At 42.5% G+C, this 72089-nt stretch overlaps 1 protein-coding gene across 2 annotated transcripts; it reads left to right on the top strand.

Annotated features, from left to right (window-relative positions):
* Positions 1-20831: 20831 nt before the first annotated feature.
* SULT4A1 (sulfotransferase family 4A member 1) lies at positions 20832-47651 on the top strand. 2 transcript variants are annotated; one of them, XR_009274772.1, is made up of 8 exons: positions 20832-21061; positions 37706-37836; positions 39238-39318; positions 39423-39549; positions 41070-41164; positions 42559-42697; positions 44267-44396; positions 45995-47651. XR_009274772.1 is itself a non-coding variant. In XM_058805527.1 (7 exons), exons 1-7 carry the CDS (start codon positions 20893-20895, stop codon positions 46105-46107), a joined length of 855 nt encoding a protein of 284 aa, XP_058661510.1. In that variant the 5' UTR covers positions 20832-20892; the 3' UTR covers positions 46108-47651. The 2 variants fall into 2 exon arrangements, 1 of the variants encoding a protein (XP_058661510.1); XM_058805527.1 differs by lacking the exon at positions 44267-44396.
* Positions 47652-72089: the final 24438 nt, after the last annotated feature.

The raw sequence follows: 72089 nt of genomic DNA, 5'->3' as shown, positions 1-72089 counted from the left end.
CAGTGGGCTCTGGAATCAGTGGGGCACAGTGGGTCCGGGATGAGTGGGGCACAGTGGGTCCGGGTCGGTGAGCTGGGGTGCCGGCAGCCGGCCGGGCCGATCGCGCCCTGTGATCCGCCGGTAGGAAAGGAGGGATCTGGGATCTGCCGGGCACGGCGGGCAGCGGGAGGCGGCACCGCTTCCCCAGCCCCTGCCGGCCGTGGCAGGTGCGGGCTTAGCAATCACCCCAGTTATCCACGGCTCAAAGGAATCCACTGGGCCAGCGTATGCAGGTATCGCATGATCTCCTCTGTTTAATATTCCTGAACTTAAAGAAAAATCATTATGACAGTAACACTAGGCTTATAGCAGGCAAACTATAGAATAATCTGCTTTCAGGTTGCAATTTCAATCTGCAAACAATTCTGTGTTCGTGTTCTACCAGCATTTTACAGAAAGAAGTTCAAGCAAAGCACCTAAATGCCATCTGAAGTCTAGAACAGCATCATCTAGCAGAATTTCAGTAGTACCAGCTGACTGATGCATCAAAACTATTAGGTAGTGGTGGACTTCTGGAGGTCTCATAATCTTTAAGACTCTGAAGATCTCATGCTTTCAGCTCTGCAGGCTTATTTTCCTAAACAGCAGTTGAGATATTTCTGTGTAGTGCTGCATTTCAGGCCGGAGACATGCTCTAAATAATTTTCTCCTCAAGTCCTTGTAAATGCATCTGAACATGTCCAGGTGGAGTTTAGCTCCCTGTAAAAGGGGCAGGTTTCCTCTAAAATTTGTAAGAACTGGCATTTGTATGTGATTCTGTCACCACAAATCCCTGAGTTCCCATTAGGCCACCCTGCAATGCTGGTAGAGATTGAGTAGCTCAGAAGGGAATTCACAACAATTACCTTGCCCAGCTGGGAGCTCCTCAGGGCTGAACTATGACAATAAAACAGAGAAGAGCACCTCTGAAATACTTCAGGACTTACTTGCCTCACTCAGGACTGCAGAAATCCCCTTTAGCTACCTGCATGCAGCATTGCATCATAACAATGGCATGTTATAACATCCAAGAGTCCAAGAGGACTTCATGCTTTCCAGATACACCTAGGAGAGGTGTATTTGGTGGAGAGGTTATGTGGTGAGATGTTTTATTTATAGAAAGCACTGCCATGATGAGAGCAGAATTCAAGCTCTTTTTCAGTGGATTGGAAGCCATAATTCTGCCTCTAAGTGAGCACCACAAGCACTGGGCCATATTTCCAGCTTTCTCACTTCTGAGTAACTCTAGACACTTCTGTCTTGTTGGGCCATTCAGCTTCATCTATTCACCATTTCAGTGAGCAGAGCAGGGAGTGTCTTAATCCCAATCCTACTTGTCGTTAAGGTGCTTCCCATTATTTAGGAAGAAGAATTGAACCTCTTTCAGTTCACAGGGAAGGAAGAAGCTGAAAAGTTGAAACCAGACCTCACACTTCCTAGAAGAGCCTTCTTTCATTAAAAATGTGATTGTGACTCCTGTAACTTTTCCATTCTCTTCTAAAGGAAAGGCCTAGCTGTGCTGTATTTTGTATTCACTTCATGTGTACTCTCATGCTATTTACTCAGACCATAAGTGTGGGAGAGTACCATTTCTTAATCCATGTTTTGGAAAATGGACACCAAGGTGTTCAGAGAGGGACATTTCTGGACATTTGCAGAAGTCTGTCAGAGCCAATTAAATGGCAGGCAAGCAGGGGATTTTCAGAATACTATCACATAAAAGGTTTTTCAGGGCTAAGCTCAATTTTGCTGGTAGACATCAACTCTGTTTGAAAATGCCTTTTTAATCCCTAAACTCTCACTAGAAGGCTGTTTCTGAACCACATTTCCCGAATAGTCAGGAGGAGTCCTATTTCTCCTGTAAAATGGCCAGTTCATAACCATCTGCTCCCCTGATTTGGGTCCTTTGACATTAGTATCTCCTGTATAGCAGTGACAATGGAAAGAGTTTTATTCCCTTTATTCCCCATTCTGTGACACTCAGGGAGCTGAGCTCCTCTGGCTTCCTCTCATGACACAGGTGCTACAAATGCTCCCCAACCAGTAAAGCAACTGGTCCTTCAGATGGGGCTTCTCTAGAGCTCTACACAGTCCTTGCTAGGGAAGCTGAATCACAGATTCGGATTACTTGTACTGTGATGAACAGGTAAATCCAGGTCCTTCCCTATCTCAATTTACATCAATGTTTTTTAAATGTATTGCAATTCCCTCAGTACACAATACCAAATTTGTTTCCAACACTGGTGTCCCATATATGCCCAGCCTTTTTCACTGTGTCTTCTTGGGCTGCTTCTAACAGAAAGTGCAATTTCTCTACTACATCATCTCTAGTTCAGCAAATAACATCTCTTGCAAGAAAAAAAAAATGGCAACAAACAAAAATATTTAAGTTGAGGTGCATAACCACAGGATCCAAGAAAGGTGATACAACCTTGTCACAAGTACTACCAACCCTACTGCAATTGTACAAAATGCAGTTTCAAGATATATATCAAGTTTTTAATCAAGTTCATAGTTTATATCAAATATTGTCAACAAGTATCAAGTCATGTTTTTACCAAGTATCACTCCATGTACTATATGCTGCAATATGTGTTGTATACACATCTTAAATCTTTTACTGAATCAAGGCCATAATAATTTTCCCATAATTCCAGGAATATGAAGCAAGGCCTGAAAGGCCTCATGAGGAAAATCAAATGTATTTCAGTGGGGTTATAATCTACCAGGAAACCTGCATGTAGCTTGCAATCCTGTAAGCAGACACTGACCCAGCCCAATGTCTGGCACATAAACTCAACAGACACACCTTCTGTTTGTCATTTAACCACCCTTCATCTTTTCCATTTAGCAGCTATGTTAATCATAATACAGGCATGCCATAAGATGTGGACTAAATAAAACCTTTCATGCAAAAAGAGAGAAACTGATAGTATACTTGTAAGGTATCTTTAACTCCTTAGGAGAAAAGTACCATTTAAATACCTGCAGGTAGCTGAAGGCACATAATTTATGGGAAAAGGAACCACATGGAATGGAGCACTAGCAGGAAGTGACAAGCAGTACTTGGCAGGTAACAAAATATCAGGTCTCAGATCTTGGCCAGCTGTGTAAATCTAACAACAATTTCTGTCATTAGACCAAGAGGTTCAAGAAGTTACTGCTAAACCCTGCTTGGAAACAGCAAAGGTTTTCTATGATTTTTTTTAATTTCAGGGATTCATTATTAAAGCATTTTAAAAGAGATAGATGTATCACAATGGCCTTTTTCATGGGGGAGGTGGAAGGGGATACAGTAATGAAGTTGGCCAGTATCACTCAGCAAGTCTAGTTTCAAAGTTGGAGGGGAAGTCTGATTTACTGAGAGTTAAGCCAGATCCACAGCCTAGAACTTCTCCAGAAGGATAACAAAGCACCTGCTAGAACTTCTGTAGCCTAGGACACTTGCCAGTGCAGTCTGTCATATGTATGTGTCCTTGTCAAGTGATCATCTACCTAATCTAAAAATATCAAAGCCTCATCTCTGCCTAATACCTTTCTGGAAATGCTCTGCTGTGAAAATTTTCTGCAGAAACACAAAACATTTGTTGGCAAAGTTTAGGCACCTTTGGTGGGTAATGCAGCCTTGGTTCATTATAGAAGGCCTTGCTCTTCTCTGCCTAAGAGACCCAAAAAGCAAAACCAAGGGATTGCTTTACACTGCATTTGAGATCTCTTATGTGGCATGCTGCAGGTTTACTCCTCTTGTTTCAGTGCATGCAGGGGAGAAAGAATGTGAGCTCTGCTGTCTTTGTTATTCGGGTGACTGCTACTTATGTTCCTCTGACAAGGCTAATTTGTCACAGAAATTATAATCAATAACAAATATTAATTCTTCTCCTTTTAGGGGATCATCCTACCAGGGCTGGATAAAATAAGAGAAATTCTACTAGATAAGTAGCCAGGAGAATGTTAAACAGCTTTTCCTCCTTAAAATGCATGAGGAACCACAGGGCAGGAATGGAGAAGTGTTGAGTTACAGAGGCAGGTAAGCTGAGGACAAATACAGAGCATAACCTGGACAAGGAATTCATTACATCCCTGGTGCCAAGGCCCCACATGCACGCTCACCACTGGCAGGGCTGTACACTATGGAGCAGGGACAAAGAAAGGACATTGAAATCATCCTGCCAAGGTAAGTTTCAATGGTTTTTAGTCTGTTTGCAACATCAACCGAAATACCCTCACTACACTCTATTGTAACCTCACAGAGAAACTACACTTGGCACAAGCATCCATCCTGTTCCATTATTGGCTTCCAGCTCTATTCAAACTATATGGACCAGCAAAGATCCAGGCATTTGGTGGAGTTTTTTTTCTCTTTGCATGTCTTGTGACCCAGTGAGCTTGCAAAGGTCTCAGGTTCACTACTCTCAGGTTACTTTGGCTAGAGGTTGTTTTAGTGAAAGCTGCTTTTTCCCTTGGGCCTGATCTTCTAACATTTGAGTATGGATTTGGGAGTTGAGGTTAAGGTTCTGGTGACTGTTTCTAAGTCATTATTTTTGTGTACAGTAAAGCTGAAGAAACTTGAGGGTATGAGCTCAAAAATTGGTTTGTACATGTCCGATACAGAAGACGATGACAGTTTGAGCAGTTTTAGTGCAGATTCCAAACTTCAGAGCATAACCCTTTGAACTAAGCTGAGAGGTCTCTCTGACTTGCAGTTGTGACTGTGGACTAACAGACTCCAGTCTGGGCAAAGGGAAATCAGCTGTGAAGATCTGTATCAAAAGGGCAATACAAAACCTAAAACCAGACAGACAAAGCAACCTCTGGTGTTTTTCAGAGGTTTCTGCCATGATCTTTTCCAAAGGAAATGAAAATCAAAAATCAAGCATCCATTTCACATACCTTTTACTAAGATCCAACACTAAGTCATTCTGTAGAGACAGAGCCCTGTGCTCTCGGTGGCCTAGGCATGGGGGTTGTAGGTCTAGCTTTTTAAAAAATGTCTTTACAGGTCCTGTTTCAAGTGTAGGCTCTTACAAAACAGGGATTTTCATTTTGGAAGCTGCATTGGAACTACTTTCTCTGGTTGCTTTGTCTTTAGTATTTAGTGTGCTACTACCTGGCTTGTAGTTTACTTGCGCAAACAATTTTGTGACTGTGGCTGAACCTTAAAATATAGGGGAGGTTCTCAGACCTAGGTGCATCCCATGCCCTAAAAATTCTGGCTGTTGAAATGCAACTTCTGCTGCCAGCCCTTTCTTCCTCTGGGTGATGTGGGAGGGAGAAACATAATAAAGCAAATTTAGAAAAGATAATTCAAAGAATTTATTAACTAAAAAAACCATACAGAGCATTTTTGCCTTTGGGCAGCTTGTTTGCAAACAGGTGTCTCTCAAGAACAGGCTGTGACAGCAGGCAGAGATGAACACCATACAAGGGACACCACTGGCCAGGGTCTGCTTAATTACAGTGCATGTAATGCCCTCACTGATCATCAAGAGCTTCCACCTTGTGCTAAAGGACTGACATCAGTGACTGAGTGCTGGTGCCAGAGGCTTGCTTTGTCAATTTATTGGAAAAATAAATGTACACTCAGCACATTTTCATATCCGAGGGTGGCTGGAAGCCAGTGTAACTGGTTCAGGTAGGAGAAGCAAAGAATTTTTGTATCTTGAATTCCTTGGTGTGAGCTGTGTTTTTCCTTCTGAAAGCCAAACAGAAAAATCCTGAGAATTAAAATTGCTTCTCAGATCTGATATCAAAAGCCATTGCCTTTACTCTTCATAATTTCAAAACTCTTGCATGGAACAAATAGCCTAGAACTATTTCACATGAACATGGTCCAAATACTGTTTCACAGGAACATGGCCCATTTAAAAAATATATTTATTACTTTATTTTTGTTTCATAACTTTGTGGCCTGGTATGCATGTTGCAACAGTTTCTTGCAAAAGATCCCATGCAGTTCTATACATCCTACTAATGAGACACAGCAATGACCATGCCCAGTGCTGACTTGCAACCTTGTTTTTTTATCAATTGCTTTTGGCCTTGACCTAAGAAAAGACTTCAAGCCTGTAATTGCCCTAAAGACTAGGTGTTTGTCTTCCCAAGTCTAAGACCAGTACCATTTAGGGAATTATTCTAGATATAGATATGTGCATATGTACACTTTCTCTGGCAGAATATTTCCTAAGAGTTGTGGTGCATTTGAATCTTGTCTTGCACACAGTGCAAGACAGGCAATGTACATGATTATTTTATATTCACCTCTTTACCGGGGTTCTCATTCTGCAGAGAAACAGCTGGTCCTTCATTCACCACCCCTGAGAGGTGGAAGCTCGTGAGAAAAGTATGAAACTAACATTTGTAATAAAAGGAAATGATTGTTTGTGTACACAGAGACCAGTAAGCTGCTTAGCATTCATTAACACCTTCTTAACATTTGAAAATGCGTTAAGAAATTCTAGAGAGGAGATTATGGAGCTGAACATAGGTGAAGATGTTGTCAACAGAGTGTGTGGGTGGGATGTAAACATACAGGCTGTGCATAAATATAGGCCTTTGGTAGAGCAGTCTTGGTTCTCTTGATTCTTTCCATACCAGGGATTTGAGATTCCTAGGTTTTTTTCCTTCCAGCTGGAGAAGGGAAGGATGTTATATGGAGCACATTGCACCTTGCAGATGGCTAAACCAAACCACAAGCTGGTTGACAGAACCACACAATGCCAGCACAAAGGGGACAGGCACTTCGCAAGTGCCACAGAAATTTGCCCAAAGGACCTCATGCAGTTTGCCTTGAAAAGCAAAAAATTCTAGTGAGCTTTTGGGCAACAATACCTACCCAGGCAGTCAGTGCCAGCCCTCTACCATCCTTGGCTGTGCTCATATTCTAGATGAGTGCACAGTGGACTGGGTGGGGGAGTTGCAGTGCCAGGAAATAATTATTTCCCCTCTGTTTCCCTCTGTGTTTGCCTACTTAAAGCTGCTGAACAGCAAACCACCTGTGGCCTCAGCATGGAAAAGCTTCCTTAGGGCTTACGTAAGCCAGGTGACCTGGGAAAGTCATTCCCTGGCACGTAGCAGAGGGGACCTGAGGTAGGAGGGGAGGCAGCCTCAGCAGGAAGGATGTCCCTGCATGCTGCACCGTGTCTGGGGAGCTTTCTGCTCACCCAGCTGTACTGCAGGTTTGAGGGGCTTACTGAAAGCTATCCTTGTGTTGTGAAGGTGTTGGACAACCCATCACTGCCCACTGTGGCCCGTACACCAGATTAATTCTGTAGTCACCAGGCTTCCAAAAAATTATGAGAAAAGAAAGAAGAGAGATTTTAGGAAGCCTGCCTTTTCCCTAAAAGTCTCCAAAGTTCCTGTTTGTGGAGCTGGAAGTTTGGAGCAGCTATTCCAGAATACAGCTTGAGGAGAGTGGCTGAAGTCATTAGAACTGGCTACAGTTTCACCACTGTATTCCAGGAGTTTTCCTGAGTGACCTCTCTCAGCCTGGACCTGTTTTAATCATTAAATGATAGCACAATAAGGAGGATTTGGGGAGGGTTCTTTGTCCTGTAGCTCTGCTTTAAGAGGAATAGAGAGCTTTTTCTCTTTCTTTGTAGAGGAAGGATGTTATTTAAGTCCTGAGAGGAAGACATGGAAGCTGTGCATCTCTCATTGGGTCAAAGTAAACATTTGTTCTCCTCATGCTCCTGTGAATTATGTTAGGCAGCCACCTGTGCAAGGCCCTGGCTGCTGTAGATTCAATTTTGAAGAATTGACCATTCTTCCCAAATGTTGCACAGGAAATTTAGACACACCTTTAACACTATGAAAACTTTATGCCAAGGGATTAAATGCTTCAAGAGAGCTGATGCAATGGTAAAGACAACAATACCCAACTCCTTCTGTTGGTCTTTCACCTAGATTGATTGGTTTCATTTTTAAGTAGAAATGATCCAATTTTTTTAGTAGGCAAATGATCAGTACAGCAGAAACCAAGGACGTGCTCACTCCCCACTTTACCAGTAGTCCTGCCAAGTTTAAGGAGGATTTGAGGGCTCTGCAGAGGGATCTGGACAGGCTGGATCCATGGGCCCAGGCCAGTGCTCTGAGATTCCACAAGGCCAAGGGCCCAGTCCTGCCCTGGGTCACACCAACCCCCTGCAGCTCCAGGCTGGGGCAGAGGGGCTGGAAAGATGGGAAAGGCCCTGGGGGTTCTGGGGACAGCGGCTGGACAGGAGCCAGGCGTGCCCAGGGGGGCAGGAGGCCAATGGCACCTGGGCTGTGCCAGCCATGGTGTGGCAGCAGGGCCAGGGCAGTGACTGTCCCCTGGGCTGGCACTGCTGGGGCCACACCTCAGATCCTGGGGCACTTCTGGGAACCTCAGGACAAGAAATGGACATGGAGGGGCTGGAGCGTGTCCAGAGAAGGGAACGGAGCTGGGGAAGGGGCTGGAGCACCAGGAGGGGCTGAGGGAGCTGGGGGGGGCTCAGCCTGGAGAAAAGGAGGCTCAGGGGGGCCCTTCTGGCTCTGCACAACTCCCTGACAGGAGGGGACAGCTGGGGGGGATCAGGCTCTGCTCCCAGCGAACAAGGGACAGGATGAGAGGAAATTGTCTCAAGCTGTGCCAGGGGAGGTTCAGGTTGGACATCAGGAGGAATTTTGTCATGGAAAGGGTGCTCAGGCACTGCAAGGGGCTGCCCAGGGAGGTGGTTGAGTCCCCATCCAAGGAAAGACTGGACGTGCCACTCAGTGCTCTGGGCTGGGTGACAAGGTGGGAATTGATCACAGTCTGTATCTACTGGCATTAGCATTTAAAAATAACTGCCAGGTCCAGATCTTCAACTGCTGCAAATCATTGCATTCACTTTTCAAATGTGCTGGTGAATTGGTTTTCAAAACAGTAAACTGTTCAAGCAGAACAGTTGAATAATACTTTTATTTGGAGCGGTTCCCTTTTACTTCAGTGACGTTTTCTAGTGAGAAAAACAGTATAAAATTCATTCCAGAAATTGTACAGGCGTCCTTACATCTTTCCCAGCTCTGCTCTGCTGGAAGATGAAGGACTTTTCCTCTTACTTTGTATTTCATCCCTTTTGTCCCTTGTCCTGCTCTCGATTGCTCTGCTCCTTCCTCCTCTGCTTCCATGTTTGTATGCTCCTTGTCTTCCCTTCCTTCTCCTGCCATTTCTCTGATTTTGGGCTTAGCCAATACTATTAGCTAACTTCAGAAAGAAAAAAGTGAACAGTTATCTGGGTAAAAATGCTGAATTGGAGAGGGTAAGCAGGTACCAGAGGGAGGCTCTGCCTCCTTGCCGTGAGCCAGCTGGTGGCTTGGCTCTGTCTGTGGCCTTACAGCAGGGTCAGTGCAGGCTGAGGCACATTTCCAAATATTTTGTGACTTGTGGGCAGTCCCTGCTTCCCTCTCCTGGGTGTGCAAGGGAGAGGGCACAGCGGTGTGCCAGCTAAAGCTGGTTAGTGGGTCAGGGAGCTGGCTCTGGCATGGGGAAGGACTGACCTTCACCTCCACCCTCTGCCATTCCCCAAAAACACACCATGGGAACCAGGCTGCTGATGTGCCTGTTCTTTCAGAAGTCCAGAGCCTTTTGCAGTTTCTGTCTGTGCTGTGACAAGAGGTGACCAAGGGGTGGGGCCTTTTTGGCCTGTCCATTCTCATTGACCCAGTCTGCCCTCTATATATCCCAGGCAGATGTCCCTGATGTGCTCCTGATGTCTGTTCATGTGCCTTCTAAGAAATGCTTCTGAGGACCATTCTGGTTACATGTTTAACCGTCTTAGATTGTGTACAAAACAGTAATTGTCATCTTCTCAGGCCTCAAGTTCTTGTGCACTGAAAAGGCACAAAATAATTTTGTCTCCTTCCCTAGCCCATTCTAATTTAGGAATCTAGGCCACCATGTCACACCATTTCCCTTTACTCCCCATTCCCCCCACTTCTTTCCCAGCTGCTGAATGTTGGCTTGCTGTAGGGAATTTGGCTGTGGCATGATGTCAGTTATATTGTGAAACAGCCAGACTCTGATCTTAATTCCTGGCTGGTAAAGGCAGAGAAACTCATAACTTCAACTTTACCCTCACTGATCTGTCCTGACTTGTCCTGTGGAATGAATAATACTCCAAAAATAGGAGTAAATACAATGTCCTTTCCCTAACTAAATACTGACTTTGGTCAACCAAAGAAACAAGGTTTATTTCCTTCGGTCCATTTCAAAAGCAAAGCATGAAGTTTGATCTCACTGAACAAGTTCTGAAAAAGAAAACTCCATAATTTGATTCACTCCTTTTCCAGAGAACACTGTTGCTGCTGCCCACTGATTTCCACTGAGCCCTCCGAAATGTGCACGCACCCAGACATAGGGCAGTCCCTGTTAATTAACTGAACTGTGCTTCTGCTTTCAGGAAAAGATAATGTTCTGACTGCCAGCAGATCAACCCCTTCTTTGCCACCTCAGAAAGGATAATTTGCATCCTGCTGCACAAGAGACCAGGCTAATACTGATTACTCCCAGGGTTCACAGCAACAGCACAGGAAGCTCATGAAGACTGCACTACGTGCAGGCAGAGGATTCACTCTCTTGTAGCAAGTTCTTAGCTTTTATGCTCCAAACCCAAGAAATAGGCATTTTCCTAGCACAGCTGAAATGTTCTGTCATCTCTGGATGCTCTGCGGAAGAAAGGAGATAATTTATACCAGTTCAGAGGAAACACAACTGCTTTACTGCCCTCCCCCGTCAACACCAGGCATGCAGAGTATAAGTGAAGATTAACTGGGAGACTAGGAGGAAGAAAGAATACAGGTAGTTGGGATAAACAATCTTATCTTTAGATGACCTCTTTTAATCTTATTTGTTGCCAAGATCAGCATAAGCCCAAGTTCTGCATACTCAGAAAACAAAAAGGCAGCACATCCAGTAGTGTTCGTTTTGCATTATTTTGCATTAAATTTGCCAAGCAGAACTAGCAGCTTGGCATGGTTTCCTGAGGGTATTTCAAAGTTCAGCTAAATAATCATGCCTTATAGACAGGAACTTTCAGTGTATTATCAGATAAACTGTTTCTCTAGCATAATTAAAGGCACATATTTTGATATTTCTCTATTCACAGATGTCCATGTGGCTTTGCCTACCTCCATTATACCACAAAAATACTACACAGATATCTACATAAATGCATTGATACTCCGGAAAACACTGAAAAATATAAGCAGACACCAAGGTTAGAAAAGTTCAATGCATAATGTAAAGCATAAATGTGTCTATGCAGTTAAATCATTGATGCTAAGTTTGTGATAAAATGGAACCTCAGTTTATAAACACTTATGATGCAGTGACAGACCTAAAACTGTATTTTGCTTATATTATTAGTATCTGCTTATATTATTAGTTCTTCTATATATATATATATATATATATGCTCATGGTTGCATTTCACTTCTCATGGTTACAGAGGTTGAGGTATGTTTAGTAACATAATGGAAATTACAATAGGGAACAAATGAACTAAAGCTTCCCCTTTCTATTTGCTAACCAGACATGAGGAGGGGCTATTTCTTGAGGAGGTTCTTGACAGCTGTGTGCTGTGAAGTCCTTGAATGCCCCCCTTTTCCTTGCCTTTCCATGCAAGCCTTGCCCTTTTCCTTTGCTCTTAGTCTCTGTAGGCAGCAGACTCCTTGCCCTGTTGCTTCAACACCAGGCAGCCCTCCAGCCTTCCTCCAGCACATGTTGCAGCCCTTAACCCATTAATCTGGCCAAAAGGCTTTCAAAATGGAAACACTGATAAATATGGGACTTTCTCCTGTTGTCAGGTGCAAGCAATCTATTATCTTCACAGAAAATATCTGGTAACAATGGGTAAGTTGTGAAAGTAACAATACCCCAAGGGCTGTCTGATCTATGGAAAATTAAAAATCCAGAAAAATTCTTTTAAGGAGTATGTAAAGGCAAATCACTCCTCCTGGATCAGTTTCTAAATTGGTGGGGTAGGGGTGTAGTTTGAAGAGTCTTGGTAGTAGTTTGAAAGAGTCTTTAGACAAGACTCAAGTTACCAGTCACTTTGTAAAATATGATTTAATATAATCTATATTCAAATTCAATGTCCCACAGAAAGAGCATGTGGGAATTTCCCCCCATAGTTTTATGGAAAGGCCCAGCTGTTAATCACTCACTGATGAATCCTAGCAGTATAAGAGTTCTGATGTCAGATGTTGGCCTATTGTACAAACTCTTCCCACCACACATCCCAGACAGCTCACAAACGCTTTATTCATCCTGAGTTTTAGAGACCTCAATTCCCTGTCACAGCCCAAGACCTCAAAAAGCCTTTCAAAATGCAACTAAAACTTATAAAAAATTCTTTCAACTCCCAGTCCTATGAATTGGCTGTGATGTCCCCTGCTGAGGGGATGAATCCATTCCCTTCCTTGCTGCATACTGCATTGATGGCTTTAGTGAATCCAGAGCTTCAGTCTCAGTCTTCTGCTTAAATCCACAACATAATTCCTTCTCCCTTCCTGAGAAATCAAACCAGATCAAAGCTGTCCTTAAAATTTACCTGATGTCTTGAGAGAATCCACAACATGCTGCTCCCTAATGAACCTAGGGGTTTTATGCAGTATTCTCATCCTGGTCATCATGTACTACTAATTAAGTATTACATTATAAAATCCTTTTACTTTCCCTGAATAGAATGGACATGAAATTATCTCCAAGAAAACTAGATTTCTGTGGGTTTCCCTGTGCTGTGGCCATCAGTAGTGCACAGAGTCTAGGTCAAGGAAACAGTGCCCTGCAGTTCCAACAGGGACCAGTTCTATGAAAGAATGTTCCTAATACAGATATTTTTCTGCTTTTCTTAAACCTTGTTCTCTATGAATTCTATATTACATCCACAAATATTATGCCTATCAGAAGCCTGACTCCCTAACCAAAAATCATTCTCATCTGAGCCCTTCCATTCAGCACTCTTTGTTTCCTTCTCACAGTAAAAGCCCTGAGCTGACAGGACACTTATCCTCTATCCTCATGGTCTGTTTTGTGACATGGATGTGGAGCCACAGAAGCAGCCAAAACAACACAACTGAGAAGCTGGAACAGAGACAACTTAGCAGGAATGAACAATTGAGGCTGGGACAAAGAAGGAGATAGGGAGACAACTGATCAAGAACAAGTATGGTGGAACAGCAATCTGCAACTCTTCTTCAGCTTTTTGTGGGATCTGGGATATGTGCTGTCACTGCTTCAGAACAGAAATGGTTAAAGCTTATTGTACGCAAAATATCTGTTTTAATTGAGATTGAGACAGTCCTAATTCTGTTGATTTTTTTCAAAAAGCATTCCTGATGTCAAGGAAGTTTGATTAATTTGTAGTTTCCTGGAATGACAAAGTAAGCTACATCTCCAAAGGAACGCTGCAAAGTAGCAACCAGTGCAATCAAGCCTGTCAAATGTACATTTCACAATTAGAAAAAGGTACAATATAGAGAAAGACTGTAAAAAATGACCTTTAAATCTTGAAACAACTCTTAAAAATACCAGAAAACAGGCTATAGAACAGAACATTGCATTAAATGTAATTTTCAGGAGTCCTTTGAGGTATGTATCTCAAGCATATTTGAATCCGCAAGTACAATCTACATACTAATTAAAAAATCCTTGCTGCAGCTCATAAGATCCAGTTAAACTCTCAGAACATTGTTTGATTCATAGTCCATTTTCTGCATTTCAATATTTTGATTTTTCTATGTAACGGCAGATTCAATGGACCATAGAATGCTGTCTTTGAATTCATTATCATTAGTGCAACATCAAAATATAGCTTATATTTTTCTTATTCTCTTTTGCCTTCCTTTACAGAGGAGGAGCAAAAAGCAGATTAACAGCTCCCCCAGTTTGTGCAAACCACAAGAAATTACACAAATAGATCTTTTTTGCTTGAGGCTTTGCACTTAAAACCAAGTTTTGTCATGATTTAATGGGCAATATGTCACTAGGCATTTAAAGGAGGAAAAGCATGCTGCTCAAGTATTTAGCTGACATAAATTTTTATAGAGCAAAAAGTGGATGGTGTCACAGTTTTTACAATTAAAATATGGCAATAGTCCAGTAAATATTGTTTTGTTTTTCCTTACTGTCTTTTCCTTTGCAATGCCAACAGCAGCAGCAATGTGGAAAGGAGGTTTAGCACAGGTTAATGCAGTCCTATTCCCAACAGAAAATTTGTATTCTCAGTAGCTGGAAGGCACATGCACAGGTAATGTGGGTGCTGGTTTCTCAATCCAAAGCCAGACCTATGAAACCAAATTACCCTAGCTTATAAATCTTTTTACAGCTTCATTTACATGTAATAGCATGGAATGTAATGCTGGTATAAATTAAGTGAAATCAACGCCAGGTGTAAGAGAACTAGGAATGGACTTATTTTGTTGGGCAAGAAGGAGCTCTCCCTTTCAGGTCAAATTTTCAAAATATGGCAGGCTGAATTTCTTGCTAAATTCCCACAACTCCATTTGGCATGTGCCTGGCTTCTGTAAATGCAACAGTCTAACTAAAGGATGGTTTAAGCAAGAGTTTCAAAAGTGGGATCATGCAGCACCTAGAAGACTGGCTTCTGGCTTACTTTGTATTGATTTCTCAAAGGCATTCAAAGAAATCTCTGTTGCTACCCATCTCACAGTACTGGCAAAGATTCAGAGAGAGTTGAATCTTTCATGATTTCTATCTATTCGATATGTTGCTTAATAAACACCTTCAATTATGTGTAGCAGACCTTCAGTTACAGCCTGAGCTGTATTTGTTGTGAGTAGTCAGTGCAATTCAAGAGTGTTTGAGTAACTCTCTACCATGGTTTTTCTAAAGAACAAATAGGAGAGTGAAAAACCACAAATTTAATAAAAAAAGCATTACCTGCAGGGCCCTAGAGCTGGATACTAAATCCCAGGCTGATCTCAACCATACCACTAAGCTAGCCAATGACCCCAGCACTCTGTGCAGCACCAGGGCGAAGAAGACAAAGACTCTTGAAGTGCACTTCTGAATTTTCCCTACTCCAGGCCCCAAAATTTTCTAGCACACAGGTTCCATAGGAAGCATGGGGAGGGCCTTCATTCTCACCCAAGCCCACCACTAAGCCACTTTCATAAGCAGATCTACATGGTTTTTAAAAAGACTCCATAAGACTACTATTCACAACATTTCATAAGTACAGAAAGAGAAGGTTTAAGAACTCGAGTGGAAACATCGACTAAATTAGAGCAAAACTGGGATTAGAAACTAAGACTTCTGTTTCCCATTGCCATCCTTAAACTTCAGAACAATACTCTCTCTCCTGGAGTACCTCTGCTTCGTGTTGGCCCTCTTAATCTCTTTTACAGATTAACCTTCCATCCCTAATTCCCATGATCAGTCCATGGAAATGAATGAGAAAAGGCTCAGAACTGAGCATTTAAATTGCAGTCTTAATGTTTTGTAGCCCTTTTTTTTTGTTAACCCAGCACCTGTGCTCTCTTATCACGCAGTACTTAAACTGTGATATAAAAGTAATTAGAAATAATCACAGGTACCTGTATACCTCCAAAGGCTCCAAATTATATTTGGCAAACTGAAGTTATAATGTATGGTGTAAGAAAAACACACATAATTTGTCAGCCTAATTAATGAGTCTGGGTAGAGACAAGTCATATTACACCTGAACATATGACATACTCTTGAAAGCCTGTGACCTCTCTCCTTATTATGGGTCCACCCACAGGAGATGACTGCAGTCTTTAGCAGAAGACACGTTAAATCTGAACTATTTTTGGGTGCTTTCAGCTGATGATGTATCCAGAATAATCATGATACTACCACGTGCCAGCAGATCCTGTGCCACAGTCCTTGTGACTGATTGTCTGAAGAACTATAAGTATTAAAATCAGGGTGGAGCTGGAGGTGGTCTGGAACCAAGAATCTCTTAAATTTGCAATTGTCAGCTTCTGGATTTGGCAGCTGACAGATGAATTGCCTGAATTCCAAACACAGCAAGTGCAAGTTAAAAAGCCTTCTCTTCCACTTGTGCATCGCTTCAGAACTTGGAGAGCAGAGTGGGCTTGAAGCCTGGCATGCAGAAATGTGTAACAGAATGTGGTTTGTTAACCTCTTACAGACTGCTGGGCACAGTGAGGACACAGTGAAGTAACACTGCTGCTCTCACAGAACCGGTTGTGCCTTACACACAGGGAAGATTCTGTGAGGTTCTTTCAGCGGCCACTCCTGGGTGACTGTTCCCTCCATGCCTTATGCAATCCTTAAGCAGGTGATGCTGTAGGCATTGCTCACATCTTTTCCTGCTCCCACTGAACAGACTTCTTGTGATGATGTCATGGTTCGGCCCCAGCCAGACCCAAGCCCCTGGCAGGTGCTCACTCACTCCCCCACCAGTGGGACTGTGGAGAGAATCAGAAGGGTAAAAGCTGGAAAATCCATGGGTTGAGAGAAAGACATCTTAATAGGAGAAGCAAAGGCTGCACATACAAGCAAAGCAAAACAAGGAGTTAATTCCCTGCTTCCCATGGGCAGGCAGGTGTTCAGCACCTCCAGGAGAGCAGGGCCCTGTCCTGTGGAATGGTGACTTGGGAAGGCAAACACCATCACCCCAAATATCCCTGCCCTTTCTCCTTCTTCCTCTCCCTTTACATTCTGAGCATGATGTCACAGGGCCTGGAGCATCCCTTGGGTCAGTCAGGGTCACCTGTCCTGGCTGTGTCTCCTCCCAAACTCCCAGGCACCCCAGCCCCTCCCCAGCGTGGCCTTTGAGGGGCAGGAAAGGCCTTGGCCCTGTGCAATCCCTGCTCAGCAATAACAACAACACCTCTGTGTTATCAGCCCTGTGTGCAGCACAGATCCAAACCACAGCCCTATTCTAGCCCCTGGGAAGGAAACTAAAAATTAAAATTAAAAATTTGCCTGTTTTCTGAATAAAATTGCTCTTAAAAATAGCCCTAAATTCAACACCACATGAGTATGGAATGGAGAGAGAAATGTGTAGGTTGCTAAAGCCCACTGGGGAAAATATTTACAGCTATGCCATATTAAGCTATGCAAGGTACCCCATACCATCTTGTCTAGTGGAATTACCATTGGGCAATTTGTGCTGGGGGTCTACAAAACCAGCAGTTTTGAACTTTCAGGAAGTCAGAGCAGAACTGACTTATTCACTGCTCCTCTTCCCCTCACATGATCTTTGCTTTGAGGCACTGAAAATATTGATGCATCCCCAGTGTTTTTCCCTTGAAGAAATCAACTTGCTGTGTATTTTCATTACTCATCTCTTCATGTTCCTGACCTCATTTCTTGTACAATGTACACAATGCAAAGGGATCACATGATTTTTTAATTCTGTTGAAGCTAGTGACACAGCAAGCTTATCCTGTCTGGATGTCTCTACCTGGCCTGTTGGGAAGGGTGGTATTAAGAGTAAAGATGATATGTGATGTGTCTATGTGTAGTCATGATCCAAGTCTGCAGAAAGTGAAATGATCTAGGATATAATTTTAGGAATGCTGTAAATTTGTGAAAGATATTCTCTGGTAAAGACCCATCTCAGAGCTGGCACAGCGAGTGATTTGCATTGGTCCTGAATGTCACACTGAGTGTCTCCTACAGCCTGGGGCACTCAGCAGCTGGTTTTGTCAAGTACCAGCTGAGAAAATTTCAGAGAGAAATACAAACCCTTGCATCCTGATCACATTGATCAGGATCACATCAAAGAAATCATGATCGGCATCAATCTTGCCTCCTAGAAAGACCACTTATCTTTTGATTAGGTAATGGGAGGCAAGGGATTTATCTTCAGACTGCCTCCTGAGGTGGATCACAATCCTTGCAACTGTTTTGACAGTTGGAAATTAAAGCAAAAGGAGACTGAGTTATTTAAGGTTACACAGAAATCAGAAAGAGAGCAGAAAAGAAATCATATTCCTTAACATCCTGGCTATAAGGCCAGAGCACTCATTCCTGGTTACAGGTACAAGAAACAGAAAAAAGATGGGCGAGTGCTGACTAACAGCTTGATCCTCAGCCTCATAGGCAGCAGGAGAATCAAATGCTGTGTTAGAATCCTGTGCTCAAACCTCCCACGGTTGTAGCTCACATTTGGTGTGAGTCAGTGAGAAACATTCCTGAAAGTTCATGTGTCCTCACTGAACAAATGCCAGTGGCCAGCAGGCAGCAGCATTTTGTAAACACCAAGCTGGTGCATTAATACAACATCACATGCTGTCATTAGGGTAACACCACATCAGTGTAGTGCAATACCTACAGGAGCCTTCATGAAATGTCATGTCTAAAGATTAATTTCAGTTAGCTTTTACCTTCCTGTGCAGTCCATCTTTCTGTGAACATGCCCCTCCAGCCCTGATGCAAGTTTCTATTACTGTGTTTTAATACAAAGGTAAAGCAAAATATTGCCAGGTTTAGCTTTGTTCATCAGATGCATTTCAAAAGCTGAAACTCCATTTTGGTATGAGCATCAGTGTGCACACACCTCAAGACAGGGACATTCTTTACAGTATCTTCAGCTTTAGGCACATTTGGCAGCAGCAGCAGCAAGGAGACACCTCCTGACTCTTCAGGAGTACGAAGGTGCAGGAGCACTCTGTGCAGTGACAGACCACAGAAATACAGACATAGCAAAGCTGCAGAGGAACAGACAGACTTTTTGCCAGGGTTAAGTTCTGCTTTTTCTTCTAAGATCTACTCCTTAGTTTCCTCTTAGCCAAGTTTTATACAGAGATGGGTCTACTGAGGTTTGTTCCAGTTTACATCCCTGTGAGAGAATCTGAAGTTTTTTCACCTCCATCATTTTGCAAGCTACATATTCTGATTCATTCCATGAGTCCTGTCTAGTTCGAGGGTAAGTGAAACACTCCAGGATGGTTCATCTGCTACAGCACATTTGATTTTTATTTAGCTTTAACACTGGATCATCCTCAGGTCATTTGCATAAACTCTTGGGTACCTGAATGAGAGTCTGACAGCCTCACCCTCTTTGTGAATGATGAATCTACTGACTGTAGTCTGTTTTAACAGGAAATTCCTAAACAGTTTCCATGCATTTTGTAGTTCAGTTGTCTTGAAATACCCAGCAGGTCTGATGTGACTCAGGTATGTCAGATCTGAGTAAGCACCGGGCCAGTGATCTGCACACAGGCATTAAACCCTGATATCCACATACATGCATCAGCTCTGCAATCTGTACACTACAGATCCCACATCCTCACTTACTGCACCTGCAACACAGAGACAGTCATCCCAAGTGCAGTTAGTCCAGGGGACTTGTTTTCTCAGCCACATTCCAGCTGCTCTTTCATTTAAAACATTATATTGTTGGGTTTTGAGGGTGGTTTTTTTTTGTGTTTCTGTTGCTACGCCTGTTGTTATTTTTTTTCCTAGCACATCCCTGTAAAGCATTTCCAGTAAATGAAATATTATTTTTGAGGTTAGATTTTGACACACTTTTCCTACCTGCCCTAACCATAGCTTTAATATCTGCAGTTTATTTTTAGTATGAACAGACATAAGTAACCTACAGTGAAAGCATCGATTTACGCATGCTGGTGGGTAGGTCTACAAAGCCTGAAAGCAGTTACTGCTCAGCCATTTGACCTGCTACTTTTCCTGAGGTTGCTTCTATAGAAGAGAGAGTTTGACAGGACACACAAACTCCACAATTTAGAAAACTCAATTGAAATTAGCTGTTCTAATTTACTCCTTAGTACTTAGACATGTATTTTCCAAGCAGCTGTACCTTCTTCCCTTACTTTGTTTCTTCTTTATATGCTTATTTTATTTCTTTCAAATGTATGAATCTGCTACAGATGGTTTGAAGCTTTTAAAGAATTTCTGTTGTGTTTTAGTGCCATCACAGAAAGATACATAATTTAAAAATAAAGCAGCTGTTATAAGACAAGCAAGAGTAAACTAAACCAAAGTTCTTCATTGATGGTTCCAGAACTAAGGGAAGTCTTAATTCTGTTGGAATACTGCTGGCTTTTCATTCATGCCAGACCAGGCAGACACACTGGCCTTTCTTTTGGTAGCACAAATGTATTTTAAGGGAGGTTAGGTGTGTTGGGTACTGCTGAGAGTTGAGGCCAGAGCCCCACCTGAAAGATGCCCCAGGCTGCAATGAAAGCTGTTGCCCCCGTGGATACACAGAGATGGCATCCAAGAGATCGGGATGAGGGAGCCAGGATGAAGAGTATCCTGTGTGGAAAGCAGGTGCCGGCTTAAACGGGAGCAGTGTGAGGAGCAAAGAATCTGTGTTGTTGAAAAAGCAGGTGGGCTCCCGTTTGTCACTGTCTTACCTGCCCCTGCCATGGAATGACTAATGACTAACCTCGGCGCAAGGGCGGGTATGAGCCGCCGGTTCACTCGGTGGCTGCGGCTCATCCCTCTCCCCTGAACTCCCCAGCATCCCGCCCGCCCTCCGAGGCCTGGGCACTGCCACAGCGCCCGCACCGCCGCGGGCTGGGTGGAAACGGGGATGGGGCCAGCATCCATCCATCCATCCATCCATCCATCCATCCATCCATCCATCCATCCATCCATCCATCCATCCATCCATCCATCCATCCATCCATCCATCCCTCTATCCCTTCCCTGCCGGCCCGGCCGCGGCTGCGGCTGCCCCGCAATGACATCACCGTACGCGGAGCCGCCGCCCGCCGTGCGCGGGGCTGTGCCGGGGCCGGGGCTGCCGCGCCCGCCGCTCGCCCGCCCCTTCCCTCCCCTCCTCTTCCCTTCCTCCCTCCCCACCTCCATCCCTCCCTCCCTCCCTCCCTGCCGCCGGAGCGCCCGCGGCCCGCGCCCCTCGGCCTCCCCCGCGGCCCGCAGGGAAGAGGATGGCGGAGAGCGAGGCCGAGACCCCGAGCACGCCCTGCGAGTTCGAGAGCAAGTACTTCGAGTACAATGGGGTGCGGCTGCCGCCCTTCTGCCGCGGGAAGATGGAGGAGATCGCCAATTTCCCGGTGAGGGACAGCGACGTCTGGATCGTCACCTATCCCAAATCAGGTAGGCGGGCGGGCGGGCCGGGGCTGCCGCGGCTGCCGGGGCGGCTCCTCCTCCTCCTCCGCTCCCCGCTGGCCGGGCCGGGAGCGGGGGCTGGAGGTGCCCCGGCCGCCCCCGCGGGATGTGGGGGCCAGGCCTGAGCCCGTTCTCCACCGCGGGTGTGCCCGGGGACGGTGCCCCGTATCCAAGGATGGTACCCTGTGTCCGGGATCGTACCCTGTATCCGGGGATGGTGCAGTGCCCCGTGTCCAAGGATGGCACCCTGTATCCGGGGATGGTGCAGTGCCCCGTGTCCAAGGATGGCACCCTGTATCCGGGGATGGTGTCCTGGATGCAGAGACTGTGTCCTGGATCCGGGGATGGCGTCCGCTGTCCGGGGATGGTGCCCTGTGGCCAGGTGTGGTGCTCTGTGCCCGGCAGCCCCCGCAGCTCTGCAGAGTTGAGAGCCCGTCCCGGGCTCGGAGGGGGTCGGGGCCCTGTGGGGGCTCACGGGGGGTGGGCGCACCGGGCCCAGCGCTGCCCCGGGACCCTGCCGGGCTGCTGCCGAACCGCTGGAGGGTGGCGGTGCCGCTCCGGGCAGGGAAATCCCGCTCAGCAAAGATGTCGAACGGGAAGGGCCATGGCATCACTGCAAATATCTGCGTGGTGCACAGGTTCGCTGTCTGCTCCACAGCCTTCCCTCCGTGCTGCGCTCCCTGATCCTTCTGGGAGAGCATGTGCGCCAAGTACGTTCTTGCTGCACTGTCTGAATCACCAGAAAGGCCCCCTGGTCACAGTACAAGTGAATGTTTTGTCCAGTAAATGCTTCCTTTGGCTGTTGCACACCGTTTGGGCGTCTGCTTGTAATGCTGTAGTCTTGATTTTTTTTATCCTTTCCGTTTCCAAGCAAAAATATTTAAAGAGAATTACCATGGATGTAGTGCTGCCTGCAAGGAGACAGACAATATGGGAGCTTTGTACCCCACCTGATAAAATCAGATAAACTCTTTTGTGAGTGCATTCTCGAGTGACTTTTTTCCTGACAATGAGATGATCTCTTTCTAGGAAATCCGAAGTCCACTGGAGATAACAGATGTCAGCTCTGTAAATGCCCTTGTAAAACGATGTTTCAGTATTGTAGGTTTCTCACTTACTCCATTGTTTGTTGTGTGAATGGCTAATGCTTTTCAATTTCCTGGTGTGCTGCTTCAAGCATGCACATTTCTACAAAGTAGCATCTATTTAGCTTTTATAATTTCTCAAGCAGTTTCAAACATTTGTCTTTACATTTTTTTATATTTTGTTGCTGACTATGCCCTTAAAGACTGGCAAGACCTTTATAGATAATCCATTAGATAAGGGAAAATGTGAAGATGGATGCCTCTCAAAATACTAGGATTAGGAATAGACAGCTACTTTTAAATTGTTCTTTTTAATTGTCTTCTTCAAGATTTATATGGTGCATGCAGCACCAACTCTGTTAAATTCTTTGTGGTTTAAGATTTCAGTTTTGAGAATCTTAGGCTACAGTGTTCCTGTGTTAGATTTGCACCCCAATTTCATAGTGGCATCTTGTTAAATATCTTCAGCCAATCTCAGCCAGCCACAATATCATTAATAGCTGGCAGTAGCTTAGTTTTGATGGCTAGACAGTTGGCTGTGGAAAGCCAGCTTGCATAATCATATTTAATTTGCTGGTTTGTGCATATAGCAACATAATATTTGATCTTTTGGGGCCCCAGTAACAGGGAACTGCCCACTCAGAAAATGGACATGCTGCAAGAGGATTTACTGGCAGTCACTGGGAGAAGGAGGAGATGGGTGAGATATGGGGCATCAAAACTGAAGGTGCAGTATTGTGTGGATGAGCTGGAGGAGCAGCCTTGAGATCAAAATAGGATTTTATTTGCCAGGAAAGAGAATGCTTGGGTGATGAGTAATCTGATGTCCTTGTTGAGGGAATAGGCTCTGGACAATAATAGCATCTTCAAGCTCCACATTCTTGTAGCCCAGAGTCTACCAAGACCCTTGGAAGTTTGTTTTGTCAGCTGCTCCTCTGTGGCTTACAGCTTATTTAGGGCTTCAGAGGAGCTGCTGGCTAGGGACAGGCATAGCAGCAGAAACTGGGCTTCTCTAGGATGGTTCCCACTAATTTAGTCAAGGTCATGCAGAAAGTCTACGGCAAAGCCAGGAATTAAATCCAGAAGCCCATTACCTAAACTCCAACTTCATCTTGCTGCCTCTGTTCTGCTTGTTCTGGTAACATTCAGAGACAGAACATGGCTGAGACCGCTTATCTAGTTTCTGTGAATAAATTGTGTTTGAACAATAGTTCAAGAAAGAAAAATGCACCAATGTCAAATAGGTCCAACAGAAAACTTTCTTCTTGTTCCTAAGGAAATCAGCTTTGTTCAGTGTAGCAGCAGCTCTCCATCTGCTCAAACTGTGGAAAATGCCCAAAAAAGTCTGTTTGCTGGATGTGTGAGAGGCCAGAGCCTGTGGCTGCAAGCAGAAGGCTCCAGCAGTAGCTATTGACCATATGGTGGCTTATTTGGCAAAGAAAATCCACAAGTGGCCAGGACTGCTTCAGCTGTCCCAGGGACTGGTGGTCTGGAAGCCATTTGGAAGCCACTGTACACTGCAGGAATAGACAACGCAGCTCCAAACATGTGAAATGGAGGCAGTGCTTGGAAATAGTTACAGTTATTGGTAAATTGAGAGTGACCCTGGGAGAAGCTGTTCCAATAATGGTAGAAAATCAAATGTACCAGTGGCCTTACTGGCAGTAATGTAATAAGCCTAATGGAAAGTGACTCTGCTTTAATGTGATTTCCACTGAGGGATGGCTGAATAGTGATATCTCTTATATCTTTAATTATTCTTAACACCTCTGCCCAATCAATGGTAACAGCTTTTGGGAGCTTCTGGACTATGAGAAACTTTATGCCTAAAACCCAGAGACTCAGATATATGAATGTGTGTCTGTGTTTATGCAAATGGGAGTCCTGTAATTATAGAAAACCTTTTTTATTGTGATGCATAATTTAAAATCAGGTGTGCCACTGAAGAAATGAAGTAAAAAGTTTCATCTTCCACATAACTTTGTTGTCTAGAGTGGGCAGGCTGAGTGGGACACACAGATTTGCAGGAGAAATGTAAACCAGAATGCTGTTCTCTATAGTGTGAAATAACTGGAGCTCACACTACAGATAAGATACAGAGGCACTGTTTATAGGGAGCACTGTGCCTCTGCCACAACTTGAGCTGAACCCTCTCATCCTGTGGATTTCCTGTGCCCTACTTGAAAATTAAAATTCTCATCTGTGAGCTTAAGCTACAGAATTTATGGAGAAGCAAACTTTTCCATGGTGTTCCCTCAGTCACCATGCTGAGAGCCAGGTTAGCTGTTTGCTAACATCAGTGATTTCCGTGGAATTAAATCAGTCCCTAAAGTGTAGTGTTTGGTTCAGGTTCACTCAGTGTTTTATTGTGCCTTACAGCGTCCCCCTGGCTGGACGTGATCTGTCCATGTCCTTGCTCAGAAGTGGTGCACAGCAGCTCCCATCATACCATCTTGTGTGTGCTCTAAATGGATGTGTGCTTGGTCTTCTCGGGTCAAACCCCACAAGTTCATGTCTTTTGCAAAACTGGTAATTTGAGAAAGTGAGCTGTTTACATTAATAATGAAGCTCTCTCTCCCATGGCGATTATTTTGCCAACTAAGTTTTTGGACTTCTGTGTGGAAAAATGTCAACTATTGAGCAAATATCAGCTTCAAGTCCAGCCAGTTCATGAGAGCTTGCATTTGGTGCCAGACAACAGGTGAAAAGAGCAAATGTTGCCTATGGCCTTACCAGTCTGGGGGTGTCTTTCTATAGATTCTCAATTTCCCTTGTAGCACTGGATTTTTGTAACTACCCTTTGGCTGCTAGGGAATATGATGGCTCTAGACCTTTGCCTTAATGAAGTGCCAGCAGTGATTTTGTGGGTCATTCCAAGGACAAGCTTTCACGAGTGTATTTACTGAGTTCTCCTCTTTGGAATTCTTTCACACTCACCTCTGGTGTTACGTGAAATGAACCAGGGAAAGTCAGTTTGAGTTGTCCATTTTGTAATTTGTTTGAGAGGTTCTGTGTGTACAGGTCATGCCTGGGGCAGTGCATTGTGTGCACGGGGAGGTTCTTTGTTCTCCTCCTGTTCTGTGTGCCTCTCCCACTGTGTGCACAACTCTTTTATTCTCCTATTTCTAGCACTCCTGAATCCAACACTCCCTCTTGCTGGGTCACCAGTATGTGCCAGTCCCTTCCTTGGCTCATGGAGGAGCTCTGTCCTTCCTCTCCCTTACAGTCTCTGCATTCTTCCATGGCCCATTTCCCATCCCATAGTCCCTGTTCTGTTCTTCCCATGCAGGGACTCTGTGTGCCCTGAGGTTTTCCTCTGTTATGGGGATGGAGTTGTTTGATGCATTGACCATTACAGCTATGGCAGGGACAGCTGTTAAACTGTGGGATACACTGGGCACAGTATAATCAGCAGTTTTCCTCTTTGTGTGATTCCTCAGTAAAAGTGATAGACTTCAGCTCATCAACATCAAAAATACTGTTTGATTAGACTCAGCACTCAAAAGGTGCTGCACTTGAGGCAAAGAGAGGCTTGAACCATTTGAGATGTGGACATACGTGCTTTTTCTTTGGCTATGAAGTTGGTTTAAGAATTTCTTGTCTTTGGCCTCTTGTTTCTTCCCCTTCCAATGAGCCTTAGCTGTCTGTGGGACCATGTTATAAAACAGATTGGCAAAATCTTGAATAAAGAAATACATTACAAAGAAAATGTACCAAGTAAGTATGCCAAAATCTTGCTTTGTTTATCTTGTTCAATTCTACTTTTCATGTTTTCCACAGACTGTAAAAATCTCCTGGAAATGACGTTATATTTCCAGGTGAGATTGGTATTACTGTATTTCACAGTAACAGTCTTATTATTCAATATACAGAGTATTGCTGCTTGACTAAGTTCCTGTGGCTGCAGATACCCAGATGGGCACAGGTCAAACACTGCTGACAGTCAGTCCTGATTTGCACAGTCACAACTGAGAGGAGAATCAGGCTGAAGGGTTGCCCAAGGATCTTCCTGAGCTGGGGAGCTGTCAGAGGGACGTGTGGCAGCTGGGTGGATTGCAGAGGTCTCCCTCCTAATGGCAGGTCTGAGTGGCCTTTGTAGCAAAGGCTCCTCAGGGGACACAAGCATCCACATGTGTTAAATTAATTGGCTTGCCTTGATTTCAAGTGTTCTCATATGGAACTTCTCCCAGCAGTTTTTTTGGCATTATTTAAAAAAACAGCTTTGCAGTTGCAAAAGAGCCGGATTCTGCAGTGCTGGATTTATAGTGCTATAGCCGCTGCGGACTTTTGTTGCCTTGGGCTTAAACCGTTTTCATTTAGAGAATTAATGCAAATGTTACTGGCCCAGAGGCATGCCTTGAGAAATCATGAGGGTGGCTTAAAAATCAATTTTTTACACAAAATACCTTTGAGATTTTTTTTTTCTTTCACCTCTGGTTTTTGAAGCAATATTATGCTCTGTGACATGGAATGATGAGAAACCTCTGTTAGTTTCATGAATCTGGATGAGCGAGTTGATACCTTTAAAACCAGAATAGAGCATGGAACTTTTTCTCTCTGACAGTAACATCACAGTTATTTGGTTTCTTTAAGCAGTGTATAAAGCTCAGATATTGTTCTGTTTTAATGACAGGTGAATGTGCATCAATTCCCATACCAGCTGGCTAGAATGAATGGAATTCTTTTTCAAACAGGAAGGGAAGAGCAAACTGCATTGTGTGATAGAGATATGCTTTGTGAGCTGTCTCTTTAGGGACTGGTGGACACGATCTGTATTTGAATCTGATTTCATGTTCTTGATGACTGAAATTGTGTTCCTTCCACCACTGAGAAGAGTAAGTACTCCACAGCCTAAACTCACTCCATTCAGGTGCAGAAAGTGACTCTGGTAGATTATTATTTCTGGGGGTTAGAGCCACTGGGTTCCTGTGCTTTGAAAGTCCTTCTGAAATGGGTCTATCTTTTTATTTATATATAGCTCAAAATACCTTCAGGTATTGACTCACTCTTAAATGCTGCTAGGTAAAGAAATTATAAATAAAACTGTAAAAAAATAAGTAATTGAAGACAATGTTTAGTTTGCCACTGATGCATTTGACTTGATTTCAATGTGAGTAGAATTGGATAGGTCCTTGTATGTCTCAAACTTGAAATAAAAGCAGAAAAAAAATATCTGTGGTCAAGGGAAACTCCTTTTATTATCCAGATAGCAGTGTTTCTCTCATGACCCTTTTATCAAGCCAGTCAAGAGATGTTACTAGAGGCAGAACAAATGGTTCAGAAGACGAAGAATTCTCCAGTTATTTAATAGGTTTTGCTGGGTCTTTTGCAAATGCTGCATAATCGCTTCCCTGCTGTTAAGTAGTGCAAAACTTAACCTTTTTTTTTTTTTTGTAAACAGGCATAGGAAAAAAAAAAAGAAAAAAGGTTTTACCCTGGGTAAAAAGTGTATTCCGAACATGTGAAATAATTTTTGATTGTATTAAATGATAATGACCTCAAAAGCTAAAGAATTAGAAAATTATGTAGATCAGCCAGACCCACCTGCCAGTCATTCTCATTTCATGTTAATGTTCATTTGTCACAGTGAAGATATTAATGAAAGGAAGCAAAGGGCTTAATTTTTTAATTCTTATTATAAGTCTAATTAAATGAAGGGTTTTCTCTTGTTGGGTGCAGTGGAGGCATGAACTGTACACAAGGAACCTCTCAAACACCTCATGCCGAGGGGAAGGAACAACCCAGTTTTGTCTCAAAAATGCTGCTTTAGAAGTGATACAAGCATTGGGACACTGGGCATGCAATGTGACTTCGTGGCTGCAGATTCTGTGACCAGGGATAAATCATGTTATCTTTTTGTCTGTGTTTTCCACTGAATGTGTTTCTTTTCATTTTTCATGTATAATGGTAAACAGTTCTCATGGGCAAGCAGATGTCACCTACCATATATATTTTTTTCCTGTCAGGGAGTTGTGCAGAGCCAGAAGGGCCCCCCTGAGCCTCCTTTTCTCCAGGCTGAGCCCCCCCAGCTCCCTCAGCCCCTCCTGGTGCTCCAGCCCCTTCCCCAGCTCCGTTCCCTTCTCTGGACACGCTCCAGCCCCTCCATGTCCATTTCTTGTCCTGAGGTTCCCAGAAGTGCCCCAGGATCTGAGGTGTGGCCCCAGCAGTGCCAGCCCAGGGGACAGTCACTGCCCTGGCCCTGCTGCCACACCATGGCTGGCACAGCCCAGGTGCCATTGGCCCCTTGGCCACCTGTTGATGCAAGGCCATAGGAAACACTGCTTAACCATGCAGTCCAAAGCCTGTTTACTGCTTCTGTGCAAAGTAGCACAGAACAGCTACAGGCATTGCTGAAGCTGGATTGCTCTCTGCATGCAGAGTAGAAATGCACTTTAGTAATGATAAATGCCAGTGCTTATATGGGATCACCAGTGCTTTCTGTCAGAAAAAGTGTCTTCTCTTCAACCATTTTGCTGCAGCACTGTAAATCTGTTGCCTGAAAGGGAAAAACCTTGTAACAGTATTAAAATGATAAAATAAAAAAGCATGTCTTTATTGGAAGATTACAGGTTTCCCCATGGTTATGGGCATACCCTGCGTCAGATTTCCACAATTTTTATAAGTTTCACAAATGATGATATCTAACAAATACTGTCCAATTAGAAGAGCAGTTGGTTAGGTAGTTTTCCCCCAGGTTCTGTCCCGTTAGAATTGGTTCAGGGACTTCTTTGCCCCATTTCTTGTTGTATCTTCTCAGATTCTGGTTGAAAAACAAAATGTCCTTGAAGGTTCCCTTATTGAAAATCAGTCTTTCAGGAATGTTTTAGAAGATTACCTTATTACTCTAAAATCTAAGAGAAAGGGTAGAAAAAATACCAGGAGCTATATAACCATGTATTATCAGTCCACAAAGCTATGAATATATGAAAAATGTATAAAAAAGCTAAAATTTTAGGCATCAAAACCATGGTGATATTGGTTGGCTGATCCCCTTTTATACTCCCAAACAGATCTCTTTCCATTTCTGATTCTGAAGAGCAGCAGTGGAAAGAGTTGTTGCTGGCTTAAAACTGCAGTCCAGCTCAGTGAGGGGGAACATAGATACCTTGAGAAGAATGGTTTTGCTTAGTGCAGCTATAACTTGAGTGGGATTCTGTGTGGGACAAAATGCTTTACTCCTTGACCTTAGACAAGCAATAGCTGACTGGACAGGTTGTGGTTTTTTTAATGTATAACCTGTACCTGCAGCTGTTTCACATTATATTATTGCTGTGCTGCATTCTTGAAACGTGACCACCTAATATGTGCAAATGCACATTTTGTGTAGGCAGGTCTTGCCTAACAATTTTCCTGAAAGGGTTTGAAGCTGAGGCAGAGAATTGCCTTTTGAGTAATGACAGACATCTTCTGACATTATTTTGTGGGGAGAGGAGTATGTTCACAGCCAAGGGTATGAGATCTACCTCAACACAAGTGCCTAATAGAGGTGCCCTGTTGTTCCCTGATTTCTGATCCTACCTCAGTCAGCAGAGCTTGCTATGAAGCTCTGTATTTATTCACAGACCATAATATGACTGTAGAAGAGAACACAGTGATAGAGTTGTCCCAGAAATCAATGGAGCTGGGGGTAACTATGCAGTTGTTTTCGGTGCAATGAAGTCCTTGAGTGTGATTTAAAAACCCAATGACTTGTCATCACAGCAAAGTTATTTCCTGCATTGTTGTCCTTGGTACAGTGTGTGAAAACAAAGGGAAATTAGGCACAGTGGGAGGACTTTCAGCTGGAGATTGTGAGCTCCTGCTGGGGTAATGTAGTATGCAATTGAGGCATGTTTCTTGATATGGGTTCTAAAAAGATGGGAGAATGGAACTGCCAGAGGATACAAGAGGGCTGGCTACAACTGAGCTAACAGCTTATTGTCCTGGGTTGGCTTTAGACCTGGTCAGCCTTGAATAGACATGGAAAGGGGAAAAAGAAAAGTCATTCTGTCAGAGCAAGCAGTCTTATTGGCTATTTCTATGTTCCTGCATGTTGTATGTTATGTTTTTTTGGTCTAGCCTTATGGATGTTGTGCTCTCTTTAACCATGAGAGCATGTTTGGTTGGTGAGTAGAAACTGGAAGAAAAATTAACCCAAGGATATGGGCTTTTAAGGGTCTGCTTTTAAAGGTGCCTGTGCTAGTGCGGGGTTGTTAGTGCCCTTGGCCTGCTGTCCATCATTCCTGGTAGAACAACAATGTGCAGAGTATTTTGAGTGGATGCATTCCGATTTGTCCCACACAAAATTTGCTACATGAGTTGATGCCAAAAGTAGATATGGCAGATCTAATTTTAAGTGGATTGGAGCAGTTTGTGGGAAGTTACTCCATTAGTGTTGACACCTGGTGCAAGACAGGGTGAGGATCCACAGATACGGACAGCCCAGCTAAAGCTTCAATAGAAGAGTGAAACCATTTTCCCTTTGAATATCTGATACCAGGAGGTGTCTGTAACCAGCCAGTAGCAGCTGTCTGTGAAGGACCTGTGACAAAATCCAGGACACCTGGATATGATGAAGTCATGGATGTAGGGACAAACTTGAAGACACAAATCAGGACTCTTCAATCAGAAGGCAAAACGAAGGCAAACTTTTGGCCTGTTGATGTTTTTAACAGTAGATCTGTAGACCTGACTCACAGTTCTTAGAGCTGTTAGGATGCTACTTACTCAGCCCTTGCTGCAGAGCGTGTCAGGATGTTGTGGATTATTAACAAGGATAGAAAATAAAGGCTTTTTGCCCCAGCTCTCCTCAGCAGAAGACCTCTGCCAGCAAGAGCCAGATGAGCCTCTCTTCCTCAGGGAATCGATCTCTGTGGGTGTGGGTTTGGCTGTTCCACAGATCTCCCAGAGAACAGGTCCTGGTGTGTTTTATTTACTAGTGTTGCTGCAGTTTCAGGACCCAGCGTGCTCCAAAGGAGGTGTTTTGCTCCAGGCTGGTGTTTGGTGTGGGCAGTAGTGGCTGCCTGCCTGGCTGTGTGGGTGAGGCTGCCCCAGCTGTCAGTGCCAGGTCCCAGACACTCTGTGGTTGATGTGCACTTCTCATCCTGTCCTCTGTTGAGTAGTTAGTGTGCTAATGTAAGGGAGAATCACGACTCAGGCCACTTAAAAAAAAAATAGTACTAATGCATTAGCCAAAAATAGCTCTGCTTTGTAACCAGTTCATTAAAGCAGTGCTTTAGGATACTGTATTGGACATAATAGCAATAATTCTGTGCATAATATGTGTGTGTAAACAGTTTGGTGACAGCATTTTTAGCAAACAGAAAGTAGGTTTTCCTCCTAAATAGAATGGGGTTTCATAGTGTGCTGTTTATAGCCTCTGGCAAAACATACTCAAAACACAACTCAGAATTAATGGACCCATGTCTGCAGAATTTAGCCCGTTGGTTTTGGTTCAAAAGCTGGTAGCTGTAAGAAGAAAAAGAAATGATTATGAAGTCTAAAAATCTAATACTGTGCTTACTGAATGTTGCTGGAAGTTGTGTGTTTAATACTTCTTTTAAATCCAGTCTTACTTAATTTGTCCCCTTTACTTTCAGAAGGTCTGAATTCAGGCTTGTTGTGTTCCACAGACTCCCTTGATGATTGCCTATTGACTATATGGCATTTAGGCCATATAAGAGGGGCATTAGTCTTAAAGGATGAGTAATCAGTCCTTTCTCAAAATTGGGCCCTCTGATAAATATTTAATTGGTCAGTCAAAAGAAATAGTGTGGCAATATAACATCACAATTTCAGTCTTTATTCTGAATCCCCAGTCTCATTTAGAAAAACAGAAGAATTGGAAAATATGGTATCAAGGTATATACATTATTTTTATTTTTAAAATGCTAGTCATTAATGAAAACTTCTATTTGTAAGCCAGGTGGAATTCGAATTTGTAGGAGAACTTCAGCATATAGACCTCAAGAGGAGATACTTTAATGTTTTGGGAATGTTTTTTTTTTCTTCTAATGGAAAATCTAATTTTCCCTCCAGTATTGTAGGGTGAGGATGAATCTGTCATACTGACCTGAAGATTTACACTGCAACATGCCAAGGAGGAATGAGCTTGCAGGCATTTAGAACAACAGTGTGAGGCTCTGCTGTACAGCACTTACAGACCAGTCTGGCAGCTTTGGCAGCCCTCACTTTTAATGAGCACTTGCATCTACCAATGCTATAAAAAAGTTATGAATCATAATGGATCTGCTGCACTGGATTAGCCAAAATTTGGTCAAGCTCTGGCAGATCAAACAAAGTACAGATAATTGGGGTTGTAAGATTACTAGCATTAGTATTTCTTTATTTTAATTTTCCATGTGGTTCCATACAAGGAACGAATAAAGGGAACATACTGAGGCCTTTGCATCCTTAGGCTGCAGCTTTGTCCTGTCTTAGCTGATAAGAGAGGAGAAACTGAAAGAAACTACCTTAGAAACCACCTAGAGAAGCTAAATTTCACTGGAAATCTTATGGTTTTATATCTGCCACTTTGAACACATCTATGGTACCTGGTGACTTCATAGGAATGCCAGTGGCCAGAAAGAGTTGAGACAAGCCAGAGAACATCTGCTCTAGAGAACACTTCTCCCTTCCACAGTGACCAAATTTGACATTGAAGACATGTAACGCAGAGAAGGCAGGAGGATTAGCTGCGGTGTTTCCGAGCCGTGTCTGTCCCCCTGTGCTGCCTGGCTGCTGCTGCAGCAGCTCCCGAGGAGCAGAGGCAGAGTGGCCCTGGTCTGACTGTGCTCCTGCTGCTGAGGCACTGGCCTTGGAAAGGGCACCAAGGAACAGTTCCCAGTCACAGGGACTGCTGGGGTGTGGTGGGATTTGTAATGAGTCCTGGGTCCTGTGCATCATAAAGTAGCCCAGGAAAGCACAGTGCATCCCCACCAGCAGACTCCTGTTATGCAGGGTATAGAAATACAGACTCACAGATAATATTAAAAGGCCTCCTAAAGACACCTGCAGATTCTGGCAGGTAGTAGCTTCTCAGAGCGGTTTCCCACCCCCTCTCTTTCCAGATATTGTGTGATAAACTGGAACGCTCTGTTCTCCTGAGGCGTTTTATTGACATAGCAGAGGAGCTTGTCAGGAAGAGCATTTCTCAGGTACTTTGCACTGAAGTTCCTCAGATGCAGACTGCCTCCATTTTAGCTGGAATTGGATAAGTGTTCATGAATTCCATGTCTGTTTTGGCAATATGACTTTAGAGGTAGCAGGGTGAGCAGTCTTCCTCCTGAATGAAATGCTGCAGATGGAAGAAGAAAGGGTAGAATTGCTGGGAATTTATTAATGTGGCATTCGGTGCCTCATGTCCAAAGGCTGGCAGTTAATCCTGTTTTCCAGTGATTATCCTATTGTGTTTATCCTTCTGTACCACCCCAAGTGAGGTGTGCATGTACGTGTGCAGGTGTTCAGCAGCACAGGGAGGAAGCAGTGAAGATACTGGAGATGCACAACATCCATTGCCTTGGCAGGGCCAGAAATATAGGGGGCCAGAAATGTAGGGGGCCACTTTTCTTCTTTTCTTTTCTTTTCTTTTCTTTTCTTTTCTTTTCTTTTCTTTTCTTTTCTTTTCTTTTCTTTTTTCTTTTCTTTTCCCCTCCCCTCCCCTCCCCTCCCCTCCCCTCCCCTCCCCTCCCCTCCCCTCCCCTCCCCTCCCCTCCCCTCCCCTCCCCTCCCCTCCCCTCCCCTCCCCTCCCCTCCCCTCCCCTCCCCTCCCCTCCCCTCCCCTCCCCTCCCCTCCCCTCCCCTCCCCTCCCCTCCCCTCCCCTCCCCTCCCCTCCCCTCCTCCCCTCCCCTCCCCTCCCCTCCCCTCCCCTCCCCTCCCCTCCCCTCCCCTCCCCTCCCCTCCCCTCCCCTCCCCTCCCCTCCCCTCCCCTCCTCTCCCCTCCCCTCCTCTCCTCTCCTCTCCCCTCCTCTCCTCTCCTCTCCTCTCCCCTCCTCTCCTCTCCTCTCCTCTCCTCTCCTCTCCTCTCCTCTCCTCTCCTCTCCTCTCCTCTCCTCTCCTCTCCTCTCCTCTCCTCTCCTCTCCTCTCCTCTCCTCTCCTCTCCTCTCCTCTCCTCTCCTCTCCTCTCCTCTCCTCTCCTCTCCTCTCCTCTCCTCTCCTCTCCTCTCCTCTCCTCCCTTCCCTTCCCTTCCCTTCCCTTCCCTTCCCTTCCCTTCCCTTCCCTTCCCTTCCCTTCCCTTCCCTTCCCTTCCCTTCCCTTCCCTTCCCTTCCCTTCCCTTCCCTTCCCTTCCCTTCCCTTCCCTTCCCTTCCCTTCCCTTCCCTTCCCTTCCCTTCCCTTCCCTTCCCTTCCCTTCCCGCTTGCCTCACCTTTTTCTTCTGTCCAACTGGTATCATTATTTTCCTTTTTGTCAGAAAGTCTCTGTGACATTTAAATCTGGCCAGGCTTTGTGATAGACTGGGATTGCTGGCATTATTCACATAATCTCCTTTGATATTCTCAGTTTCAGAAATTTACTCTACTTTCCATCCATAAAATGATGGTTCTTGCAAATCTCCACAGAGATCACTAAGTCAGCTGGGTCAAATGGCAAATTTCTGTATGTGTTACATACAGGTGGGGATGCAGCAGAAGACTCAGATCCTATCACACTATGGCATTTTAATAAATTCTGCTACCTCAGGTCTAGGCTTGGGCTCTTCATTTTTTGGATAGGCACAGTATCCCACCTTATTTGGCTTTTCAGCCAGCTGGTGTTCCCAGGGTTGAAGATGTTGCCCTAGCAGCCAGGTCTGGAATTTGGGCTGCCTGTTGCTAGGTTAAGTCATCCTTCCTAAACCAAAAGAACATTTAGCTCTGATACATTTATCTTGAGTGGGTTTTAGTCCTGGCAGAGATGTGAGGAGGTCGTATCTATCTAATTATACTTATAAAAGCTTTTAGATTTTTTCTTTTTAAAAAATTAGGCATGTGATATTTTAATTTGTTCTTTTAAACAGGAAGCCAGGTCAATGATAAATTTTTTACCTGGAGCTTTTGGAATTTGTGTGTGTGGGAAATAATAATTGATTAAGGGTGACAAGTTAAAAAAAAAAATCACTGTTCCCTCAAAAGTTAATTCCCTAGTTTTCATTTGCATTAAGACCCTGAAATTCTGAAGCATATTAACTTGAGTGCTAATGTGGGAAAAAAAATCAGGCTAAAAAAAAAAATCAGGGAAAAAATACAGTGACTAACAAAAGAGAAAACTAGCACAGAGATCATGGCTGAGGGAAACTGAGATGAGTGATCCTGCTGCAGGTGTAGGGAGGAGAAATTCCAGTCTACTGGATAGTCCCAGCATTTCTCTTTCAGCGTGTCACTGGTTTTGGTAGAAACACTTTTAGATGGAGACTTTTGAGCTTCCAAAACCCCCACTTTGGATGGGAAATATGTAATTTCCCACCTCTGCAGTTCTCCATGGATTTGACAGCAGTCAAGCCAAGTGTGGTGCACAGTCACAGGTCTCTGGGCATAACCAGGTAAGGGAGTGCTCCCCATGGGGGCTGTGCTCCCTGTCCTGACTTTTAGCTTTTCTAGTGGACTTTGTGGAGAGCTGGTGCTGCTCTCCCGAAGGTTCAGTGTGGTTCTGCCTCAACCCTGCAGCCTTTCTGTATTCAGAGGCACAATAGAGATGGTAGCTTTCTGCCTAGAGGGCAGCTGAGCAATGAAAAAATAGTTTATTGTGTATCCCCACAGAGTTAATTCTTTTCATTTCATGAAAATAGGGCTGCTGTGACAGCATTTCTCTTTGCAGGTGGAATAGGAAATACTGAAATAAATTATGGAGAACCAGGGTGTTTCCGGTCAGAATAAATATTTAATGAGAACAAGGGTTGTGCTCATTCAGAGTCACAAGGACTGATACTAAAATACTGTATGAATGTTGATTTGAATGCATAAAATATATGCTTGAACTTAAAAATGCAGAGTGAACAGCCTTGGGGGCAAGTGTGTATTAAGTGTGTGACAACTGTCTCTGTGGGTGATCATAATATAAAAGTGTCTTTTTTTTTTTTTTCATGTCCCAATCCTTTTTAATTTACCCATCAATCAGTAAGGGAACAGTGGAATCTTGAAGTGCTTGCTATCCAAGACAATTCTTGGAGGTGTGTCTTCTTTGAAATTGTATCCAGGCTGTGTTCACTCCAACCATTGGCCTCACTTAACTGTTTCTGTCTCGGATTAAAAAATAAACAGACATTTATTTTTTAATATAATAAAAAATTCTATTAGGGTTTTAGGTCTTGTATTTTGGTGGTGTTTTTTGTTTTTTGTTTTTTGTTTTTTGTTTTTTTTGGGGGGGTTTTTTGTTTTTTTTTTTTTTTTGTTTTTTTTGGGGGGGGTTGTTTTATTTTTCTTTTTAATTGGAACAACATACAGGATTGGTACAAAGGTGCCTGTTTGTGTGTGCAGTCTTGTTAGTTTACATGAATTAACTAGTGACTGTTACAAGTGACTTGCAACTCACAAATTATTTTCAAATGGTCATTGATCTCAGAGTTTACAGCTCACCATTCCACAGGCTGGGATGCAGGAGCAGGCTTGGGCTTTGTAACCAATTCTGGAACCATCACCCAAGCCTTTAGGCAACGCGAGAGAGTGGATAAATCCTGGTCTCATTTCCCTTACTGCTCACAGTAAATAATTAATAATGGGTTAAATAATGGGTCTGTTCTTTTGCAGTTTCCAGGGTGTCCCACACTCTTGGGATCTTTTCTTCTGAACTGTGGGGTCGCTCCCCTGGCTGATTGTGATCTCTCCCCATTCTGTTCCTCCATCTCACCAAGAGCCTTTCTCTTCATAACCCTCTGTCAAATATCTCTGTTTTGAGGGTTCCTTACCTGCCTGAAGGTAAAGTCATTTTGAATAGTTTCCCTGTCCAAGGCCCTAATTGTAGCACCTATTAATTTTCCAAAGTGCAGTCACTGGCCATGATATTTAATGGGTGCTTTGTAAATGTCCTCAGAGTGGGGAGAGATGCATAATTGAGGTTTCTAAAGCTTGTGACTGATGTATGGATGTATTTGGGGCTTTGTCCACTCCATAACCTGGAGGCATAAATAGACTCTCAAATCATTGCATAACTGGGACCTTGCCTTCAATTTAGAATAAAGGTCTCTCAGCACAGCCACTAATGCATTTTGTGAACTTGGATGACCTCTGTTCGCCTCATTTTTTAGTTCCTAAAATGGAAATAGTAGTGTTTTGCCAAAGTAACATTTACAGAGGTAAAACCTTTTGTTAAATGCTTTGTAATTCACAGGTTAAGTGATTTGGAAACAGAAGTGTATTTAAATTGTTACTGAAGAAAAAAAATCTCAGGTCTTTTGCATGGAAGATCTACATGTATTTAAAAAATCAAGAGAGCTGACATACTACAACAAAACAGTAGTAATAGACTTAGCTCACAGCAGACTGTTGAGCACAAAAGTTGCCATTATTTCTCTGTTTAGGTCTCCCTTCATATGGCTGTGTTTAGATAAGAACTGTAATACAATCTGTTCTCTCTCATTGTTTGGTTTGTGCAGGCACAGGCTTGCTGCAGGAAGTGGTGTATCTAGTGAGTCAGGGAGCTGATCCAGATGAGATTGGACTAATGAATATAGATGAGCAGCTTCCAGTCCTAGAGTACCCTCAGCCCGGTCTGGACATCATCAAGGTACAATTTATTGCAAAGAAAGTCTTCAGCATTTGGGTGTCTTTTTCCTCAGTTCCATGTTTATCACTTCTTTTCACCCTGTGTCTTTCTCGTCACTGGGCTTGTTTAGAATGTTGAAATGATTCAAAGTGCTAATAGGTCATTTTAAATTGCTCTTATTAAGCTTCATTTTGTTCTGTTTAATACTTTAAATGTGTCTCCATGTCCTAAATATCTTGGCAGTGGGGATCAAAGTTCCAGGCCTCTCCTGCTTATGTAAACGGGAGCTGGCCAAATGAGGCAAATTTGCTTTGATTCCTTCCCTGAATTTGTGAAGGAGTAACTAGAAATGCAGCTATCCATGCATCTGTATTCCCATTGCTCTCACTTTACACATCTCAGTCTTTAGATCCACAGATCCTGGCTCTCTACAGACACTGTAGGGTGTAGTTTAAGGGGTCTGGAATATCCTCCATGAAATTCCACAGTAATAAGAATCCCTTGAAGTCCAGCTGTATGGCACATAAGTGTGATCTTGTCCTTGCTGCAGCCACTTCTGACAGAGTCATGTCTTGGAATTATTAGGATAACTATACAGGGCCATCCTGTAACGGCTGCAGTGCTGCTTGGACTGAGCAAGCTGAGGCTGGCAGGGATAGAATTAATCTGCTTGTGGTCAATGACAACGGCATGCTTCAGCCTACTTTAGGCTGAGAGTATTTAGAGGTCAGAGATTGCTCTTCTTTTTCATCTGTGATGCCTAATCCAGCAAGGCTTCAGTGCTACCCTGCTGCAAAAAAGTGGTGGCAATAGTAAGAGGTTTAGTTTGAGATTACACATTCTTCTCTATGCCATGTGCTAGCAGCTTGATTCAGTATGGATTAATTCAATTTTTAATAGCAGAACATGATTTCTGTCATGAGACAATTTTGTATCAAATTACAGAAAAAGTATTGTTTGAAAGATATCCACACATTCAGATTTGGGCCTAATTCTGAGGATAAAATAAAATGCAAGGGAAAAATTTGGAAGAAGTCAGGGGTCATGTTTTCAGAACTTCTAGTATTTTTCAAGGATTTTTAGTGGAGGCATCACTAGAAATAAAGTGAGTTTGATATTGGGAATCTTCAACGGTTATATCTCTTTCTGAGAAGGTCCTGCAAATGGACATGCTTTGAAACAAAAGGGATAAAACCCCAATATGACAAAACTCCCAACACATTATCTAACCTGTTGATATTTAAAAACCAGATGTAACTCCCTGACCTGATTTTGAGTCGCAAACTCCTGTTAATTTTAGGAAGTAAATTTGTGAATAGAAATCAGTGTAGTAGAGGGCCTCAAATGTGCCAGCTCAGGCCAGCTCAGGATGTTCCCTGGAGCAGTGGTCAATGGGAAACAATTCTCCCTGCTTTATTTTAGGAGCTGACGTCCCCTCGCCTCATCAAAAGCCACCTGCCCTATCGGTTTTTGCCTTCAGACCTCCACAACGGAAACTCAAAGGTGAAAATGAGCTCGTGTTTGTCTTAACTCTGCTGGCAGCAGTTGTGTCAGTGCTTTGGGATGAGGCAAAAGCTTTCAACAAGATGATTTTCCCCCCATCACAGGTAATATACATGGCTCGAAATCCCAAAGACCTGGTGGTGTCTTATTACCAGTTCCACCGCTCCCTAAGGACCATGAGCTACAGAGGAACGTTTCAGGAGTTCTGCAGAAGGTTTATGAATGACAAGTGTAAGGAGCTGTTCTCTCTGCCCACATTTATTTTCATCTCTGCGTTCCTTCTGCAAGTACAGAAGTGAACTGGATAAAGGTGCATTTGTTTTGCATATACAGCAAGGAGGTTGCTACGGATAGCTCTGCAGTGATTGAGATTTGTCCATGCAAACTATGAGCCGGGCTTTTTGTAAATATTTGCCTTACAGTATTTGATCCCCTGGGTTCAGCACTTTGCCACCCAAACCAGAGCAAAACTCTGGTGTACTCTTCTGAAATTCAGTTTTCAGGCTGCCAGGTACCTCCTAAAAAGGGGTAAATACTCCCAGCATCATTTGATTTTGGTTATGCCTCACTATCAGCTACTTCTCAGGAGTGTTTCTGGTCCCCAGGATTGGGGTTATTTTCCTGGTAATTCTCTTAATATTTAAATTTCAGCCAAAAATTCAAGGCTCATACCTTGGAAATTAATACAAAATTCTCTAGTTTGCATGGGCCTTATCTCGGCCTGCACCAGTTAGCTCGAGTGAGACCTCATGAGCAGGCTGCTGCTGCCTGAAAAATGCAGCTCTGTGAGGAGAATAATAACCAAGAGACTGCCACACTCTAGCTAAGGAAGAGAAAAAAGTCCTGCTGCCTTTTATTTCTCTGCAATATCTCCTCTGATACCTTAATGTGACACTGAGAATTCACCAGGTACCTTGAGCTCTGAGAGCAGGATCTCCTCTAGATCCAGAGCAGCAAACCTGGAATTTTTAGGGGAGCTGATGCTGAAGGAGCTGTGTAATACCAAAGGGAAGAAAAAAGTAAAGCCTACCAATGGGAGGTGATTTAACAGGCCTAAAAACCCCTTTGCTGATCCTTATCCTGCAAGCTTGAGCAGGATTAATGCTCTCCTCCCACTCCAGCCCACCTTCAGTTTTCCATTTGCATTCCCTGGGAATGCAGTGTTTGCCTGTAGCTTCTGATCAGGAACTTCAAGACCAGAGGCATAAGAAAGACATGTTAGAAGGTCTTCTAAGATAGAAAGGTTGAGTGCTCTTTTCCATGTAAGTATCCCAAGAGTTATTTGTCTCTTTATCTTGGAGCAGCCACCTGACTTTATCACGACCTCCCAGAACCAATAAAACATCACAACATGTTCCATGGCCATAACTGTACAAATGGGAGGTTTGTAATGCACAGGAAATTTAGTCACTGGTAGCAGAGAAAAATGTAGAATGCATTTCTCGAGGGGTTGCCTTGTAATACTGGCAACAAAAGAGATTCTTGAGGTTGTAAATACCAAGTACCAATTGCTGAACCTCTGGTAGAGACACATAAATTGACTGAAATCAATGCAAATGTGGACTTAATCAGAGAACTGGAAAAAAGTTTTGGGGGAGGGTTAGGTGTCCCATTACATGGGTCAAAATGAGATGCTCTCCTGGGGCTATGAACCACTCCAGTTATTTCTTTTTTTTTTTTTTTTTCTTTCTGAAAACAGCTTAATAACCAAAGTGTTCATTTTCCTCATGCCAATCATAATGTTTTTGCAGTAGGGTATGGTTCCTGGTTTGAACATGTGCAAGAGTTTTGGGAACACCACATGGATGCCAATGTACTTTTTCTCAAGTATGAAGATATGCATAAGGTAGGTTAGATGTAGCAAAATGGTGTTTTTATCACATTTAGTATCCTAGTTTTTAATACATAAAGCACAAAATTACATTCTTATGTCCATATTTGGGATCCCTAATGCCTGATACCATTTTTAAAGCGCTGGCTTTAAAAATTCAGTAGCTTCTTTGGACTTCAGGCATTTTCATATCCATATTAATTTACTGGGGAATCTGCCTGCATGTATAGGCACTGAACTACCTGCAGGGAAGGCAGTGATGTGAAACTGTTCAGTACTTGCTACACTCAGCCCTGGGCATTCTTTTAAAATAAATGTCTTGCTCTATGTGCCGTATCCATGAGGGGAAAAAAAAATATAATCACTATTTTGTCCTTTGTATTTGGCATTTATTGGAATTATTTGGTTGTTCTTACTGATTTCTGTGAAACAAATCTGAAAACAATGAGAGTATGATCATGTAGCATAAGGTAGATGTAATTATTGAGTCCTTACATTATGCTGGCTAATAAATCCACTTAAATCAGAAATCTAGTGGAAATACTATGTATTTCTTGTTGCACTAATATCTTTTTGACAGCTAATGAAAATACTTCAGAATGTTTATTTGACTGGACAACTAATGCAAACATAGGCAAAACCCAGGTCCTGTTTCTAAACCTGTAAGAAGAAGAAACCAGAACAAGACTCAGTAAATGATAATTCCAGCTTTACTGAGCCTTCTGATGGAGTGGAATTCTAAAAGAAGGTGTAATACAATCAGAGTAAATAAAGTTTAGTCAAAATCATTTCAATTCCATGGTTTTGAATAACTAATGGATTCCTAGCTGTGCTCACCAGATGGTGGCATCACAGCTTCCTTCTGCTTCCTGATAAAAATTACTATTTTGTCCTTGCAACTCATACTGAGGAACCCTGGAACTCTGGAGATGTAAATTAATGGTTATTCTCAGAGGCCACCTCCCCAGATCCTTCCCATCTACATGAATGCAGTCCCAGAAGCTGACAAAGGAAGGGCTCTCCTAACATTTTTAGTCATTTATTTGACTAAGGTCAAAATTAAAGTAACTTTTAAATCCTGAAATGCACTGGTATTCCAAAGGGATCAGGGTGGGGTGTTCCCTGAAGTGGGAAGCATCACAACTGCTTTTCAGTTGTTCCCTGTTCCAACATCTGAAGGTTACATGGCCATGCTTTCTGCCAGCCTGTCTTACTCTAATTGTTCAGAATGTGTTTCTTTTCAGCAAATTGGAAGGTGGCAAAACTTCAATGCAGTAGTGTTTCTGCAACTTCTGCACTTGTATTTTTCATGCTCACCAGGATATAACTTACTTTGCAATATTTAAACTCATTAAAAATGTGATTTTAATTATTGTGAAATAACCCGGGTTTTAAATGATCTCTTGCAGGATCTAGCGACAATGGTTGAGCAGCTGGTGAGGTTCTTAGGAGTTTCTTATGACAAAGCACAGCTGGAATCCATGGTGGAACACTGCCATCAACTCATTGATCAGTGCTGTAATGCAGAGGCTCTTCCTGTTGGCAGGGGTATGTTTAAAACCCACAGCAAAACTCTTCTTGGAGAAATCGGCAGTAACCCCCAGGGTGTGTTAGATGTTGGCAAAATATTGCCATGTAAAGGATGGGAGGGAGCTGATTATTGGTGCACTTGGGGGGCTGGGTTGTTTTGAAATCAGGTTAGGTAGAAGTGACTGAAAAGGATGGAAGAATCCAAGGTGAACAGGGTAATGTCAAACCACTCCATCAGAGAGTTTGTATCACTTTGATGGATTCAGCTCCTTGTGCTGAGAGCTCTGCTCTGCTCCTTCTGACCTCTGGCATGCCAGAGCCCACACCATCTTACAAAGTTTGTCCTGGCCTGAGCCCTAGGGTTTAATTAGATCAGGATTTTCAAGAATAGCAGGTATTTCTTATTTGGAAGGCATAAAATTACAAGGAACCACAGTGTCCGTTATAAGCTTATTTTCATTTCTTACCTCAGCTGTTTAAAATGTGCTTATCTTCCAGATGTTTATTCTGGTGAGATTCTTTCTCTAAGAACCTGAAGGTGCCATGTGATCTGTTAATACATCTGTCCTTTGATAAGAAATCAAGTCCTTTCAGTTGCCTTTGAAAAACATAAGAGTGAACTTAGGCTCCCTCAGATTATTTTCTCTGGGCTGCTCTACATCACTTTTAAAAATGAGGCAACCAAGTCAAGATGGTCAGTTCCTATGTTACCCCTACACATGCCTTACCCTAACCTAAAGTCACTTCATACACTAATTTAATCCACTTCTACTTGGACCTTTCCCTTATTTTCCACCCATAGCAGTGGTAGCACTTTATGATAGAGCATCACACATGAAGTACATGTTTATCATCACCACAAAGTTTCTCAGAGGAAGCAATTTGCAGGTTATTGTCCCTTACTCAGGGGTTGTGACAGGAATACTTTGGTCTTCTTCTGTGTATAGGAGCCCTTTCCATACTACTACTTTCAGCCAGCCTTCCTGTGATCTGCAAATTACACCAGCTGCAATTTTTATAAATTTCTATTTTTATTTCCAAATCTCTGATGAAAATACCAAATATTACCAGTTCTTCTTGACTACTAATTCTGTGTTAGCTGGTTATTTATTCAGTTATCACACATTTGGTTGGGACATCCCCAGGTCCTTGGATAAGGTGCTCATGTGGATGCAAGGCTTTGCAAACAGCAGGGTTGTGTTCTACTTGTTGGCCCACATGTAGCCTCTTATTTCTACTGTCTACAGATGTTTCAGAAAAAGGCCCTCATGTTGTAATAGAGAAGGAAGGGAGCTGCAGCACTTAATGTGATACTTCGTCATTTGTTCGCTGTGTGCTTTTTAGTATAAATATCCTTATTTTGAATTTCTTTTCTTTGCTGTCTTTGGCTTTTACAATATTTTGTTACTCCAGAATGTAGCTTCATTAGCAGTGCTTTGTTCCTTCTCTGTTCGTTTCTGTGACAAAGAATGGTGGCAATGACATGACAGCTGATTGTAATTTGTTTCAAGTATTTTAATTTGTCATTAGTTACATTTACTTTATTATTTTGCTTTATTTTAGTTCTTCATATTTTTTTTCTTTTAGCACATTGATCTTTACTCTGAAGATAACCCTGAACTGCTGTGAAAGCAGAACAATGATTAGATATGTTACTTGTATTTGACTCTTATCACATCATAATTTACGCAGTTGCATGATTCAAATCATAAACCAGGTGGGTGACTTTTTGACAAGCTATCAATTGATATGGTAGAAAAAGAAAAGAATTATTAAAAACAATCCACTGTGTATATATGTCATTTGTAGAACTTGTCATTTGTCCATATATGTTTTTGGGGAGACTCAGAAATTAAAGAATTTTTTTTTGCCAAGCAGAGGAAGAAAATACTTTATTATCATTATTGAAACAGGGTTTTGTGTTTCATGCTGTACTTTTTGCTGTTATAGTTGCCAGAGCAAGATTTAAGTTAGTATCAGGTATTTATGATTGTGTTTTCTTAATTTATTCTTTTACAAATATGTGAGAAAATTGTTGAAAACAATAAATGGCATTTTCGGTGTCAGGTTATTCTGGTCTTTGGATCCTGAAAAGAAATCAGGACCCTTTCATACCTTCAGGATTTATACAAAAGCCCTGCTTTCATAAAATGGCCCTTGCCACACATGCTATACCATCAGGTTAATAAGTAATATGTAGATGTTTCAGACAGTTTTGTCTTTGGTCTCAGTTATATAGTTTCTGCATAAAAGCAATGGTAATTGAATTAAATGGGTATTCTTCTTATGCATCAAATACATAATTAAGCTCCCTGCATGTAGCTTTGTTCTTGCTGTTATGATGAAACTCTGGTAGCACAGTCCCAATTCTCCTTTCATTTATTCCAATTGAACAAGTCTGAATTTTGTCTTTATCTCCAGCATAAATGAGAAGAGAATTTGGCTTCTCAGTCTGGTTATTCCATGGGGCTTATTCAGCCACAAGTAACCCTGGCTGACTTTGAGTTAAATATATTTTGGGCTGCATTGAAACAGTTGTTAGGGGGGCTCCTGCCTTTGGCTGGTAGGTTCAGCAGGGTCACCAGGTTATGTTATGTCATTGGTTGGGTTCCATAGGTTAATTCATATGAGGAAGGTGCTCAGTCTCCATATTGCATCCCCAAAAGCTGTTCCTCCTGTTCAAAATTAAAGTGTCAGTGGCTCAGCTTGAGTACATGGCACTTGTTCTCTTTCATAGATGGAAATTTGTATTTAACAAACAAATATCTCCATGTTGAGAAATGGAAATTCATGTCTTGGACTTATCTCTAGACACAAAATAATAGAAATTAGCAATGAAAATATTATACTCCAATAGTCAGTTTTATACCCCACATTCTCTGTACATTTTGGATAGTTCTCTAAGCAGTAGGTGCCAGAGGCATGGTGATTTTGAAATGTGTTCTTAGCTGTTGGAATTCTTAAACAGCCATAGCTGAAAGAAGAAATCCACATTTACGTGAGCACCCAACCCAAAATCTCTGATTCATTTCTGATTAAGGCCAGAGTAAAATGTCTCAGAGAAATATGAATTCTTCCTGTGTGACACTGGGCTGGTGCAGCTGAAGATGTGTTTTATTTGAAGGCTTTGCAAGGGTAGTGCCAGAGTAACTGGGTGAGACAGTGAACAGCTTTAGGTCTCATTAAGCTTTCAGAGAAAGCCCAGACTGATCAGAATCTCACAGCTGATACTTGGTGCCCAGCACAATTAGACTGTAGGTATTTGGTGTCCTGTTACATCCACTCTCTGACATGTATTCTTTCTCTGTGTTTCAGGACGAGTTGGGCTATGGAAAGACATCTTCACTGTTTCAATGAATGAGAAATTTGATTTAGTTTATAAACAGAAGATGGGAAAATGTGACCTCACATTTGATTTTTATTTATAAAAAATGCATGCATATGATATCCAGATATAGCTAGAAGTGCTTTATGCATTCATTTATTACCTGCTGGACAAACTACTGTAGCTATTATGTGTAATAAGATTTAAAGAAAGAAAAACAATCTAAGTAAACCATATCAGATGCAATTATCTTTGATCCTGAACAGCTGCTTATCTTCTAGTATTTAAGTCCTCTGTCCACATGCAAGAACTTCTCAGACAATACTAGAACATGCAGCTGTTATGGAATGTATTATATAGGTAGAAGGTATGTATAATATATGCAACTAGAATGTACACCTTTTCAGCCCCACATTGATTATTTAATGTTTTATAAAAGCTCGTCACTAGAAACGAAATGAACATCCGTAAACCAAATAAAAATTTATTTCTGAGGGAAACAAGTAACAGGCCAAAACAGTATGCTAGAATGATCTCAGGGGTTAATTGTCACATTTATTTTTATAGCAGGTATAGCCAAGTATAAATAAATCCCATTCCAAAATAGGAACTAATCCAAGTGGGGTTCACATTAGGTTCTGCACACCCTTATCTGTGTGATTTAAGCAGGTTCTGTGCACTGGCACACTCTGGGAGACAGGGCTTGTTCTGATTTACAGCTGTGATTGTCAGCCTGATCCCAAATCCCACCCATGCCTTTATGGACACAGCTCAGAGCTGACTTCTTGATGGAGGCAGTTCAGCTCCATGCCCAGGGACAGCAGATAGAAGATTCTTAAGCCCTCAGCTCTAGGTCACTCCCTCGAAATAGGGCTTAAAAGCCAGGAATCTGGTGCAGGGACTTCCCTGAAAAATCAGTCTCCAACCTATGTCACTTTGCTGTGTGAATTTCTCCCTGTAAGGGCAGCCCCAAAAGTTAAGGTGCTGAAAAAGCTCTAGTTCCACTAAAAGTTGAGGGCACTTAGCACTGCTTATGGGTTGTTCTCCTGGACTCCACCAGGCCTAAGGGGGAGATCTGTGCCAGTGTGAAGCAGGCAAAGGGAACTGCAGCATCCGAGGAAGAGAGTTGATGGATATGCCAGCAGGTGGGAGTATTGCACAAATATCCATGCACAATACGTTCCAGGAATTGTTAGCCATGACTGATTTGGATTATAGTCAGGATTCAAGTTTATTTCTCTTATCTTTTTTTGGTGTCTACACAAACAGCCTAAAGGAGGCTACTATCACTACAGAACTCTCCCAAATTATTTTATTGATCCATTATGAAATGACATCTATGTTTTTTAGGTTCTCAGCTGCAGGAGGCCCATTTTTTGCTAGTCAAATGTTCAGGCTCACCAAAAACTATGAGGAAGGACTAGTTTTTAGTGTTTCAGTTCTGTTGGGAAACTGTCAGTTCAGCACTGGCAAGTAGTGTAGCATGATGTGGCTTGACAGCACTTTTCCTTGTATATTTGTGAGTGAAAATGCTTTCAGTGAAATTTTATTTCTATTTTTATATTTTTAGTACTGTATGAATATTAAGCACTACACATTATACTTCTGTGCTTGCTTGCTTACTGAATAAAAGATGTGTTCTGTGCATTGTGGCTGCTCATTTTCTAGACCTCCCACTCAGGCCAGGTGGTCTTTGCAGACAAACTACAACAAACTGCAGGAACATGGGAGAAGGAGAATTTCCTCTTGCTACAAGAGAAAGACAAAATACAAGAGAAAGACAAAATTCCCCCACAGTTTCTGCAGATTATAGTCAGAAGAAAATTTCATTAACACAAAAAATCTACTTAAATCACTTAATCCCGAGGATGTATGAACAATACAACCTAACATTTCTGAAGGCACCAGGGAACCCTGCTCTGGTTCTCAGAGCTGCTTTCCTTTGCTGCAGCTGATGCCCAAAAGCCAGGAATGTCCCACAACCACATTTCTAACAGCCAGGTCCATCCACATGCCATTGCCAGTCAGAGGGCCACCAGCTGCCAGGCCACGTCACCTGTGCTGAAATTCTGCCTTGGGATCTAAACTGCTTCCTTGAACTTTCAGGACTCAGCCCAGTGTTACCAAGACTGCACAAACACAGACACCCCTTGGCCCAAATTGTCTGTGGAGAGAATGCCTCATTGCTACCAAAGCAGTGCAAAAGAAGAACAAAAATACCAGAAAACCAAGAGAGTTTTTTTTTTTCTCCCCTCAGCATTCCACTTTGGTGAACTGCTTCTGCTGAGGGAACTGCTGCAAAGTTTGTGCCCTGTCCAGATTTGTCAGAGTCCTGGAGGTTCAAGTGTTTATTGCTTTGAAGTTGGCCAGGACAGAGGAAAGACAAGAAAGCTGAGGAACAACCAGTAAAGGTTCTCAGCACTTTTTTATAAGCCTCACAACATGGCACCAGTAGTCCTGGCAATAATTATAAAGATGCATAGGCTTGAGTCATTATTATAATAAACCATCCAGTCTTGCCTGGGCTATAAATAACACCACTTAGTAGCTACCAGCAAAGGTTTAAGGAGAGGATTAAGGAACTGCTTCTGTTGCTTCAGTCAAAAAATTAAAAGGTTAAACAGAAAATCAACTAAATCAAATAATATTAAAAAATCCCAAACCCAGTGAGCACACCTGTGGGAAGGGCACAGTACAGAAATGATGATGTATAATCTCACTACATAATCCATTTGATTTCTTTGCTGCAGGATCTGCAGACTGGTGTCCTCTAGTTTTTGAATCATAAAACATATGCAGATGAGTATTTTCTGCTACCTGTCATAGTGTGTGTCATGCAGAATGGAAATGCAACTAATAATCAGATTCATTCTGGCAATGGAGAGAGAATCAGCAAAAAAGAGCATTTAAAAAGAATATAACATAACCCGAATTTCAGCTTAATGAGGTTCAGACCTTGAGTGCCAAGACTCCAGTACCAAGTGCTGGTTTAGCTTCAGAAAGTGGCAAGGAAATCAAGAAAACTGATGCCACTGATCTCTGGTCTATCAGCTTAAAAACCACCCCTCTAAAGGTGGGAGAGTGATGGCAAATTCTAGAGGCAGACTGGAACAACTCCGCCTTACAGCTCTCAGGCTTGAATCACACTTGGGTGCATGTAACATTCAATGTCCTTCTGACAGCATCTGGGCTGTGTGGTCTTTAAAAATGCATGTGAGAAAAGTTTACAAAAATGCAGGGAAAGTCTGTGTGCTTTAGAGCCCTGACTTGACAGAATAACTATTAGCAGCTAAGGACTCCTTAGCATAAGTTGGTTTTATAAAGAGCGAAGAGCTAATGCAGGAACATTAGGTTCTTTTGGTGAGCTGTACCATGCCAGCACAATTTTTCTGGATTTTGCTACTTCATCCACAGGCAAAATTGTAAAGCCACACAACAACTTTTGCTGGAGTTCTCTCTGTGCACAGATGATAAGCCCTGGCAGTGCAAGCTAGAGTAGTTTGAGAAGCTGCCACCTCCAGCTGTCCATGCTGCCTCTCTGCCAGGAATGGCCACCACGGAGGAGAGACAGCAGCAGTGAATGTGTGCTGGTTCCTCAGCTGCTGGGATTTACAGGCTGACGGTAACTGGAACTGACGTGGATGGTGCTGGCAGATAATGGGCTGTGCCAAGAGCCAAAGCACGTCCCCAGGTGCTGCCCTGGCTTGGAGGTGTCCTCCCAGGTCCTTGTCTGAGCTCCTCTGCACCAGCCCTGCCACTGGCCAGAGGTCTCTGCCTGGGAGCAGCCTGCTTCACACCCAGGCTGAGTCTCACCTGCAAATACTGTCTGTGAAGCCAGCACCATGTCCTTGAGCAAGAAGGAGAGACAGATCCCCTCTGCCACATGGTGTGCAGAACTGAAACCTGCTTTTGGGAGGCATGCTGTTTTGTAGGAGGGAGTGCTGCAATGTGTGACAGCACACAAGATGAAGGAAGAAAGGCAACGTAATGACTGCTCAGACTGATCCCAGTCACAGGCACTAATGTGCCGACTGGCTTGATGTGTGTGGTACGAGTGATATTCAAAGTAACTGCCACGCAGACATTCAATCCACTGTCACCATCTCTGTCACATACTCAGCTTTTGCCAGCACTGAACATAAGATGACAATTTAATCCTCGCAGCTGGTGTTACAGTGTGTTAAGACTGCAGCCCTTGCAGGCCTTACATCTGCTTCCTTTTGGCTTTGGAGGAGAGTCACCCATTAAATATGGGAGAGTTTTAAGGACTCAGAAAAAGCGAACCAATTGGAACAAAACAAGAACTAAGGAAAATGTTTAGATTTCAAGCTCTATGGGGAAAACTGCTCTTTTGTTTTAAAAGGAAAAGAAAAAATACCATTATTTCTCCCAGGTACCACTCTTGTTTTCCTCTGCACCTTATTCTGCACCCCCCTCTCCCCAAAGGCAGTTCTAACCCTACAGAAACAGATAACCCTGGAAATGCTGCAGGAGACTTTCAGTAGCTGGGATTGCTACCATTCCATAGAAGGTAGGATTTAAACTCACAAAGAAAGACCCACAGTGGCTCTCCAGTTTCAGGTTTTTAACCACCCTGCTTCAGCCATCCATGCTGAGGGGTTGGTCTCTCTTAGCAGCCAGACCCTTTCAGACACATTCCTTGTTCCCTCCTCAGTAAATATCAGAGAGATTAGAGGCTAAAATAGTTTTGATTTGTTTTTAGTATTTAAGATCTGTATAAGCCTGTGTACTCTAAACAGGATGAAAAAGGAATATAAACAAAAATATGGCCTGGGTCAATTCAAGTTGTAAACATTTAGGTTTTAACCATACAAGTATGGATCATTTGGTCACTCTTTTACTGAGTAATCTGCAGCAATTTACATGAAGTCTTTGAAATAAAGAAGTAATTTCTAAACTATTATTTTATTCTAGCAGTAACTATGTTGCTATGTACAGCCATTACATTTCTGTGATCCTACACCCTCTGCTCAAGTCTCTAAATGAGAACTATCACTGAATTCAAAGGGACTACGTTGAAGGTAGGCTACATACACCAATATTTGGTGGAAACAAAGTTTTAATGCACCATGTAGGGCATTAATCGGTATCAAGAACTACTGAAATACTGAATCTGTTAGTGGATGATGGAAAACAGCATTAACATTTGGTTGCTGATGCAGGGCCAGTGTGTCTGGATCCTGCAAGGCGCTGTATTTTTTTTCCAGAATGTGGCTACAGTATAGTATTTATACAGTATAGTATAATATAGCCACATTTTCAAGTAATCTCCCTCAACCTATTAAAAAAAATATACTAAATCTGAGGGACAGACATAGAATAAGGCCTTTTTAGTATTTTTCCATGTTGTACTGCAGTGATTTAAGTAGTCCTTTAGAATGTCCAGGAGGTCATCCCTAACTGCCCCCAATGAAGAGGAATCTGCTTTATGTGTAGTTTAATCCACAGTTCTGCTTGACAGGAGTTCTTTCAGCTGAAGTACCTGAAACAGAGATGTTTTATAGCTGGGACCTTTATAGGCCAGTAGTCTGTCCCTGCAGCCCAGCATGTCCTGATAATCACAATGAGCTGCTGCACAGCAAGGAAGGGGGGCCAGAGGCAGCAGGGCAGACCAGGAAGCAGCCTGTGTGCTACTGAACCTCCTTACGTGATGTGTTGCAGGTTGGCTTTCACTCTGAGAGTATTTCTGCCTTTGGGACACAAAATTACTTAGTCATTAAGGAATTTTGGAGGTGTCCTCCCAGGTCCTACAAACACATAATGTACAAAATTACACATAAACACACATAAAATACAAAATTCTCTTTTTCTCTAAAATGAATAGCACCTCCTCTAGGTGATTTCAGTCTGCTGCATTACTGGGCAGGTCTCTTGGAAGTGGTTTGTCCAAACAAATGGCATGTGCTGGAATCCAGAAAACTGTCACACAGGAACAGATGACATGTGAGAGAGAACATGGTATCTGTGGGATTGCTCATTCTTTCTGGAGAGTGCTGTCACGTTTATTTGCTTCCATTTTGTATGTTCCATAAAGCAAGTGCTGCTGCTATTTTCCCTGCATTGTATGAAGTAAGGAGAAAAGTTCTTTGGTCCTTCTCCGAGTAGGGCAAAGGCTGGCTGTAAGTAGCTGATACTTCTAGAATTATCCTTTTCCTCTCAAGCCATGGAAACAGGGAAAAGTAGCAACTGCAGACTGAGAACACATTGATTAAGGATTTATAACGGGAGTTAGCAAGGTGCTGAAAGGAAGAGGAGGAGAGGAGACACCATCTGTACTGTGGATAGTCTGATTTGCACATTAGGATTTTTCCTCTGGCTGGTGAACACTGGCAAAGATGCTGTCTGCTTCCAATACACAGCTCCAGGAAGAGTTGGGAGGAGGGAACCATTTTGCAGGAAACTCCTGCTTCACCCAGTATTTGGATTTCAGGGTGACTTGCCCTGTGTGTCTATAATAGAAGTAGGTGTGCAAAGCTGTGCTGAGAGAGAGAAAGGAGTGAGGGGAAAGAAACAGCGTGAAAACCACCCTGCAGGGCCCAAAGTCGCAGAGGAGGAGGAGAAGAAGGTGGTGTTTGTGGTGCCCTGGGTATTGAAGCAGTGATTCCCCTGCAGACCCCTGGGGAAGCAGGGATTTCACTGAAGCCATGGAGAGGACCGTGCTGGGGCTGACACCACTCTGGAGCCACATTTTGCTAAGCTCCAGGTAGCCATGGCCTGAAGAAAGCTGCAGCATGTGCAGAGACCTGAAGGAAGCTGCTCTGTGCTGGAGAAGATTCCTGACAGGGGCTGTGGCCCTTGAAGAGGAGCCCATGAAGGAGCTCTCTGTGAAGCACTCTAGCCAGTGAGAAGGACACGCACTGGAGCAGGGGAAAAGTGTGAGGGGGAAGGAGTGGCAGAGAGGCCTTCTGTTGTTATCTTATTGTTATTATCATATTTCTAGAGTCCCATACTGTTGTTATTATATTCTTATAATCCATACCTTCTAGCTAGTTTTCTACCATGCCACTCTTCTCTGCTGTGCAGCTCCTCATGGCTTCACAGAAGCTCCTCCAAGGCTCTTGGCCCACCCCCTTTTATCCCAGCTATCTTCACGAGCTACAGCTGCTGCCCAACTAAGGACTTCACAGCTGTAGCTCATTTGGAACAGCTAGGACCCACTTATCCAATACATAGGACTCTCACGACAGCCTTCTACTTTATGTTTAAGCTGACCAGAAATACATTTGCAAGATTCATCCATCTTGTAGCTATGGTGAAACATGGCTTGGCTGTGGTACTATGCATGCAGGCACTTGGGAAGCTCCTTCCTATCAATTAAATTATTGAAATGAGAGCCAAATCTCTTAGTGGCTATAAATGCTGTAATTCTTCTTAAGATAGGAAAGCAAGCAGAGCTGTTCTGATTTATGATAACTGAGGATCTTGCTCTCACACGAGTAGGAATGTACTTAAAAATATAAGCAGTGGGTCTGATTTATGACTTTTTATGCACTGCTGTGAATTCCAAGTAACACATAAATCAGGAGTTATTCAGTGCAGGTAAGTTATTCTTGATTCATGCACTGATATTTTGCAGGTATAAAGGCAATGTAAGTGAGAGAGAACCAGGCTCAGTATTTGATGAAACTTGAAATCTGTTTGCTCTGTATCAGTAACTTCGACTTCGTATGGCTCACGTGCTGTTTCTGAAGGGTCTTTGAGAAAGACAAGCTTAGACCTGATGCACATATACTCCAACCACAAAATGTTTTAGAGTCCAGAAAAATGCCAGCTGACTTCACAGGAGTGTTTCAGAGCTTCATCCTGATTTTCTGGAGTCAAAGAGATCTTTGCTAATGACTTCAGCAGCATTAGGATGTGCTACTAGCTACCATATTCCTGTTGTAGTCTAGTTACTGAGCCACAGAGATGCTGCTGCATCTGCTTTTTGGATAGTCTTTTTGCTAACAAATAGATTAAAATATGATGGAGTAAAGGGAACTGAGTAGTATTGAAAGGTCTCTGAATTTCCCTGCGCTGGTACAAGTATCTGAGGAGGCAACAGCAAAACCATCATGTGTGTGTTTATCTGAAACGTTTTTGTTGTCTGAAACATGGGTTACTGACCGTATTTATGATGGGTTAGGTCTTGCAGGCAGAACTGGTTCATTGGTGTTCTTGGTCTCTAAGAAATGGACCCTCCCTGTTCATGGTTTCTAAGGAGCCAAACCTGCACAGGTCCCAGGGCCAGTGTATCAGCCACTGTGGTGGATTCATTTGTTCATTCATTTTGGGCGAATTTTTTCAGGGTGGGAGGCAGAAGAGCTTTTCTACCTATGCAAAATGCTGCACAGTGCTGCACTTTCACTGGCTGACCAGGAAGTCTGGCTCTTGTCCTGCTGTTTTTCACCTGGCTGTGCAATATCTGCTTTATTTTCATATCTCCCTTTACTGAGTTGTAATTGGCGGAGTGGTGAGTTGACTTTGACTGGATGCCACCAACCCTTTCTATCACTGCCCCTTCTCAGCTGGACAGGGGAGACAAAGGACAGAAAACAACTCAAAGGCTGCAGAGCTCACAGAATTCCCTGTGCTAACATTTGCTTTCTGTACTGTGATAATTGAGTGGCAGGAGCACAGTGCAGTTGATTGGCACATAACAGAGAGAGAAGGAAATATGTTGTAGTCTCTGACTGTCACTCAGCTTGGAGAGAAACCAAATTTCTGATTTTGAATTACATTTGTAATAGAGAAAACAAGGTCTTGAAATATTTCCTTTGCAGTCTGATTGGGTTAGCCTTGTAAGTATCACTAGAACTACAATGTGATTGAGTGCATAAGAATGTCAATATTCGAAAGTGTTTTGTGACTAATGACTATAAAACAGTATGGAAAACATTGGATGACAGCACCCTCACCTGGGTCACCCTGGTTTTGTCAGCACTTAAAACACTTTACATGTGCCTCATCATATCTGAATAAGCTTTGGAGCAGCCTGTTGCCTAAAATCAGAAGAAAAATTTTAGGCACCAGGCCTCTGCTAAGGCTTTGGTCCCTAGATTTCCCATGGCTCTTGGATTCCTCCCTGGAGCTGGGAGCATTGCTTGCAGGAGCCATTGGAGTGGGGTGGCTGCACAGAGCAGATGCAGATCCCTCAGCTTTGTCCTCATGGAGCCACACTGACACTGCTCTGGAAATGCCATGTCTGATTGCTGTTTCCCACTTCACTCTTCTGCTTGTACTTGCAGTATAGTTTTCTGCAGATTTCCTGGAAAATTAATACTATCTCTTAGTGAAACAAAGTAATTAGTGTAATGAGCTTGTGTCTAGTATATGCATTTTTCTCCCCAAAACCCTGGAACTCAATATCAACATTTAAAGCAGCTGTGCTGCTTAATAAAATAGCAAGCTTTCTCAACTAAAAGGTGGTGGGTTTAATTATATTTAGAGTACTTTAATGTGTACAGGCTTCAAGATAACGCAGTAACATTTCCAGGGATAATTCTGTGGCAAAGGAGTTAGTGTAAAACTCCAGCCTCCTACTCTAAACTGCATATCCAAAAGTGCTGACATAGGAGGTAGCACGCAGCACAACCACAGAAATTGTGAGCTCCTCTCATTTGGTCACTACTGTCAGCAAGATGTATCTCAGTCTATTCTTTCATTAGCAAATTAGATCCCATGTCAAGGATTCAGTTGTGTCTCTCTTGTTGCTGCGCCAGCCACACTGCTTCTTTTGGTGTCCTGTGCTCTGCTGTAGTCTCATAATCCAGGGGAGACCATGGCCAGTGTGCAGACCCCAGAACTCAGTGCCTGCCAAGACATCACACTTGGACCTCATTTTACTCACAGCACAAAATAGTTGTGTGGCAGCAGGTGACATTCAAATAAATCATCTGCAGGTTGTGTCCACAGTCTTGGCACTTCAGGTCAGAATTCCTGTTTAGGGTGTGGGACACACGTTCTCCACTGCCTGGGGATAAGTGACCTGTGAGGCACATCGTGTTTGCTGGATCCTGTGGAATGAACTAAACCCTTCTAATTCTGCAGATGGGAAGAGTGTGGAAGAGGGAGCCATGGCCCTGCTCACACAGCTCTTGTTCCTCCTGCCTGTATGTGAGGAAACAGGGTCTTTATTTCCTTCCTTGCTCCGGGGTCCACTGAAACTTGAGAGGTATGTCCTTTGGATTAATTTCTGTTCTGAAGTCACTACAGGACCACTGATTCCGATTATAATGGATTTGGTACACATCTTATCCTTTGACAACTCCTTTGGAATGACAATACACGTACCAAAGAAAGCTCATCTTCTGGACAAGTAAGAGTTACAGTTCATTCCAATCAAGTATGAATTTGCTGGTAATCCCAACCTGGACATTTCTCTTGCAAGTAATTTTTAATTATTATCATATGTGGCTGCCTCCATCACAGTTTGTATCACTTTTCCTCCTCTCCTTGCTATGCAGTTTTAGATTTAGGGTCAGATTCATTGTAGGAGTAAGCTGTGACAGCTCTATTGATTTCACTGGATCTGTATCCAGCTGTGAATTTGAATGCTTTCTTTTGTCAGAATGCCTTGAAGTTGAAATGAAATGTGCAAGGCATCTGTGATTGTGTACCTTCATTGTAAGGAAGGGATGAGCATAAGAAAAAAATTGGCTCTTGTAAAACTGCAGCATAGCTTTAAATAACAAAAAGCTGCATTTTGCCATCTTGCTTTTTGTAAACAAAACTTCTCCTGCAGGTAGTTATGTTTTGTTTAAGAGCAGATCCTAAGCTTGGAAAAAACATAAATATCTGTGAACTAGCCCTGGAGTTCAAATTTGTGTTCAAAACTTCCTTTGATCCAAGTAGAAGGTAAACAAATACTCATTGCTATGACTGTATTTGGCTCATCATGAATCCAAAAGAAACATCAGGCCAAATCCACGAGAGCCAGAGATGTCTTAAGTAAAATAAATCATCCCTGTACACTCTATTGCACTTCCAGGTACATCACGCCCCATTGCTAGTTGTGCTTTTAGTGGGAAAGTAGCTGAGACACATACCAGGCACAGACCCCTGATGCAGACAGTGAATTTTTACCCCACTGCTACATGGCATCCCTACCCAAAGCTCAATAACTGAATAAAGTCTCTAAATTGTACAGGGCAATGATTTTCTCTCTGTTGTTTGAAGTGTGAGTGCTGCTTTCATGGAACACAGTTGGGCACTCAAAATTATTTTAACTTTTAAAACTTGAGTGTGTATTCCAACTTACTGTTTAGTCTGAAGTATCAGAAGAGAAACTCTAGAATCTTAATTAATTACAGTTGTGTTTGGCTATTTATTGGTCTCAAAGATGTGGACCTATCAATAACTGATTTGCATACACATTTATAGGAAATTGCGTTACACATTAATAAATTTATAGAAATTAACTGATTAATATTGAGGTCTCAGGAAAAAAAAAAAAAAAGTGATTTTGCCAAACTTAGGAGTATCTGGATGATTGCCTAATACGTTTTACAGCTACATCTGTGACCTCTGTCCCAGATCCCAAATTTTTCTCCTGGGACATTGGACAGATCTTCAAAATATAGTTGACAAAGAAGATGAACTGGAAAAAGAAAGCATTTCAGATGCTTGATATTGGTCAGACTTTGACAGTCTCAAAGGGTGAGTTCAGGAGGTGTTGAAACCTTTCTCTTCTGTGTAGCAGAAGCGAAATGTGGTGCTGTGCTGGCAGGGCCACACGGTGTCATTGCTGCTGATAATTGTTTACAGGCTGTCCCTGTTTATGTCAAGAGCAAAACTTCAAGTGGGAGCAGGTTTCCAGACCAATAACATCAAAAAGTGCAAGACATGGTCAAAACCTATTCAAGTGAAAGTTTTGGAAAACTTGCAAAAGTAATGTGACCTAAATTTGACAACTGGAATGTTTGCATGAGATTTTGTTTGTGTAATGTGTCTCTTTATGTGAAAGAGCTGCAGTTTGCCAGCAGATTTTTTTGATTTAAGAGAAGATCTCACAGCCTAAATTCATATACATGCGGTGTTATGAACATGCATAGATTAGGTTGTGAACTCTGAGTCAGAGACCAGCTGGTTTTTGTCTGCACAGAGAGCTTCTCTGCTCACTTTTGGAATTTGTCACCTTATAAACCACCATCAGATTGGACTTGAAGGAGCACTGGGTGTTTATATGGTATCAGAACTGAAGCCTATCAGAACCAGAGGAGGATTCTGATGCAGTCTGCACCAGCGTCACTGTATGCTTCGATTTTTGTCCTGAATGTGGAGGTGAAAAAGTTAGGGTTTTTTTTTTCCTGAAGTACTTGACTGTCCTTTGTTTGTTTGTTTAATTTAGGTGAACTGCTCTGTTACATTTGCATTTTAAACTAATCAGTCTGTAATGGGTTAATGGTGTTGATTTCTTTGCTAATATTAAATTATCATTAGGAGGACGCCTATCCTCCTTAAACACTTCAAGAGTCTTTTGGTAGAAGAAAGGGATGTATCACTGAAATTTATGAGAATGAACATGTTTTCATATAAACATATGAAAGTTCATAGAGCTAAAGCTTTGAAAAGATTTATCTTATATGATGAAAAGTCTTGTAGGTTGTTAGTTTTTTGAGAGGGATTTACCAATATTAAATTAATGTCCTGCCTAATTCTGGACAAATCATTGAGAAGTAACAATGTATAATGTGCAAAATAAAACCAAAACTATAAGAGAAATTTATTTTTGCTCAGTTTGAGGAACCAGTAGTCCAAATAAAGCATTTAAAAAATCTGGCTTTGATTTAGGTCTTATCCATGTATACTAAAATACAGACCCCAAATATTTTCAAAGTTACTCTGCCATATATTGATTTCCTGTCAAACTTCCCTAAAATTGCCAGAGGTACCAATATGTTCAAAAGGTAGGCAAGAGTTCTGTAGTTTGCAAATTTCTCCTAAGCTGTAATTGTGAATCACTTGTGGGTTGTGGAGCTCTCAGTCCATAATGTAGCTGCAACATGAGCTTCTAGTGATACAGACATATGCTACACTTTTTCCCAAAATTGCTTTTTCTGTATGTGCAAGTGGCGTAGTCGCCATAGGAATGTTACCCGGTTGATGAAAGGAATGGTCTGATAAGCCACTGATCTGCTCCTGGAAAAATATGAGCCTTAGAGATTAATCAGTCTGTTCTCTAAAGTAACAGCGGAAAGTTGTCGTGTGTGGAAGAAATTGTAACTGATTGATTTTATTGTGATTTGAAAACATGCCACTCAGCTTGGCATATCTTTAAGTGAAAAAGGGAAGTTAAGCCAAGGGACCCACTGATGGAAAAGTTATAATGTTTCAGGATTCAATACTTTTGTAATAAATAATTCTCATTCATCTTCATTTTGTTTAAAGTAATTTTTCATTAATAAAATTGTGAAGACACCAGCTGTGTGTGAACTGGCATTAAATTTGGATTCTTCCTTCAATGAAATAAAATGGAAAGTAAAGTTGTACTCTGCATGAAAATAAAAACCCTGAGCAAATCTGTCCTGTCACAGTAGCTTTCTCAGTGGAGCACTAAATAGTTTTTACTCCTCCAGTGAAATATAAAGGATGAAATCCTGCAAGAAGATCTGCAGGGAAATTCCTTTTCCTTAATTTTATCTTTTGGGTTTATATGATCTGGCCTTCAGTAAGGGGTCACCTCAAAAAATATTCTGTAAATTCTGGTCCAACTTTGTTCCCAGCAAGTGCAAAGCTAAGAAAACTCTCAGACAAAGAGAGAATGAGGGAGTGTAATACTAAGGATACAAAAATGGGATTAGGACTTTGAAAGGAAGCAGGAGGAAGAAGAGGAGCAGCAAAAGAAAAGAAGAAAAAGGGAGGCACCTAAGCCACTTTCTCCCAGAGAGACAGAGGAGCTTAAAAATTCTAATTAATTAGTGAAAACTAATTAAATAACAAATGACAGAACTTTCCTGGAATAAAAGGTTAATCTTTTCTTTATTACATGCAATATAATAAAATATAAAGCTTTTTGTACGCTTGGGGTTGGATTTTCTTCCAGTGTTCAAGGAGAATATATGTTAATCTTGACTTCCTCTTAAACTCATTAAACCGTGGAGAGTAAGGATCACGCTTAGGCAATCTTGTCCTTCGCCCCTCTGGTTTGTTAGGGAGTTTCTCTGGTGCTCTCAGCTCTGTACAGAGGCTGAAATGCCAGCACAGGAGTTTGCTTGAGCTGCCAGGCACAGATCGGTGAGATTTCCACGGGAGGGCAGTGCAGGTGCTGTTTTCCAGGAGTGGGGACAGCAGGGATTTTCAGAGATGCTCTCTGTTTAAAGCTCAGAATTCAGAGGCTGAGTTGACAGCAGTGCTTGGCTTCTAGGACCTCACGCGCCAAAAAAGAGATGCAACTCAAATTGCACAAGGATTTCAGAAGCAGTAAGTTGAGACTGAGAGCAAAGGAGGATGTGCAGAGGGTGCAGCTTGGCACCAGTAGAACCTACTTGCAAAAGTAAACCTGGCTGGTAGTTGACTCTGAAAATGACCTGTGATGGTGCTTGATGCAAATCAATAGGGTGAGGAAGCAAAAAGCAAAAGCAAAAAGCAAGGTGATGTATTTTCACCTTTTAAAAGGCTTTAAAACCTACGGGTGACAAATGGATGGGAGGTGTATGCTGGGGAGAAGAGGAAGAGAAAGCATGATTGCAGTCTGAAAAACACTTGAACAGGGCAGAAGGGAGAACTTGTGCTATAATTTCTTGACTTAGGAACTCACGAGTACACTGTCATTCCAAAGGTCAGATCAAGCTTCAGATGGTTCTTTGAGCTCTGTATGGCAGCCAAAACAAAATCCTTCAAGAGAAGGTATTTTACACTAACAGCATCACACCTGTGGTTGAGAAGCCACATTTCTCAGGGATTCAGATTTGTGGTGATTTTCTCCAAGAGCAGAGCAGAGCTGTGAAGAGCAGCCACAAAAAAGGCAGGATCAAGCCACTTTCTTCCATTTGTAGTTGTCCACATGATAAAACAAAACTTGGCCACTGATGTTCTTACAGTGGTCAAGGGCACTGTGGAGCACTTGTGGTTTTTGTCTGTCGATAACTTGTGGTTTATATTCACCTAGTCCTTTTTGTTGTATTTATTTTCAGGTTGAGCAGCCACAGCTGCCAAACAATGACATTAAGTCAGCTGGAATTGCTACCCAAGGAGAAAGTATGTTGACCAGGGTAATAATAGAAACCACATTCAGGGGTAGTAATTCATTTCAGATAAGTAGATGATATTCTTGATGTACTGATATCAATTTAGTAACAAGTTTTGAAGGATGTTGCCCTGTTGTTGTATCATGAAGATCTATTCATACTTGTATGATTAAGGGGTTTGTTGTTGTTTGGGCATTTTTTATTCAGCTCAATGAATATTTAAAAAGCCTCTTTTATCCCCACTGTGAATCCCTTTTTAGCATCAAAACCCTAAGAAGTCCTCTTTCAAGCAGTCTTGATAAAAATCTCTGGTGTAGGAGTGACATAGTCCCACAATTTTATTTCATTATGTGCTTGTGTCTTGAGCAAAGACATTTCACTTTTTAAAGAGACTAGATTCTCCATGGCAGCACGACTTCTGTAATTGCCCAGCCCTTTGCAAGGCTTGAGTAAAAACATACTGCCACATCACAAGAATGGTATTTTAGGCATTTTGCTCTCTTTTTACACAGATGTATCCAGATACTTAAATCTCAACATAAATTTGAACAGCACAAACCCTCTCTTACAAACCAAGGAGAAAGAAGTCATGTGACTGTGGTAAATCTGTATTTTTATTATTTTATCTTTGCACAAATGGAGCCATGAAAATTTGTTTATAAACACCATGGCATTTTAGTATGTTTGGGCATTTGCAACTTTACCTAATGTCACATATCACTATCCTTAGCAACTAAATAATAGTTATTATTTACCAGGACACAGAAGAGTATTCCACGCCTTTCACAGCACTGTGTGACAGTCTGTTGGCTGTACCCTAAAACTGCTCATAGAAGAAGAAATACATTAAACATAACCTGATGTAAATTCCGAGGAAAATCCAACCTCCTGCTGTGCTTGGCATGGACTTGGCCTGTAATTTGGGAGAAGGAAATAAAATCTTTCTGATTTCACAGCTGTTATTGCACCTCAGGGCTGCAGTTGTATTTGCAACCCATTTGCTTCTCTTCCACCGAGTAGGACATCTGAATATATCCTCACTCTAGCCTGAATAAAATATTAACATATCGCAAGGCTGTTAGGACAGATTGTATCCAAGACAATCTTTTCTCGCTCTAGAAAAGCCTATCAATCATAACTTGGTATAGTTGTTATTAATGCCATGGCTTTTATTCATTTGGCTATATGCACCTAACTGAAGAGCAAAGTTTACATTTTCATGTTAAGTGTTTCCTATCACAAAAGTAACTGCTGAAATGCTTTTTTGTTACAGAATTTATGAATTGAAAATACCCTCCAAAGTTCTAATTAGAGCTATATTTATTTTACAAGGTTCTGTGGTATTTTTTTCAGCAGCATTGTGAAGTAGAGCTGTTACATGTATTTCAGTATATTAACAGAAATAATGATTATCTGAAGGCAAGATTACTGCTACCCATGTGTCCCAAGAACAATTCAGTTAAAGAAGTAAATATAAATGCAAGATATATAGATGCATGATGTACATAGACAGTCATTCAAATACACTAAAGAGTTCATTTACTCTGAAATATTTATTTGTGACCTATCACAGTGGTTAGTCTAAAGCCAAACCTTATTCTGCTTCTGTTTGGATGCACATAATCTATCAAGGATACATTTATATTCATAACTCTCAGTTTTTAATTGGCACGTGTGTGATAAGCAAGCAAACAAACAAGCAAACGAACAAACCCCCCAAAACACAACCCTTTCCTGCCAGGAAATCTACCCCAGCCTGGGCTTCCCATGGGGCTGCAGCATCCTTTGGACATTCCCCTGCTCCCGGGTTGGAGCGTGTCCAGAGAAGGGAAGCAGAGCTGGTGGAGGCTCTGGAACATGAGGAGTCCAGTGAGGAGCAGCTGAGGGAGCTGGAGCTGTTCAGCCTGGAGCAAAAGAGGCTCAGGGTCACCTCCTCCCTCTCTCCAACCCTCTGACATGAGGGTACAGCCAGGTGGGGATCAGCCTTTGCTCCCAGACAGCCAGTGACAGGACAAGGGGGAAAGGCCTCAGGCTGCACCAGAAGGCTCAGGTTGGATATTAGGAACAATTTCTGCCCTGAAGATGTGGTTAAGCGTTGGAACAGGCTGCCCAGGGAAGTGGTGGAGTCCCCATCCCTGGGAGGATTCAGAAAACGAGTGGATGTGGTGCTTTGCAGCACGGTTTGTGCTCAGTTGAAGGCTGGAGTTGAGGATCTTGAAAGTCTTTTTCAGCCTTAATGATTCTATGATTCACTGCCCTGGCTGTCAAGACTCCAAAAGCAGGGACAGGATTTGTTTCCCACTTGCAAAAGGATGTGCTGGCATTGAAGGAAGCCTCTATTTTCATGACACAGAGTTCCCAAATATTAAAAATCTCCCAAATTTGTTCAAGAGCTTGCAACTTGCAACAGTTTTTGTTGGTTTTTTTAATGGCAGCAATAAGACTCTCCTGAAGTGAGTCAGTCCCTACAAACTATAGTCTCCTTAAGAAAAGAATCCAACCACTGTGAAAAGTTTGTCAGCATGCAAAGCTGACTCTGTACTGCATGTGCACATCCATTTTCTGTGGAAGTCCTTCACTCAGAGCTGTCTGGTGGGACTGAGAATATTATATAAGCCAATTCAGACCCCAACTGTTTCTATTTAAAGATTACTGAAGTACCGTGATTGATTCACATTTACAATCAGGCTGTTCATGTAAAGAAGAAAGTAAAGAGGAGTGAAAATTGATTTATTTGGCATGCTCATTGCACAAATTTCAAGGTCTCTAAAAATTGTTAATGGATTGTAGAGGACTCTCAATATGAAACAAGCATCAGACCCACATATTCTACTCCCTCCCTCTACTTTTGTCTCCCCTCCCCCATTAATTTTTGATTTTATGTTTATGAGGCTCTGAAAATAGTCTAATTCTTTTCTATCTGGTTTGGGCCTATCTTTACCAGCTGGTAAATAGGAAATGTTCACTGTAGGAAGCCAATACTCTGCAGAGTGTAAACAGATGGAATCAATATAAAGTGACAAGTTAGACTGTGCTACTGAGAATACAGAGCCAAAACTAAGAGCATAACAGTCACGATACTTATTTTGTTCCAATTCATTTGGTACTGAATAGCACTTCATATATGCACAGCTGTGTCCTTCCATTTTTTACTTTCTTTCTTCTGGTTTGATGATGACAATTTCAAAGAAAAACTTTAATTAAAGATTTTACACAGAATGGCCCAAAGTAGAATATAGAGAAAATGAGCACTGATGTGTTTATAGCACAGAGAAGAATATTTTTCAGGCATTTATTTCCTTTCTTTCTTTTTAACAAAACAAACAAAATCTGATGGCTGTATCTCCCTGCATGTAATATGCTGGATTGATAGATCTTTGCAGATTGAAATCTCCCATTTGGTGATAAGGACCTCTAAAATCTTCCCCATCATCCCCTTTCCTCCTGCAGTATGTGGTACAGCAGGCTGCCATCGAGGGCAGGAAATCTGAGTGTTCATCCCCGTGTGGATGTGCTGGCTGAAGGGAGGGGGACAGTCAGACACAGAGGCTGCTGCAGAATGCTCTGGACTGTCCTGAGACAGCCTGGAATCAGGGTGACTGAGGGTCCTCCTCCTCCTACACTCTCAGGAAGGGTGTTTTGGAGACCCTCCAGGGACATTTTGTGGGCCACTGAGATCCCAAGCTGTGCTGTGTCACAAGGTTTGCCTTGGAGGCACATCTGAGCTCCAGTCCTTTTGCTAGAGAGAGTACCAGGTGTTACAGTATGAGTTTGTCTTTACTCATTTATGCATTTTTGACACATTCTCACAAAAATGGAAGAACACAGCATGTTTTACCACTCTATCCCCAGCTTATTCCTTGCAGCATATTTCTTGATGCTGCCATTAAAATTTTTGCTATTTTTGCTTTCTTGGCAGATAAGAACCCCAGATTTCCCATATGTTGTTTATTAGGGTGGCTGTATGGTTCTAATGAGGGGCAGCAGCCACAAGTTTGAACACAGATTTTGCTTCTGATCCTTGTGTCAAGGGCGAGGTGAACTGGGTTTCCTTCAGAAGAACCACTGGGTCTGTCCCAGCCTCCTCTGTGCACCTTCCAAGGCCAGATCCATGGGGCAGACTCAGTTGCTGAGGAAAATGCCAGCTGATACAGTGGTTGGCAATACCTGTGTGGGTGACAAAATGAATTCGTGGCAGGAAATCATCTCACAGTCAGCCACAGTGTGCAGAAGGGAGTGCCTGCAAGCTCCCCCCTCATGATGCCTGCAGGGGATCTGTTTTCACTGGATATCCTATCCTGAAGAATAGGAAAATATTTAAAATATTAATTGTCTTCCCTCTTCCCAAGGGAAGCCTGAGTGTTTTACATGCATAAATGCTGCTGAGATGCAGTCGCTGCTGGGGTGGGGAGCAGCAGCCAGCTGGCACGTGTCGGTGACAACAGAGCATGCTATGCCAAAGACACTGTGGCAAGGCCTTGTGGTTGCTGGAAGTGTGTGATACCAGCAGCACTCCAGAGAACAAACAGGAGCAGTGCTTCCAGTGGCTCTGCTGGAACATTCTGATACCATTAGCTGGTGGGTTCATGGCCTTTCTAACCTGTAAGGACAAATGGTCGCATCGAGCTGGCAGAAAAACATGCCACTGTTGCCAGGCAGCACAGCATCCAAACCTGTGCTTCACTTATTAAATAATACATTTTACTTAAATCCGATTGCAAGGAGAAAGGAGTTGTAATTTCTGTGTTTCTTTCCCCATGAACAGCTTGGATTTGTGGTGGAAATATTTTGCCAGTCATGGCATAGAAGAGAAATCCATACTCTGGTGAAGTCTAATCCTATCTTTGAATTTCAAATTCCTTTCTCATTTTTATCCATAGGAACTGTAGATATAAATTCCTATAGAATTAAAAGAAAATACTTTTTTAAATGAATAAAATCTATTTTTCTGTCTTCATGTCTTTAGCCAGATAAGCTTTGTCTTCTTCCAGCCTGCTTTGACAGGCAGAGTTGCCAAGGAGTAGTCAAATCTGCCTGACTCCCTGCTTCTTACTTTGGGCAACCTTTGCTTATCTCAGGGGCTGGCTATAGCCACAAAGAGGCCTAAAATGTGCTGCAGTGGGAGGACTGGGCTTAAAATGTTGACCGGACTCAGGCTGTTGACTCTTTTGGTGAGAAAACCCCAAAACTATGGAATCTTGGCTGCACTGAAGTCACTTCTCTATGATCAGGACTCCCTACAAGGACTCTCCTCCTTACTCCTAATAGTAGCACTGCAGAGCAGATACAGCTGAGTTTGATTGTCTCAGGCAGCCACCCTCAAATGAGGGAGTAAGGAGCAGTGGCAGGATCTTTATTATTGCTGCTGTTATGTGAGCCAGAGAGAACACAGCCTGACTCAATTCCCCAGTTGCTTCTGCAGAAAAAAACAGTAAAAAAAGAGTGATATTTTTAAACAAGGCTTTGTTCTTGCAAGCTGAACAATTCAACACAGAACAGAGTAAGCGTGGAAGACTTCCAATACTACTCTTATTGTCAGTTCTCAGTTTTTAAGTTTACTCTAAGGTCCAGGCTGCTGAGGTGTTTAACAGACCTGGAGAAGGCACTCAGTTGCTAGAATGTTAACATATTTGTTGCTTTATCCCATGTGTCCCTTTTCTTTCAACCTCTTCTTGATTTGGGGAATTTTTGCAGAATTGAAAAAAAAAAAGTTTTGGTATATTTGGAAAATAATTCACTGATGTTCTGGAGTTCATTGATACTTTGGAAATGTATACCTGCCTTGATCTTTTGTTTCTAGCAAACCTCCAGGTTTTAGTATTGAAGGAAAAACATCCTCTGCCTACCATTTAAAATATATGAATCTGAAATTCATTTCTTTGCCTAAAATATTCTTGTAGTTTACTAGTGCCACTTGAAGTGAAATTTGCCTTAGAACACCGAGTAAATGAAAAACACTCATTTCTCATGGAGTGTTATTGCAACATTTCCTGCTGTGCCAGGGAAGGTTGTACTCTATTCCTGTTCATTGGAATCACCTGTAATTTGTAGATTGCAGAGAATGTGGAAAACATTATCAGGTGCTGCAGACCTTTTGGCCGCAGTCAGGCAGGATGGGCAGAGAGGAACATAGCTCAGGATGACCTGGTTTAAGATGCAGGGCTTGGAATTTGAAAGTAAGTAAAGAAACAGCCGTGACTCTTCTGTGAGAGTAAAAATAACAATAAATGATGAGCCTTTGTGATCCTCTGAGTGACAGTGGCTGCGGGCTGCAGCAGCAGGGTAATTTGACAGTTTATCTTCTGTATGCAAGTTGCAGCCTTCAGCCTTCCTCTGACTAATGGATGCAATGGTATGCAAGGATAAATGTGCTGGTAATTCATTCCAAAGGCATGAGTCCCTGCATCTGATTCATCCCAATCACCTTGAGTTTCAGGATGGAGGTTAAGATACCGGAGAGATGATGTGTGACTGCCCTTGCCTGCAGTCCCACTGACTGGCTTTGGGGGGGATGTTCCTGGCCTCAAATCCAGGACGAGGTTGGGGAGTCTGCATGGCAATGTGTGTGCCTACTCCACTCTGAAAGCTGCATACAAGAGATAGTGAGAACCCCAGAGGCTCTTCCAGAGGAAGAAGTAGTGAAAAGAAAAATTTTCCTTACTCTGCTTATAAGGAGGGGCTAGGACAGCCTTTTGCTGCATCCCTTCAGTTTCTTGGTCTGACACAGGATATATGAATTTATTTTTTTTTAATAATTTTCAGCAGAATCAATACATCGGGAGGACAGAGTGTGTGTGCAGGACATACCTACAGGAGCCAAGATGCCATCACTTGTGCAGCTGATTTGAAGCTGGTGGTCTCCGAATGAGAAATTGGCTCCCCCTCCTGCTGATATCAGTGAGTGAAGAGAGCCAAGAGCTACTGCCCCTCACAGAGAAAAAGATCCTGATAACCAGGTGACAAGTGAAACCCTGCCTTTGGAAAAGGAAACATCTCTTATCAGCTGTGTTTCATGCCTTTGCTGAATTCCTGCAAGAGGCTTGAATATGACTGGGTTTTTCCCCTAGGGTGGAGGAATGCTGTTATTTAAACACTTTGGTACCGTTGCACATCTTCACATCCTTTGCAGCTTGAGGCAGTGAACAGGAAAATGTCATATCACAGACACTGGGAGGTTCTTCCTCTCACTTTAGTACAGTTCTCCTGCAAAGCAGTCTGGTGAAATGAAAACTCACAGAGTCATGAATCATTGAAACTCACGAGGTTTAACCAGACCCAGTGCTGGTGCTGCCCCTGTCTTGGGCACGTCCCTGTGTGTGATGGATCCAGGCTGGGGATGAGCAGAGGGAACAGCCCAGGCAGAAGGACCTGGGGGGCTGTGGGTGAGAGCTGGCCCTGCCCCAACCCAGAGCCCCCCTGTGCTGGGCTGCACCCAGAGCCCCAGGGCAGCAGGGCAGGGGGAATTCTGCCCCTCTGCCCCTCTCTGCTGAGCCCCCCTGCAGGGCTGCATCCAGCCCTGGGCCCAGCACAGCAAGGACAGGGAGCTGCTGGAGCCAGGCCAGAGCAGGGACACCAAGGGGGGCAGAGGGATGGAGCAGCTCTGCTGGGAGGAAAGGCTGAGGGAATTGGGATTGTTCAGCCTGGAGAAGAGAAGTCTTTGGGGTGACCTCATTGAGGCCTTGCAGTGCCTGAAGGGAGCCCACAGGAAAGATGGAGAGAGACTCTGGACAAGGGCCTGGAGTGACAGGACAAGGGACAATGGCTTCACACTGACAGAGAGCAGGTTTAGATTGGATATATGGAACAAATTTTTCCCTGTGAGGGTGCTGAGGTCCCTGGCACAGGTTGCCCAGAGCAGATGTGGCTGCCCCATCCCAGTCTAGGCTGGATGAGGCTCTGAGCAACCTGGGATGGGGGAAGGTGTCCCTACCCATGGCAGGAGGTGGGACTGGATGGGCTTCAAGGTCTCCTTCCAACCCAGGCCATTCCATGATTCTTTGATCTCTTGGAGTGAGTCCAGAGGAGGCACCAAGGGGAGTTGGGGCACTTCTGCCATGGAGACAGGCTGGGAGAATTGGAGTTGGTCAGTCTGGAGAAGAGAAGGTTCTGGGTCCTTCTTGTAGCATTTCAGTACTTAAAGGGGCCTATAGGAAAGATGGGAATAGACTCTTTTGCAGGATCAGCTGCGATAGGACAAAAGGTAGTGGTTTTAAACTAAAAGAGAGGAGAATCAGACTTGATTTAAAGAAGAAATTTTTTGTTGTGAGGGTGGTGAAGCACTGGCACAGGTTGCCCAGAGCAGTGGTGGATGCCCATCCTTGGACACATTCAATGTCAGGTTGGCTTGGGCTTTGGGCAACTTAGTTTAGTCACAGATGTCCCTGTTCATTTCAGGGGCGTTGGACTGGATGAGCTTTGAAAGTCTTGTCTAACCCAAACTATTCTATGACTGCATGATCCCACACACTCTCTTTCCAAATAATGTTTAGTATCTTATGATTTCAAAAGTCTTTCTGTGGATTTTGGAGTCTGTGGTATCCATCAGGAAATACCACCTGAGATGTTCTTTGGTGGATAGGGACCTAAAAGAAAATGAAGCAAATTAGGATGGTGTTTTATTGTTTGAGGGTTTGTTCACGTTTTTTTAAATTTGTATATTTAATTTTACTGTGAGGGACTGCCAAAATATTTTTTCTGATTTCATATTGTCTGGCTACACTATTTCTCTTTGTGTATTTTTTTCTGGTTGGGATACTTTCCATAATTAGTTATCAACAAAACCAGTTAAATAATTTGGTGGAGGCAATTATAGAGCAGAAGCAATACTCTTTTAAAGCAGGCAATCAAAAAACAAAAATGATGCTTTATTTGGCAATAAACCTTATGTTTGGCATTGCAATCTGGAAGGTAATAAATTTATAAAAATGTTGTAACATCCCATAAGTGCTGAATGATAAAAAAGAACACAAATTTTCATGCTGGGGACTTAAAGCTCTAAAATGAAGTTTTATCAGAAAAACTTCTGAAGCTTAACAGATGATAATAATTGTCCTGAATCACTTTTGTATGAAACAACAGGATACCAGAGGCAATACAGAGATAAAATGTAACCTTTTCTTAATTTTCTTACTTCTGCATTGATTTGTTATAAAAAACCCAAAAAGATAAAACCAAACCAAGTCTTGTTCTTTGGCCCAAGTTCTGCCACCAACTTTCTTCCTGCTGTCCCTTCCCAGTGTGGTCTTCTGAATTGATTTCTGCTTTTTGGACTCTGCAGCTGTTTCTGATTCAAGCCAGAGCCTGCCAAATATTTGCCTTGGATCGATTAACAAATGTTTTTTCCCATAATCCTGTTATGGTTGCCCTGGGCCATGGCGCCGAGTCTCTCAATTAACTATAATGGATTTTGGACCAGTCCTGTGATTATTAAGAGGGTTTTTCTGTCAGGATCCTGACCCGAGGCACGGCTCATACATATCTTTTGGGCTGAGGAAATATAGTACCTAGTGTAGGGGAAATATTCATTTTAGAGATGTGTTTTGGATCCACAAACTCAGCGAGGGATCCCCGTTTGCACTAGTAGCATTTCTTTCAGATAAGTTAGACCAATGCCAGAGGGATGGAGGAATTGTTGTACCTTACCAAAAGGTTATGAAAAAATCTCTGGAAAACCCCAGAAGTCTGACAGTTCTGAAACCCCAATTTCTCTAGGAAGCAGTGAACCCTTTTTGAATGGACTTCCCATCTAAATATTTACTTGACTGTGTGGAAAATATAACTCTCCCTAAGACCAAATTGACTTTGAGGGTTTCAGAGTTGGGATTGGTCAATTAGTTTTAATGGTCAGGAAAGTGATTCAGGTTTCACATCAGGGCCTTGCCTCATTCTCCAGTTTTTTGGGGAAAAGCCACCACGAAATATCCATATCTATATCTATCTATCTATCTATCTATCTATCTATCTATCTATCTATCTATACACTTACCTATTTCCTTAACATTCCAGTGATATCCTGAATTTATGGTGAAGTGATACATATTAGATATGTATCATTATGTATCATTCATTATTAGATAAATGGCCTGAATCATAGAAAAAAAAAACACCCAAATTCTTCCTATATGTGATAACTGGGCTCAATTTAAAGATCAGAGGAAGAAAAAGGATACAGCAGCAATTTTTAAATATTGAACTTAAAAGCTTTTTCTTAAAAGTCACATGCTCAAGATGAAGCTGTCCCTAGGCATCTTTAATGTTCTCATGTGGCAGTTATGCGGCAAATAACTCAAGGTTATTTTCTTTGGCAGCAATTTCAGAGCAAATCTTTGTGCAAAGAATGATTTCTTTTCCTTGAACAATGGGCTGGACTCATAAAAAATATAATGGGTACATTTGTTTGTTTTTCAATTTTATCAATTAGGAGTATCCGTATGGGTGTAAAAATAGGAAGTAGAAAAATAATGAATAGTAGTACTTATAATTAGCATATTTTGATACTTAGGAAACCAGAAGCCATTTCTATGCTTATGAAATGTGCATTGTCAGCTTCAATGTTTTTGAAAATTACTAACTAAAAAAATAATTTCAGATAAAGTGCTGCTTATGGAATATACAGTGAAGTTAAAAGTAAACCCAGACTTTAAAATATGTAGAACAATACCTGCTTAATTCTTACCAGCACTGAAGTAGCTTTTAGAGAAAACTCGTGCAAAGATGCAGGAACAGTGTCCAAATTCAAGCAGGTATAGAACATAAACAGGTACTGGAATATTGTGGCTTTTTTCAGACTATAACCTGTGAAATCATTTAGGTTATATAAGTAGAGAAGTGATAGAAAATAAACAGGGAAATAATTTCATGAAAGGAAGAGCAAGGCCATCCAAAAGCTAATTTGAAG

The sequence above is a fragment of the Ammospiza caudacuta genome, chromosome 5 (genome assembly GCF_027887145.1).
Source record: "Ammospiza caudacuta isolate bAmmCau1 chromosome 5, bAmmCau1.pri, whole genome shotgun sequence".
Lineage (NCBI taxonomy): Eukaryota > Metazoa > Chordata > Aves > Passeriformes > Passerellidae > Ammospiza > Ammospiza caudacuta.
This window is presented reverse-complemented; position numbering and strand designations above follow the sequence as displayed.

What these genes read in the sequence shown, in the direction of transcription:
- SULT4A1 (XM_058805527.1), top strand. Translation starts at nt 20,893, where the DNA reads ATGGCGGAGAGCGAGGCCGAGACCCCGAGCACGCCCTGCGAGTTCGAG. An exon ending in AAGGTTTATGAATGACAAGT is followed by an intron (nt 39,550 to 41,069) that starts GTAAGGAGCTGT and finishes ATGTTTTTGCAG; the next exon opens with TAGGGTATGGTTCCTGGTTT. An exon ending in AGTATGAAGATATGCATAAG is followed by an intron (nt 41,165 to 42,558) that starts GTAGGTTAGATG and finishes GATCTCTTGCAG; the next exon opens with GATCTAGCGACAATGGTTGA.